The 72,089-nt window shown below is 36.6% G+C and overlaps 1 protein-coding gene across 1 annotated transcript; it reads left to right on the top strand.

Moving 5' to 3' along the window:
- The first annotated feature begins 12,601 nt into the window (after nt 1-12,601).
- LOC107150482 (nuclease EXOG, mitochondrial-like) lies at nt 12,602-45,739 on the top strand. Its single transcript, XM_015495572.2, has 2 exons — nt 12,602-12,628; nt 43,526-45,739. Exons 1-2 carry the CDS (start codon nt 12,602-12,604, stop codon nt 43,985-43,987), a joined length of 489 nt encoding a protein of 162 aa, XP_015351058.1. The 3' UTR covers nt 43,988-45,739.
- The last annotated feature ends 26,350 nt before the right edge of the window (nt 45,740-72,089 follow it).

Genomic DNA, 72,089 nt, shown 5'->3' on the forward strand with positions numbered 1-72,089 from the left:
TTCAGAGGGAGATATTCTTCGCCTTCTCTCATCTGCTTCTAGATTCATTTTCAGGTGGAGTATGTGGTCATCTTAAAAAGCTACAATTCAAAATGAAGTTCTGTAATCAAAATTTCATAGGTGCTGACCTTGGCAAGAAGGGAATCCTTGCACCAGATCTCCAGGGGTTAAAGTTAGAAGCAGACAAATCTATCAAAACACACACACACACACACACACACACACAAACACATGGAAGGATGTTAATTCATAAGGTGTCATGATCTCATTTGACTTAAGACAAGAAAGAACCTTGTACTGTGGTCGACATTATCCAGGCTACTAACATGCAGATCTGCCTCCTAGACTGCACTTCCTGGCACACTATCACTGGAAAAGGCCAAGAATCTAATTCGAGTCAATGTTATGAGTGGAAGTGCTGAGTGTTTCTTCTACTCAGAAACATTTAATTACTGGTGTGACACTCCCCAGAGCTCTCTGCCTGCTGGGTTAATCAAATAAATGCATTATGAGGTGGCAGTGTCATGAGACTGTGGTGAATTCTTCATCCTGTGTCCCTGAGTGACTGAGAAGAGTAGATATCTACTGCTGACTCTCACTGGGCATGTTCCTGTTTTAAGCCACCACAATTTGAGGATTACCTCTTACAGCTGTACACTCAACCTGTCTTGACTGACACATATGGTTAATCAATTACCATAGTAGTAAGTGGAACTTTTTGGATGTTATCATTATGACCACCAAAGAGGAGCTGAGGACTTAATATTTATTGGTTCAAATCTATAGTAAGGTTCAGAGTATTGTTGACTCTGTGTGTATGTATATATGTGTTCCATCAACAACAAAGGGCATATTTTAACAATGGCTCCATCAGATTTTTATAGAGCTGAAAAATTCCCATGGCCAAGTGATGTAGCTGTTGTAGCATCAGAGCACAATGCAGGACTCAGGTCTGTGGTGATGTTAGTGTAAATAAACTTACCATGCTGCCAGCTGTATAAAAGAATAATACATTGTGTGCAGTATATAATACTTGACAATGATAACAAAATACTATGTTTTTTGGTTTATGTATTTACTATACTATATATTTTATAGTGTACTCTATTTATAAAAAAAAAGTTTACCGTAAAACAATATACCATGTCACACCAGCAGTATCATCACACAATTCATGTTTACTGCATCGAGAGGCCATGCCAAGTAACTGACTTATGTTATTCTAGTTTATGTATGTATACTCTATAATGTTCTCACTATATATAGATAGATATATAGATAGATATATATCTTTAACTGCATATATACATATCTATATTTTGCAGATAATATACATAGTCTAATGATTGGGGTTTTTTTCCACTTGCTTATGATGTTTTTCCTATATAATAGGAAATCACATGAATATTTTAAACTTACATATATATGTGTATATGTTCATACATATATCATGCGATATAGGTACATGTATATACATAATTTCTCATACAGAATACATGCCAGACCAACTTTAACATATGGCAGAAAGCTAGGGCAGGAGTGGTCAGTGTTAGCTTACTGTCCTGAGAGGAAGAAAGTGGGCCACATAGATCAGACCACTCTGAACAAGATGTTCTGCTGACAGGACCATCTTCCCAGCAGCTGGAGCTATCTCTGAAATAATCCAGAAAAACTGCAGGGATGGAAACTGCAGCTATTCACAATGTGTGTATCAGAAATAATCAGCAGTTAGAAGGGCCAGAACTGGTGAAATTGGCAAGAGAGAGCTGAAAGCAGCTGCCTCCTGCCAGATATGGCCTGGAGAAACAGCAATGTCAGGTACTTCCAAGAGAGACCTAGTAAACACCAAGAACTATTCATATCTGAATAACCTTATCTTTCTTGTCATCTTAAACCACCAAATCTTTCAATTAACCTAAAGAGATAAAAGATAATTTTGGAAGAATAAATTCTCTAAAAACAAGAAACTATTCCTGTCTACCACCCACTTAGGACAATAGCCAACCCTTATCATCACATTGCTGTTTGGATCAAACCCAAGGCCTCGCACATGCTAGGCAAGCGCTCTACCACTGAGTTACATCCCCAGCCCAATCATGTCACTGTTTTAAAAACTCATATATTTTCATGACTCTGGAACTATAGGATTTAAAAATCCACACAAAAGCAGAAATACAGATTTGTGCTATGTATATCACATCACTTGAAAAAGAGATATCTGATACTTTTTAAGAAATCAGGGAATGGATTAAAAATCCCCAATTTGCCTCTATTGTTCTGATAGCAAGTTATATCTAATAGTGTGTGTATATAGAAAGCTAACATAACTAAATATAATTACTGTACATGTATTTTAAATGGTAGATGGCATGATCATATGTTTTTATTTTTATACTATTGTGTTGAGGTTCTGAGGGTGGCTACAGTAAATCATAAGTGATAGAAGGGAATATGCATTGAAAAAGTAAAATAAATTTTAACATTTTATAGAATTCTGCAACAGATCAGATTCATTAAAAGAAATATTAAGGATTGAAGGTGGTGAACTAGAGGGAGGTTACATTCCCTGTCGTTCTGTGACTCGGGAATCAAGCAGAGGAAATACTGTTTCTCTCCGAGACAGCGCTCGCTGCCCACCAATCCCCTGCTCTTTGCCCCACCCTCCGTTTGTCCACTGAGATCCCCACTCCTTTGCCAGTACATTGACCACCTTTTGCATGCAGATTGCTGGCTGACCCCTGGACCCTTGGCAGGTTGCCTGTTTACCAGCCTTTAGCCTGCCTATCACTCGCTGCCCAATGTCCATCAAAGGAGCACCTTCATTTGCCTGCAGACCACGTACAGACCACCCGCTGATGGTTGCTGCATAGGGGTCTATTGTCAGGATACCCACAGGTTTGGTTACACGCAGCCACCACCACCATCTTGATACACAAGCCAGGGGCTGGGAGTCCAGGGTCAAGGGGCCTGTAGGTTTGCTGCTGCTGCCATACCCATCTCAGGGCATGGTTGCCTCAGTCTGGGGACACAGCCCAGGACCTGGAGATATATTGTTGGGGTACCTGCAGGTCTAGCTGCACCTAAGGTCTTTCTGCTAAGTGTGATAGTGGCTGCCATCTCACTGCCTCTTTGTAGAGTCACTTCTTTGTGTGAGCACATCCCTTGTGGTCTCTCTGCAAGTTGAAATGGGATTGAGATCTTGGGAATGAAGCAAGGCAGAGACTGGGGAATATGAAGCCCAGGTCCATCAGATTGCAGCTGGAACTGCATGGGCCAGTCTGGGCCTGGCAAGCCTATGGAAAGCTGAGGACTGGGGGCATTTCTCCAGGGGGTTGGGGGAACACAGGTTGGAGAAAATCAGCTCAGTGATTTCTGAAGTTCGCCCAACGGAAGGTGGGAAGACTGAAAGAGAGTGTTAGGGAATCTTGCTATCAGCTTGCCCAGCCAACCTGTTTGGCACCAATCCTACTGGAGCTACAATTAAACTTCAGACAACCCCACCTATTGGCAGAGAAGGGAAACTGAGAAAATTTTTGAAAGTCAACGAAAGCAGTCATTCAATTTTCCATTTTCCCCCCTCTCTCATATCTGTACCATCTTTGAATCCAAACATTTTTCATGCATCAATTTATTGACAAGCGGAATGTCTGAATGGTACATTACAGTTTGGTTGTATAGTCTTATATTTTTACATTTTTATTTTTATTTTTTAAATTTGTATATATTTTCTCTCTCACTTAGCTGTCTCCCTGATTCTCTTTCTCACTTCTCTCATGCTAACAGCCAACCTCTATTAATTCCTCCTTTGCTCTTACTATACATTTTTCTATCTTCTCTCCTTCTCCCTCATAAATATCACATCCTACACTACCTCTGTCCCCTCTTTGTACATCATTTGAAACAGTGCACCCCATTTAGCAAACTTACTGTTTATATTGTAGATAATAATTGAACACATCATTTCTGTTTATTGAACAAAGCTGTAGATGACTCAATAGCAACTATTTAATTGAAGGTTGTATGTTGTTCACATTAGGCACTGTTAATATTGGTCTCCCCCTTAAGGTGAGGTACTAGAAGCCTTCAGAGACACTGTAAGACTACAGGGTAGAAACTGTGCTGCCTCAGACCCACAGTGTTAGATGGGAAGACACACAAACAAAATGAAAGAACAAGGGAACAAAGCACACACCTCAAACAAACCAAGATGTTCCCACAACAGAATCCATAGACAACACAGAGGAAGAAATGTCAGAGAAGGAGTGTAGAACATACATAGTTAAATTGATCTGCAAAGTAAAGGAGAGTATAAGGAGTGAAATCAAAGAGAAAATATGGGAAGTTAAAGCTCACTTCAACAAAGAGAGATTGTGGGGAAAAAAGTATAAATCCTCAAAGTGAAGGAATCAATAAACCAAATTATATGTCCAATAGAAAGTATCACCAACAGAATAACCACTTGGAAGATAGAACCTCAAGCAATGAAGACAAAATATATACTCTAGAAAATAAAGTCTACCATACAGAGAAGATGGTAAGAATCCATGAACAGAACTTCCAAGAAATAAATAACAACATGAAAAGAACAAATTTAAGATTTATTGGAGCCAGGCACAGTGGTGCACACCTGTAATCCTAGCAGCTCAGGAGACTGAGGCAGGAGGATTGCAAGTTCAAGCCAGCTTCAACAAAAGTGATTCAGCTGGGGTTGTGGTTCAGCAGTATAGGGCTCACCTAGCATGTGTGAGGCCCTGGGTTTGATCCTCAGCACTACGTACAAATAAATAAAATAAAGATACTGTGTCTACCTACAACTAAAATTATTTTTTTTTAAGTGAAGTGCTAAATAAAAAAGAATAAGATCATGGCATTTGCAGGGAAATGGATGGCATTAGAGAAGATTATGCTAAGTGAAGTTAGCCAATCCCAAAAAACAAATGCCGAATGTCTTCTCTGATATAAGGGGGGTGATACAGAATGGGGTTGGGAGGGAGAGCAAGGGAGGAAGATTACCTCTAGATAGGGAATAGGGGTGGGAGGGAAAAGGAGGGAGAAGGGGAATAACATGGATTGTGAAAGGAGACCCTCATCACTATTCAAAATACATGTATGAAGATGTGAATTTGGTGTCAACATACCTTATATATAATCAGAGATATGATAAATTATGATATAATAGTGTATTAAGAATTGTAATGCAAAAATAAATATTTTTTTTAAAAAATTGAAAAAAAAAAGACAGCAACATGCCCTCTGCTTCAGCTCACCCAAACACTCTGCTCTTGGTAACACCTAGGAGTAATAATAATAATGATAATAAAGCTGATTATGATCATGGGATATTAATAATAAAGCATCTCACTTTTGAAATTTAAAAAAAAACAAGTGAAGTGCTAAGCAAATTGAATACAAAAACACATTTAAAAGATAATGCAGTGGATTCAAGATGGCTGGCCAGAGGGAGGCAGCATTCTGTGTTGCTCTGTGACCTGGGACTCAAGTAGGGAGAATATTGTTTCTCGGTGAGCGATATTCCTGCTCCCACACAGGAATCACGGCCACCATGCCTGTGCAGGGATCCAGGCCTCATGTCAGAGTAGGTCTTCCAACTACTTGCCCACAGGTGACCGATTAGGACCGTTAGCATCAGCACCTGCACAGAACTTTCAGCCATCCACCTGGGCAGAAATCCTGGATGCTGCTCCCATACAGGACACCCAGCAGATGCCCATGTGCAGGAACTCTGGCCACCACTCCTGTGTAGACCTCCATCTACCAATGTGGGTATCCCCCGGTCACCTCCATCTTGGGACTCTGCAGCAATAGAAATAGTCCCCTATGCGCAGTTGCCTGACTTCACACAGGCTCTGAAGACAGCCAAAACCACACACTGCACGCCACAGAGCTCTCCCTGAACTCTACATCCACGTCCAACACCGTCAACCCCAGCTCCCCAGACCCAACCCGATACCCCATTGCTGAAAGCAGCCATCTTGGCGCACCATCATCATCTTCTTCAGTGGGGGCAACTCCCAGTTTGGAACTCCTGATGGCCAGATACCCAGTTTCTAACTCCCTCTGCTCCCCAGCAGCTGCTAACTGGGCACAGTGACACCCTGGTTACCTTCACCATCCTGAGGGCAGAGATACCAGCTAACAACAGACGACCCCACCTATTGGATGAGAAGGGAAGCAGGAAAGATACTGATCTCCAACCAAAAGAATCTTTGTTTTTTTCCTTTGAGATTGTTTTTTTTTTCTTCTCCTTCTCTATTCTCCCACCCTAACATCCACACCATATGTGAAACCAAGTACTTTGTGTGCATTAGGATTTTGAGGACTGGGATGTCTGAATAGCATATTAGAGTTGTGCTGTATATTCTTTTTTCCCTCCAATTTTTACTATTTTAACATTTTTTAATTTTTCTTAATATATGTGTGTGTTTGTTTTACGTACTCTACTGTCTTCCCACTTATTTATCTACCCAAAATTACTTCCTCTCTATTCTCCTGCTACTAATCTTCTTCTCTTCCACACTTCCTAAGATATAATACCTCTATATCCTCACCTCCTACCTCCTCAGCATATCATCCTATACCTCACCCCCAGTTCTTTGTCCACCATAAGAAACTGTAAACCCTTTTACTAATCTACTGATTATATTGTAGATAATAACTGAATTCACCATTTCAGTACATTATGACCAAACTATAAACATCTTAATAGCAACTAGTTGTTTTTAAGGTTGTATATTGTTTATATTGAGATCTGTTGACACTGTCCTTCCGATCAAAGGAGAGGTATTGGAACCCTACAAGTACACACTATAAGCCTATAGGGTAAAAATAGTAATGCCTTGGATCCACAGTGCTAGAAGGGAAGACACACAAGCAACATGAAAAGACAAGGAAAGAAAGTGTCCCAAACAAATCAAGATACCATGTTATTAGAATCGATGGCCAGCACAGCAGAAGAAATTACAGGAAAGAGTTCAGGATGTACATAATTAAAGTGTTCTGTGAATTAAGGGATCATATAAAAGCAAATACAGGCAGCAAAAGATCATTTTGACAAAGACCTACATAAACAAATACAGGAAGCAAAAGCAAATATAGGATCTCAATAGGAAGATAGAGATTCTTAAAAAAGAGGAGACTCATCTCATAGGAAAACACATCCATACTAAAGGTGAAAGGTTGGGAAAAATCATATGACTCACATGGACTGCAGAAGCAAGCAGGGGTTTCCATCCTTATATCAAATGAAGTAGATTTCAAGCTAAAGTTAATAAAAAGAGATAAAGAAGGACATTTCATACTGCTCAAGGGAACCATACACCAACAAGACATAACAATTATAAATATATATGCCCGAAACAATGAAGCATCTATGTTCATCAAACAAATTCTTCCCAAGTTCAAGAGTCAAATTGACCACAACACAAAAATTGTGGATGTCTTTAACACACCTCTTTCAGCACTGGATAGATAGATCTTTCAAACAAAAGCTGAAAAAAGAAATGAGATCTCAATAATATAATCAATAACTTAGACTTAACTGACACATATAGAATATTCATTCTTCAATAAGCAAATACACTTTCCTCTCAGCAGCACATGGATCCTTCTCTAAAATAGATCTATATTATGCCACAAAGCAACTCTTAGCAAATACAAAAAAGTAGAGATACTACCCTGCATTTTATCAGATCACAACGGAATGAAATCAAAAATCAATAACAAAATAAAAAATAAAAACTACTCCAACACCTGGAGACTAAATAATATGTTACTCAATGAATAATGAGTTTCAAAAGACATCAAGGAGGAGATTAAAAAATTCTCAGAGGTAAATGAGAACACTGATACAATATATTGAAATCTCTGGGACACTATGAAGGCAATACTAAGAGGAAAGTTCTTGCATTGAGCTCATATATTAAAAGAATAAAAACTCAACAAATAAATGACCTAACATTACATTTCATAGTCCAAGAAAAAGAAGAACAAATCAACACCAAAAGCAGTAGAAAACAGGGAAAAAAATGAAATCAATAAAATTGAAACAAAAAAATTGAAAAAATTGACAGAACAAAAAGTTGGTTCTTTGAAAAAATAAATAAAATTGACAAACCCTTAGCCTTGCTAATGAAGAGGAGAGAGAAAACTCAAATTACTAACATCTGTGATGAAAAGGAAATTTCACAACAGACACTATATGAATACAGAAGATAATTAGAAATTATTTTGAAAACTTGTACTCCAATAAAATAGAAAATATCAAGGACTTTGACAAATTTCTAGAGTCATATGATTTTCCCAAGTTGAATCAGGATGATATATGGAATTTAAATCCTCTGAAACGGAAATGAGGAAAACTACCCTATTTACAATACCCTCAAAAAATAAATAAAATATTAAATAAATATTAATAAAATATTAAATAAATATAAATAAATAAATAAAAATATAATCTAACAAAAGAGGGGGAAGACCTCTACACAAAAACTACAGAATGATAAAGAAAGAATTTAAAGTAGACCTTAAAAGATGGAAAGATCTACCTTGTTCTTAGATAGACAGAATTAATATTGTCAAAATGACCATACTACCAAAAGTATTTTACAGATTTAATGCAATTCCAATCAATATCCCAATGACATTCCTCATAGAAATAGAAAAAGCAGTCATGAAATTATCTGGAAAAATAAGAGACCCAGAATAGCTAATGCAATCCTTAGCAAGAAGAGTGAAGCAGGTGGCATCACTATACCAAACCTTAAACTACACTACAGAGCAATAATAACAAAAACAGCATGGTATTGACACCAAAATAATTTTGGAGTAGTTATTTAATATTAGAGGGCCCTGGTAAGCAGAAGAGGAAAATAGAACCAGGAAATCTGAAAAAGCAAGTGAATATATGTTTTAACATGTTATAATAACAATAAGAGAGTGCACTGACCAAAATAGACTGGTAGACCAATGGTACAGAATAGAGGACACAACCCATATAATTATAGTTATTTTATATTAGACAAAGGTGCCAAAAGCATACATTGGAGAAAAGTTATCCTCTTCAACAAACGGTGCTGGGAAAACTGGAAATCCATATGCAACAAAATGAAATTAAACCTCTATCTCTCACCATGCACAAAATTCAACTCAAAGTAGATCAAGAACCAGAGACACTATGTCTAGTAGAAGAAAAACTAGACCCAAATCTCCACCATTATTAGATTAGGCCTCAACTTCCTTAATAAAGACTCCTATATCACAAGAACTAAAATCAAGAATTAATAAATGGGATGGTTTCAAACTAAAAAGCTTCTTCTCAACAAAAGAAACAATCAGTTAGGTGAATAGAGAGCCTACATCTTGGGAGCAAATTTTTACCACTTGCACATCAGATAGAGCATTAATCTCTAGGGTATATAAAGAACTCAAAAAGCTGAACACCAAAAAAAAAAACCCACAAATAACCCAATAAATAAATGGGCCAAGGAACTGAACAGACACTTCTCAGAAGGTGATATATAATCAATCAAGAAATATATGAAAAAATGTTCAACATCTCTAGCAATCAGAAATGCAAATCAAAGCCACTCTAAGATTTCATCACACTCCAGTCAGAAGGGCAGCTATTAGGAATACCAACAATAATAAGTGTTGATGAGGATGTGGGGGAAAAGCCACACTCATACATTGCTGGTGAGACTGCAAATAGGTGCAGCCAATATGGAAAGCAGTATGGAGATTCCTTGGAAAACTGGGTATGGAACCACCATTTCACCCAGCTATCCCTCTCCTCAGTCTATACCCAAAGGACTTAAAAACAGCATACTACAGGGACATAGCCACATCAATGTTTATTGCAGCACAATTCACAATAGCTAAACTGTGGAACAAACCTAAATGCACTTCAGTAGATGAATGGGTAAAGAAACTGTGGTACATATATACAATGGAATATTACTCAGCCTTTGAAAAGAATGAAATTATGGCACTTGCAGGTAAATGGATGGAACTGGAGAGTATCATGCTCATCAAAATAAGCCAAAGCCAAGAAACCAAAGGCTGAATGTTTTCTCTGACAAGTGGATGCTAATACATAAGTGTGGGCGGGGGTGTGGATTTAGGAACTTTGGATTGTGCAGAGGGGAGTGAGAAGAGCGGAGGGGTTGTGGGGATGGAAAGGATGGTGAAATAAGACACACATTATTACCCTACATACATGTATGATTGCACTACCAGTGTGACTCTATACCATTTTCAGCCAGAGGAAGGAGAAGTTGTGCTCTATTTGTTTACAATGTGTCAAAATGCATTCTACTGTCATGTATAACTAATTAAACAAATTATAAATAGATAAATAAATAAATAAATAAAAATTTAAAAGGCAGCTAGGTCTTTGTATGAAGCAATTTATCAGTATTTATTAAAATTTAAAATGAAAATAAATAAAATAAATATTAAAAATTGGTTTTCACTGGCTATTGAATTGAGGAATAAAAGTATTAAATATTATTATTTTTGCTGTTGAATCAGTGCATTTGATCTTAGAGAAGAATAGCAATAATGTATTTTTATAAGAACCTAGTATGTAATTTTAATGGGGCTATCACTTCATGTAAAACACATTTATAAAGACTCTCTCCCTACATTAAAAAATAATTCAATGGAAAAACAAAACAAGGTTTACCGAAAAAAAAAAAAATATGTGTACAAATAAATGTGTGTGTATGTATGTGACAAAAAAAAAAAAAATAGCCCTATTAGTCGCCCAATACAAGCAGGCAATGGTAAACTAACAACATCCACAAGACCTACATGGTGCCACCGTCTCTTTGGGAGAAGGCAAAGGGAAACCGTGAGTGTTTGATGGATCTGGGAAAGGAAAGAGGGAAATAGTGAACAGTGATTCCCTGGAAAGCAAAATCAGGTGATCTGAAAACAGAAGGAAACTGGACAGCATTTTACCCATTACAATAGTGTATGCTGCATAGTAAATACTGAAAAAAGACCAAAGTAGTTTGACTCACCTGAATGACAAAAGCAAACAGCTAGAAATCCTTCTCAGGAGAGCGCACAGTGAGAAACTTCCAGGAGTGAAATCTAATTCAGCAAGTTTTAAACAACAGAAATAAATGAGAGTCCTGGTAAGCAGAAGAGGAAACTAGAACCAGGAAATCTGAAAAAGCAAGTAAATATACGTTTTAACACGTTGTAATAACAATAAGAGAGCACACTGAAGAATTAAGAAAACTGCTTGAGTCACATCTTGTAAAACTTCTGGAAAACAAGTTTCACATGAAATATGAGCAACAGAAAAGTATCTTGGCCATATCTAGTACAAGGTTATTAGACGAGAGAGAGAGACACCAAGAACCACATCACTCTAGCCAATGAGTGGATGCCAGAAAGATTTGCCCATAAAACAGATCCAACTACAATCCACTAAATCAAATTTAGTCAAAGTTATTTAAAAAATTATACATAAATTTGAAGAAAAACTCAAAAATAAAGTAAAAATTTTAAGTAAATAAATAGAAGCTAAAGAGAAAGTCATTTTGGAAATGACTAAGCTGGAAGAAACACTAAAAGCAAACAAAGATGATATGTAATAGTTTAAGGATAATGGAAAGAGAAAAGGGATTACAAGTTAGAAAGTAGCAAATACTGAAGGCAAACAGAAAAAATCCAAGGTGGGGATAACAGGACTCTCTGAACATTAAAACCAAACAAAGTAACAGAATGAAGATAAACTACACTCCATAAATGAGAATAAAGAACCAGAATGGCCAGCTCAGAGACAAGTTCTTGTAGAAGGCAACATGATTTGACAGCATGGATATTGTAAACCCATATCTTTAAATGAGATACAAAGGCATCTGTCAGGAAGTAGTTGACTGTTTTCAGAAATCATGATGGTGGTGGTAAGGTATCATCACTGGGAGACTTGTGTTTGGATGGGGTGTGTTCTAATTTCATCATCCATTGTGTCCTTGGAATCAGTCCTCAAGAACTCACAGTGGAACGTATTCTAGAATAAGTCTTACAAGTAAAACCCTCAAGTGATTTTTTTTTTCTTTTTTCTTTTTTGGTACTGGGGATTAAACCATTGAACCCAGAGGCACTTTACCACTGAGCTACGTTCTCAGCCCTTTTTATTATTTTATTTTAACACAGGCTTTCACTTAGTTTCTGATGGTCTCACAAAATTGCTGAGGATGGCCTCAAGCTTGCAGTCCTCCGTGGGGTAAAAAGTGCATTCATACATTGCTGGTAGGACTATAAATTGGTGTTGGTGCAATCACTCTGGAAAGCAGTATGAAGATTCCTTCAAAAAATTGGAATGGAACCACCATTTGACCCAGTTATCCCACTCCTTGGTTTATACCCAAAGGACTTAAAATCAGCACACTACGGTGAACCAGCCACATCCATGTTTATAGCAGCTCAATTCACAATAGCTAAGCTATGGAACCAAGCTAAGTACCCTTCAACAGATGAATGGATAAAGAAAGTGTAGTATATAAACACAATGGAATATTACTCAGCCATACAGAAGAAAGAAATTATGGCATTTGCTGGTAAACGGATGAAACTGGAGAATATCATGCTGAAGGTAAAGTAAGCAAAAAAATCTCAAAAAAACCAAGGTCTGAATGTTCTCCAATATACGGATGCTAACATAGAGTAGGATGAGGGGAAATCAAAGTTCATTGGATTACACAAGGTGGGGAGGAAGATAAGGGGAGATTAGAATAAGAAATACAATAGAATGAATTAGACATAACTTTCCTATAATCATATATGAATACACATCCAGTGTAACTCCATATTAGGTACAATCACAAGAATGGAAAGTTATACTCCATGTATAAAAGATATGTCAAAATACATTCTACTGCCCTGTAAACTAAAAGGAACAAATTTTTTAAAAAAATTTTTAAAGAAAATTCATGAGTGAATTTGAGCCATTTTTCATGATTTTTTACTACATTTCTCATCCACAGCTTTTCAATCCATTCTTATTTTCCTAAGTATTTCTAGATACAAAATAATTTGTTAGCATAAAGGCCTTGGCATTTTACTTTTAACTTGCAAAACCTTATGGATTTTATATTTTTAATTACTTAGTTCAGATTCCAAAGAAATAAAACATGATTGACAAAAAAATAAAAAATAAAAACTTGTGATCCTCCTGCCTCAGCTTCTCAAGTTGCTAGGGTTCAGGCACACATCACCACGCCTGGCTCAAGTCTTGTATTTTAAGACATATAAGAATTATCATTTAAATATTGGCTGAGAAACTTCACTTTCTATTGCTATATGTACTTGGATTTTTCATTGTGGTATTCTTGCATTTAGGACTACTTTCATTTGGCTTACCCTTAGATTGGATTATAAATGGATTAAATGAGATATTTTAATGAAACTTCTGCAACAACTTGGCCAATGCCACATTTTTAAGGCCCAGGCTACATGCTGATCACAAGCAACAGGTTCCTGGCACCCATTCCCTTCAGTGAAGATCAGATTTCATGTAAACACTGAATAAGAAATGTTTGCACATATCATCATGAACACAATACATATTTTACAAGGTGGGAAAAAAACTATAAAGATCACCTAATTTGATATTTTTATTTCATACAGAAGAAAACTAAGTAGTTAGTACAATACTAAATATATGTCAAGGCCTGATAAAGTTTTGATGAATAAATCAGCAAAAGTCTAATTAGGGACAGGGTTAACACCACTCACTCACTTAACAAATACTCATGGAACACCTTCTAGTGCCAACAACTGTTTTCAGTTTTAGAAAAACTGTTGAACAAGATAAAGCTGATCTCAATGAATTTATTATCTACCTTAACCAAAGAGTAGTGAGTACTATGTCAAGAGTTTTTAAAGGATGGTGGTGTGACAGGGAGTGGGTAGACGGCTATGTTAGGCTGTACGGACAGGTGTGGCAAAGCAAAGTGTGTGGTTCACATCACGATGCCTGAGAGCATAGCTACTCTGATCACCTATAACATAGTTGGGTATTTTTCTGAAAATATGGGTCATTTTAAAAAATTGCTTGCATGATATTTCCATTGACTTATGCTTCTGCCCTCCTCTAGAGCTTAAGTTTCTTATTGATCTCCCTTGGTATGGCTCCTCAGAGAAGCTGTAAATTTATTTACTTTTCTAGTCCCTCCAAAATAATTAGTGACATTTAAACAGTCTCTTAATTAGAAATTAGAATTTATAACTTAAAGGATTTATGATAGATGCCACTGTGACTAAAATTATCACCTTGTTATTGATTGCCTTATAAACATTAGTTTTATGTGTAGGTAGGGCTTTGTTTTTCCTCTCTCATAAAAAAATAAAACAAGACTGAGCTTGTTCTTTTAGATATAACAAATATAAGTCCAGCCAATATAAAAGTATAGAACAAAAATCAAAAGAAAAAAAAACTTTGTCACTACCAGTGCTCACATGCTGTCCTAAATTGGTGTTTGCTGGCTACCCTTCCAAATGCTTTCTGACTACATATATGTAAATGTAAAATACATGAGACTTTTGAAGGGGTATTGTATATATTGTACTAATATATGCTTTCCCCCCCACACACACCCACAAAACATATTTTGGAAATCCATATAAGTAAGCAGACCTACCTCACTCTCTTTACCTATGCTATTACATCCATAAAATGTCATTTTGTTGAGGGCTGTGTAGATTTCTTACTATTTTTCCCTTGTTCAAACATTGTTTCCATGATCATTACACCTGTATGCTGTGCACGAAGAATGGGTACCTTGAAGTAGTCAGAGCGAGTTGAGCAGGGCCCGCCACTGGCCTATATCAGAGAACAGGGAGATCTTGAGAGAACCTGACCATCTCCTCCAAAATGAGGGGTCACAGCCTGGTTTCATGAAGAAGTCACCTGGCCCTGATAGAGGGTGAGAAGGGTCCCACAGCGGGAGCAGGCACACATACTCAAATGGCAGACTAGACACTGCCTTCAGGGGAACCAGCTCCACAGGAAGGCTGGCCAGTGGACCACCAGGGCCAGACCTGAGAGGAAGTACAAAATCATCAGCAAGAAAAACATCAAGGAACTGCAGGTGGAATGTTCCCTACAATGAGGCTCCTTAAGAACATGACAGAATGGCCTGAAAGGAAGAGCTTTGGGACAGTGGCCACACAGGGGCACTACTCCAGCCTAATCAGCTTAGACTTGCATGCTGCATTCCCTCTCCTTCCTTTCCCCCACCTTTGCCATGCAGGAACCAGATACTTCAGAGACAGGAATGAAAACATGAAATATCCAAAAGGAATTGTCAAAGTGAAAACTATGTTCCACTTCCCTACTGTGGATTTTCTTCCAAGTCTAAGAAAAGATCTAGGAAAGAGGGGGGACATGTAATAGTAATAGAAGTTTGTGGTTAGATAAGACTGAAGTTCTGAAGTTTCTGACATCTGAAACTGGGACCATCTCTAATTCTTGAATATGATTAGAAAACTGTAGAATCTTTCCAAAGGAGTTTCCTGAGACAAAGAAAGGAGATCAGACAGAAAGGACTCAAGAACAAGATAAAATTTAAAAAGGAAATAAAGTTCAATCCTGCTGGTATCCTACCAATAAAACAGTTACAGGGTAACATTTCTAGATCAAGTACAGATCTGGCTTTCTTGAAGGAGGATAATTAACACTTGGTGAGGAGTGACTCTTTGCCCACACCCAGTGTATGTATGCTCTCTGTCCTTACAACCTAACAATGATGAGATATAAGTATTAGCATATCCCCAATCCCCACAGATGAGGAAACTGAAACTCCAGAAATTTATATAGATGGCCCAGGAACACAGCTGATAATAATAACAGCTATAACATTTGCTGAGTTACCATGTGCCAGCTCTATGCTGAGAGTTGTTCACATGTTCCTCACTTAATCCTGGCAATAACTTGGAAGGTAGCATTAGTATTATCCCCAGCACAAGAAGTCTAACTCATATATTTCTTATCTCTTCCTGTTTCACCATTCTAGAAAGCCTAGTGCACCGTGAAGCCAAAGAGAAAGCTAACTCAAAAAAATCTTACCCTTCCATCTATTGTCCAGCTAGGAAAAGTCATCCTTGAAGCCCCCCCAAAAAAAAGAAAAAAGTGGTTCCAGATTTAATGTCCACCTGTCATGTCAGGAGCAGGTAGTTGCAACACAATTACAGAATAGAGGAGGTCTTACTCACTACCCATCCCTAGCCCAAAATTACTTGATTCATACCAATTGTTACTGGTCTGCTTTAAAAACACTAGTGTTTTCTATTTAAAGCTGTCAGACACAAACACTTGGGTTGTAGCATGGAATAAAATTAACCACCAAGCACATTTCTACTGCCAAGAATAAAAACTTAGAGCCATAAAACATGGTTTACTGTGCTAGAGTTAACTTTAAAGTTAACATTAACTTCCTTCCTAAGGAAGAGCACAATATTAGGATGGACACATTGCTCAGTGCCAGGCAGTCATGGAGAAACATATTTCCAGTAATAATTGAAACTGTACCAACAAGAGAAGGAAAAAACAGAGTCACTGTACACAACTACACAATTCACTCAAGAAAGACAAGGAAGCAAACAGGAATATGATAAACTTAGTTTTGTTGTGTTGTTTTGTTTTTTGAGGAGCACAGAGTGTGACATTTGTAAATCTTAGTTGTGATGGTACTGAAATCAACAAAGACACCTTCAGTTACCTCCTCAGCCCTTTATTTTATCTGCAAAGCAGGGCTACATCTGTTCTGTTTCAGTAAGGAAATGGAAATTTTTTTCATAGGCTGTGTATTAATTAAGAAATCCTACTACACGCAGATTTCAGTTAGTTTTTAGAAATCAATTTTATAATCAAATTTGTATCCTCTCCATCCTTTTGCTGAACTTGTTTCCAATAAAATATATTTGGTAGTCTGGACCTTTCTTTTGCTATGTTTTCAGAGTACACAGCACATAATATTTAGTGTCATAGTTTTGCCGTTATAGAATTGGTTTTCAAGGTAGACAATTAGAAAATGAAGGATAAGGAAAGAACCCAGAAGAACCAAGAAACTGTCAGACTTCTTAAATACTTTCTAACTTTACAGAGTATGATCTTTTTATTATTCCCTTCCTTTATCCCTTTTCACAATTATTTGTTAACCTATTAAAATAAGAAGATTCTGTGCTTTAATCTTTGAAGCAAGAGGGAAGGAACTGCACCTAAATTCTCAGCCAAATCCTTGGAAAAGGGAAACCACCCCCAACACACATTCATGCACAAGAAGCAAGTGGTAACATCGTGGAACAGAGAACCCCAGACTTAGCTGGAAAGGAAGACACACAAGGAAGAACATTCTTGCCCTTAGAGCAGACCTGGGCCACTTGGGGCGCCTAAGGGGAAGGCCATATAACAGCAGGGACAAGTGCACAACCCAAGGGACTGCCCAGCCTTGTTTTGTCTTTCCATTTGGAGAGAGTGTGGGTGAGTTTTCATTTAGGAAAATCATCATGCCACTATGCACATGCCAGAACCACAGGGTCATGTTAAACAAAACTGTAATTGACTTTGTTTGAAGGAGGTATGACCAGATTGCTTCCGCCTACTGAGAGACTTTGGTAAACAATGCCAGGCACTCATTCTTTTCTGTTACTGTGGGTCTATCAATCCAAACCAAATATGCCAGTCATTCTCTACAACCTGGGGTGCTGAGCAGTCTCAAAATCAAAGGAAAACAGAATTTTTTGAAAATCTTGTTTTCAAAAAGTGGATAAAAGGAGAAACGACAACTGAGTCATCACATTTAAAAATTCCCTATAAAGTAGGTTTTTAAAAAACAATATTCTCAAGAGGAAGGGGGAAGGGGTAGCGTGGGGAAGTGCTTAGGTATCTTGGTCCTATTTAGATATTCATATTTGGAACAACAAAATGGCCACAGAAAGCTGGATAAACATGCCAGCAACTGTAAAAGTAATAACTGTTCCTCCCAAACCAGTCTCAGAAGCAAGAAGGAGTACAGTACTGCAAGGAATAATTCTACCATCCATAAAAACAATTCTGCTTTATGAAAATGAGTGATGCAGGAAGCACACAAACATTCTCTATATCTGAAGACACAAATGCTTATGGTGTACATGTTAGTATTTATGCTGTTCTGAATTATTCCCTCTTTAATTTCAAGTAACATACTGTTACCTAAATTTAGGCATCTCTTCTTTGTCACATTTTTCTTATGTTGCACTTGCACTTGGGTTGACATCAATGTCTCAGTGCTGAAAAACACATGCTAATAATTATATTTTCCTTACTATGTGTTTCTTCTCTGCTATGGACTAATTCTTCTGATCTTGGTCATGAAAGCCAAGCAAATCAGATTTATGCTCATGGAAATATAACAAGAATTTTGGAAATGTTTGTGATCAATCCCAGATGTTCTGTTTGCTTAGATTCATAAAACTGGAAGAGAATTGCAAGAGAACTTAGGGGACTTTAGAATTGGAATTTTATATGGTTTGATGTCATTTACTAATGTTCCAGAAGGACAGATTACCTGAGCAAATGGGTTGTTTCTCCTAAGCCCCTAGAGTTCAAACTGATAAGATGAAACCAACTTTTGTGTAAGGGAATACCCTGTTTACAGATAAAGGGAATTCTGGCATCCCCCTTGTGAGGGTACCAGAAATCAAGTGTCAGACACCACAGAACACTTTTAAAAATTCTGGCATCAAGAGAGGTAAATGACACAATAATTCCAACAAATTAAAAACATAAAAAATCTATGAGACATGTAAAAAATAGTCATTATTGTTTCCTAAATGTACTGATGATACAATATGTAACACAGAATAACATGTGCTAAATGTCTGTTCTTTGCACGGTGAATCTTATAAAGCATAATTCTGCTCAGTTATTCTTCAATCAAGAAATCGTCTTATTATTTGGCCTTCAAAATACTGTTTGCCTTGAGGGAATGGAAGAAGTTTACTATCATTTATCCAGCCCCTTGATGCTCAGATGACTATATTTAAATCATCAAAATAGTTGGTTGTTAGTCTAATTGTTACAGCCCTTCAGAAACAGGAATATTTCATCTCCTCATTATACAAAATGCTTCCTTCATATAAATTTATTCTTTCTGGTTACTTTTAAACCCACAGTTATGACAGTGAACCTTATCATGGCAGCAGATAGACTTTATTAGTTGGTAAAGAGTTGACAATGCATGGGAGGAGCAAAAAGACTATGGTTGCAAATAAGAGAAACACTGGGAGTAGCTCATGAATGCATGGGCTACAGCACTGGTTTCCAAACTAGCCTACGTCAGAATCACCTGGAAGACCAGGAAACAGATTGTTGGTCCCACCCCCAGAGTTTCTAATTCAGTAAACCTGATGTAACCTAATGTCTAAAAGTTCGCACTTCTATAAACTTCCCAGTGATGCTGGTGCTTCTGGTCCAGGGACATTTTGAGAATCACCCACCTATGATATTTGCTCCTTAAAAAACTCTAGCCTCCTGAGACAGAAAAACATGTAATGGACAGATAGAAAACTCTCAGAAAAAGGAGCTTTTCCTTTCTCCTAGAAACTCTTTTCCCTTACCATAAGGATAACATCTATAAATCATTTGTTTCCCTAATGTTGGAGCTAATTTCTCTCATCTGGAGGACCACAAGACTGCCAAATGGCTACTGCCCTGACTGGAGTATTGTGTCCCTGGGTATTTACATTTAAGGAGGAATAAATCTCCTCAGAACATGTATATATCTCATTGTCCTAAAAACCAAGACACTGGGTGTTTTGTCCCTGTGGGAGATTTTACTTATAAACCTAAGGGTTGAAATAAGAATTAGGTAATTTAGGATTCCAAAGAGGAGCTGCAGGAGGGAGGATAAAGCTCCCTTCTTTCCCATTACAATCATGGACAACTTTTTTCTTGTCATTCACCTGTGAAGTATCCAGTCACTCAGGTTGAACATTGTGCCTGACTTTTCTCAGGTCATACCAGAAATAAAGTCTGGGGCCAAAGGGGTTGATGTGATAATACCTTGTGTGTGCTTTCAAGATAAATTAATAAAAATTAATATTAAAAATCCAACAGCAACCTAGCACTGTAAAACACCTTCACTGAGATTAGGATGTCTAGCATCTCCTGATAAGAGTCAGGAATATAGCAACTGATTCTTTAAAAGGAATATTAAGAAATTTCATCTGGGGTTGGGTTGTGGCTCAGCAGTAGAGCACTTGCCTAGCATGTGCTGGGCCCTGGGTTTTATCCTCAGCACCACATAAAAATAAATAAAATAAAATAAATGTACTGTGTCCAACTACAACTAGAAAATAAATACTTTTTTTAAAAGGAACTTCATCCAAATGATTTCTGCTGGGTAGAGGAAAAAAACATATGTTATGACTATGTTATAGTCTATTGCCTGTTAGATCATTAACCAGTTTCCAATCTAATTTAGCAATCTCCTCTAAACATTTTTTTTATTGAATTTCCTATAAATGCCCAGTCTCTCAAATGCTTTTAGAATCAGTGTTCCATCTTAGTGGTTCCTACATTAATTGAAGAGTCAAGTGAAATTGGTGACAGGTGTTTATATTTGTGCAAATCATCTTTTTAACCTTCTGAAAATTATATTTACTGGTGCGTCCAATAGCCATCAACTCCAACAGAATATAGAGCAGGAGTCGGTAGGCCTACACTTCATTTGTGCAGCTTTTGCATCTCTGCCACTGTGAAAAACTGTCTCTTTTCTTGACAAGAAAAAGAAAAGACTCAACCTATCTAAGACAGTACCTTCGTCCCATCTCAAATATTCGGTGTGTACTTGATATGGGAAAAATGAGCCTCCTAGAACTTTCAGTAGCACAGCTCCAGGTTCTTCTGGACTTTCACATAAAATTCTTTTTAAATGATGCCTTCTTGAAGTTGTGCAATGCAAATGTCTCTGAATTGGCCCCACTTGATCTTAGAATGACCGGAAGGATCACTTAAGTGTATGTGTATTTCATCCATACTCAATGACTCTGTGCTTAGATAAACGCCCACTCATCTACAGGATAAAGAATCAACCATAGGTCCATACCTGCAAGTATATAATAAGTGAAGGAGGGGTAGTTATGGGCTGCTTAAATGTATATAATGAGCCTCAGTCTTTTCCATTTTTCTTGCTTCTATGCAGAAAGACACTTCCTTCTCTGTTCAAGTAACTGCATTTAGTCACTTCTTGATGTAATGCTCAGCAATGAAATAGCACATAGGGAACTATGTGCTATTTGAAAGACAAGGCAAGCCCAGCTGTCTCCATTTCTTTCTTTCAGTAGCACATTTGTTAAAGAAGCAAGTTCTGGTCTCTCTATCCAGCTACAAACATGATCTATAGTATAGCAGTCCCTGTAGGAATAGTTTTGCCAAATTGTTTTTGGGTGTGTAGTCAATGACCTATGTTGAAGCTTATATACACAATGACCCTCGGAAGAGTTTGGTTGAGAATGTCATTCACTGTATCACATAATGATATGTCTATTATGATTTCAGGAACTACCTGCCTGTCCCCAGCTGCAGGGATAGTTCTGCATCTTCAGAGCCACAAATATACTTGTATGTTATATAAAATTCACTCCAAATATTTCTGTTCTGAATGGCTGGCAGAATCTCAGACTCAAACCTAAGGCCCTTCTTGGATCTTTGTGGCTGGCAATCAAAAACTCATTCTGGAAAACCTTCTGGTCCATAACTGGCATAAAAGTTTTAATTAATGTCATTTCTTGCTCCATTTTAATATCAATGACTATTGATTTCTTCTCTTTACCCTTAACATTTTGCTCTCTCTTGCATTCATTCTTTCTGTCTCTTTCTCTCTCTCCCTCAAACACATACACACACATCTGTTAACTTTAGAACTTTCTGGAACAAGGCAGGCAGTAGAAGAAAGTTGTTTTTTTCCTAAGGCCAGGATTTAGTACATTAGCCCTTTGTTAACTTATGCCCTCCTAACTCATATATTATTTACCTACGATCTCTCCTTCCTTTATTGCCCAATGTTTCTTTCCTACTCTTACTATGAGCACTAATTAGAGGCTTAGCCAATATTCAGTGAATTTTCAAGAAATGCATTTTTTTAAACATTGTTTCTTTCAATGTCAATTAGTGGACAGATATTAAGGGGGATTGTTTAGGAGAAGTATTTTTTAATTAATTATCAATAGTTTTATATTCAAGTCTTTCTATACTAAAAGTAAAATTTATTACTGCAGACATGTTTCTGGTTGTGTTTTAAATTTTCACTAGCCACCAGCAGCATATAAAACACCATAAAAAATGGCAGTAGGCCTAATTATAGCCCAGTGGGCAAGCTGCCTAAAATGGTAATTTCATTCCTCTAATATAATTCTGTTTATTTGGCCTGGCCTGTCAATTTTGGTTTTGTCATCTCTTATTCATCACAATTTTTAAATATCTGTATCTATCACTAAACTATCCCAAGCATTTTTACTCACATGAAGAAAAGAAAAACCTAATTTGTAGAGAATGTCTAAATAACAACTGTGTTATAAATTCTGAGATTTCCCTAATAATGTATCAATACAATCCAATAATAGTTCACCTTTTAATGTTGCAAATTCCGGACATTAAAATTTATGCTTTTAATTCTGTTATTTCCAAGAATTCAAAAATTATTCCCCTCAGGGAATAATTCCCCTAAACCTTTCTAAATGCATTATAATTTCTCATGCAGTCTGATTACTTGTGTAAGAGAAAGGACGCAGTGGGATTTACTCCTCCCCCCAGATGACTGTGGTATGGAGTTTCACACACAGCGGGTGCTACCTAACATTTGTTGACTGTGAAAGGAAGACACACCTTCAGGGCCCACTTCCATCACCCAGTCTCTGCACTGGCCCAGCGGTGATTCAGAATGCTGCTGCAGCTCCAGATTTCAGATTCAGGTTCCCTTTCAGTTTTCCATGACCTCCAGCTCATGCACAAACATAAGTGAGAAGTATCCCCAACATCTAGCATAGGAAAGTGGGGAAGCAGTACTCTCTTCTCTCTTATCTAAACTGCATGCAGATGCATGAGGCAGTCATTTAGAAAGAAATCACACAGCTCAGACATCTGTAATTCCTCCCACACCAATAGATCAACAGAGCATCTCCAGAAATACATCTCCTCTCCCCAAAATGGGTGAGTCCAAAACCTTTCCAAGTTTCAGGACTAGATCACAAATTCATACTTGTCATTAACTAGTCTAAAAATCTCAGATAAGTTATAACCACTTTGATGAGCTTCTTTTCTTAAGAATCCAAAAGGAAGTGACTAATATCTAGGACCCCTGCTGATATCTGAGCCACTCAAAACCATCAGAAGAATTATATTCTGGTATAATTTCCATTCTCATCTCCTTGCTTCATCTTCATGGCCGTTAGAAACTCACTGAAAAACTTTTGGTTACATTTGGCATTTACAGACCCTAGTATACCTCTCAAACCCCATCTAAGTATCTTGGAAGGATTACAAAAAAAAATCTTTGCCTTAATTAGCTTCCTAAAGTTACCATAACAAATTGTGACAAACTTGGTGGCTTAAAATAACAGAGATTAGTGTCCAAGGCAGTTGTTCATGCCTGTAATTCCAGTAACTCAGAAATCTCAGGCAAGAGGATGGCAAGTTTGAGGCCAGCCTCACCAACTCAGTGAGACCCTGTCTCAAAATAATAAGTAAATAAATATTTTTTTAAAAAAAAAAGAGCTGGGGACATAGCTTAGTAATAAATCCCCAGTACCATACAATAAAAAATTTGTAATAGAATAAAATAATAGAAATTAATCTCCTCACAATTCTGGAAGCCAGAAGTCTAAAAGTCCCATCACTGGAAGGAAGCAAGGTGTTGGTTGTCTGGCTTTCTCCAGAGGAGCCCTTCTTCACCTCTTCAGCTTCAGATGGCTTCTGGCATTCCTTGGATTGTGCATCATCATTCTAATCTCTGCCTCCACTTCATAGGTCCTGCTCCACTGCTGCTTGTGACAAATCTGCCTCTGCCTTATTTCCAAGTAGTTATCTGTGATTGCATTTAGGACCCACCCAAATATCCAGAATGTTCTCCCAGTCTGCAATAACTTAAGCTCATCTGAAATATTTTCACTACATATAAGATCATTCATGGTTTCCAAAGGATATTTTTTGAGGGGGCAGCACACCACATGCCTAAAACAGTATCAGCAGAGGAACCACCTTGAATTCAAGTATAACTGATCAGAAAATTGAAATAGAAAGAGCAGTGGAGACTGCTACACTAGAACAGAGGAAGAGGAGTCTGCTAACAAAAAGTGAATCACTGCATATATCCACCTTCCTTCATCCAACCTGACAGGAGAGTCGAAACTGTGCTTGGAGGAAACAAAAATCATAACACCTGAGTCATGACCGTCTAGTAAAATGGAGAACAGAAATGTGGCACAGAACTGAAAAGCAGGGATTAACCCAAAGCCTACACAGTGAACTAAAGGACTTGCAAATTCTTCTTCTGACCTACTCCCAAAAGGCTATCAGAGAGCCCCACATAAGAGCTTCCTATATGAAAAAGATGAACAATTTCAGAGAACTACACCAATAAATCATAAAGTTGGTCACATCCCAATGAAAAGACCAGCTCCCTCTCTAAACACCATAATAGCAATTCTCAGACTTTTTGATAAGAACCTCTATAATACACTTGAAGAGCTCTTTTTTATTCAGGTTATATCTATCAAATTTTACCATATTAGAAATTAAATTTGAAAAGCTTTTAAATGTTAATTTCAAAATAATAGCAAAATCACTACATAACAAAACAACATGTTTTTATGAAAAATATTTTCCAAAAAAAAAAAGATATTAGTGGAATAGTGGTATTTTTTGCAATATCTTTAATGTCTATCTTAGTAAAAGACATTTGGATGTTTATATCTGCTTTTGCATTTAACCTGTTGCAACATGTTGTTTTACATGAGGTATATGAAGAAAATGCACCCACACAGCAATATATAGTTAGAAGAGAGAAAGATATTTAATACTTTTTCAGATCATTGCATACTGAAACTACACCATCACTTGAAAGCAGTAGTTTCTTAAATGCTAATTGCATGGCAGAATCTGAAACTATTTCAATGAACTTTTTAACTTTGTTACGTTAAAGTCTATTGGTGTATCTTGCACTTTGAATGTGTCATTTTGTAACACTGTGCAATTTATCATTTGGAAAACCTTTGCTCACCAAGCAATACAGATCTTCCAAATGTTGACAAATTTCATTATATAATATTTTTAAATCATATATGCTAACATTTCCACTGATCTCATCGGTAAATTCTGTAAGTATTGGGAAATATCAAGTTCCCAGTAGCCAATACAAGTTTTCCAATCCTTTATTTTTTTTCTTTAAAGCTTGAATTTTATCTTCAGAGGTAGTCAGTTGTTTTCCTTAAGTGATAGGTTCATTTTATTCATTTTTAAGGAAATTTCTTCCAAAGATCCACATCTGAATAACCATAGTTTGTCAGTCATGTTTTCAAGTAAAAATGGTCTCCTTGGAGGGAGGAAATGGTATTTCAACTCTCAAACAGTTACACTAGTGCTTTTTCTTGAGAATGTCATTGATCTCTGTATGCAGAAGTGCTGTAGTCATACTTCTCACTTTCTCACATAAAATATTAAAAGCTGTGTACTTAATCCATAAGTTTTACTGTGTCATCAAGGTCAGTCTCAAGGGAAGCTAGCATTCTCTTTATGGCAGTGAGTGGTGCTTAAGGATTCCAGTATAGCTTAGTGCTACTTCCTATGTTCACAGCAAAGGCTTCAGCAGTTTTGTCCATCACTGTTTTGTACCATTAGAGCAAATGTTAACATAGTGAAAGAGGCAAATAAAATCTGGTATTAATACAAAAATAATTTTGACTTAATGAATTCCCTGCAAGGCTCTCTGAGACCTTAGGGACTATTGAACAACACCATGAGAACAACTGCCCTATTATTAAATGAACAAATCTTGTCATAATATTTTGAGAACCCAATATGCATTTAGTCCTTTACACAGAATATGAAGAGTCGATAATCCTTTGTGTGCTGAGGGTTGCCCAAACTATCCTCAGGCTCAATGATTCACTAGGTCTTGCAGGACTCACAAAAGCTGACATATTTATGACTATATTTTATAACAATCAAAGGATACACATTAAAATCAGCAAAGGGAAAAGGCACATGGGGCAAAGTCCAAGAGAAACAAGGCACTGTCCCGTCCTGGCATAGTTACAAGGGGATGCACTTAAATCTCTAAGCAATGAAGTGGTGACACAATGAAAGTATTGCCAACCAGGACAGCTCAGCTGAGCCTTGAGGTTCAGGGATCTTATTGGAGAGTCGGTCACATAGACAACCAGCACTCATATCACTGACCTCAGCTACTCAGACTTCAGCTCCTCCTCCAGACAAAAACAGGTATTTACTATAAATCACATCATCAGCATAAATTACCTGATCAACCTGCTGTAGTGCAACCCAAGGCCACAGGCTTACCAAATCAATCTTCCAGGCAGAATATCCCAAAGGCTCAGAGTTTATCACCCAAGAGCCAGCCAAAGGCCAATCTTGATGGCAGGATTTGAAACCCAGACCTGCCAGAGTTAACCCTTTCCTGCTCAACTCCTAACAACATGAAAGAAAGAGATGCAAAGAAAAAAATAAAAAGGAGATAAGAAACAAAGCAACATAATAGAAAACTTTAAATTAAGTATAATTAATTTTCTCAGTGAGAAAAAAATATTAATAAAACAATATAAGGAAGCTACATAATGATCCAAAGATAAGAAAGAGTTCTTGAAAATTGACCCTCATCATAAAACATCCAAAATATAGAAGTTGATAAAATGGTTGAATATCAAAGCAGAATAAATCACCAAGAAAATTAAATAACAACAAAAGAATTTCAAAAGATAGAAACATGAAAGGAAAAACAAACAAACAAACAAACCCTAGAATTGATCCAGTATATCCAGTAAATAAGAATACTAATGGTGAGAGAAATAATTCAAAGAAATAATACATTTTTTTTCAGAACCAAAAGCATTTACAGTTTGAAAGAGCCAACCAAGTGACCAGAACAATGAAAAAATATCCATCAATACAGAATTTCAGAATTCCACAGATAATGAGATCCTAAAAGCTTCTAATGAGAAAAAGTCTGTTAATAGAAAAAAATGATTATGAGAATGGCATCAAATTTCACAATAGCAATACTGAATACTAGAAGGCAATGAACCAGGCTTCAAAATCTAAGAGGAAATATTTTTTTCTCCTTAAAATTCTGTTCCAAACCAAAATATCAATCAAGTGTAACAATGAAATAGAGAATGGTTAAACACAACAGGGTATTTTAGGTGATATCCCAAGCACCATGCCCTTATGCAGGCTATGCTTCAGCAAACAAGGGAGTTAGGCAAGAAAGAGGAATTCACAGACTACAGACTCCAAGAAAATGGCTCAAACCACAGAGTATGAATGTCAAAGGTCCCACAAAGATCCCATGCATCACTTTCTTTCTGATTACAACTAGTACAACCATGCAATCTTTGTTTGCTAAATAGTACTTGATACAAGTTAATAAACCTCCCTAACTGCAAGGCACCATTCCCACAACTTGGAGAATATGTTTTCTTTCATTTTCTGAAAGCTAAATATCACATAGGAGTAGAGAAATATGAAAAGATATAGAAAAAAACCTTTTGGGAGTTATGCTTTATTTCCCTCTGGGAATAGCTCTAGTGCTTTTCATGCAACATTGCATTTTAACTTCTCAAAAGACCCATGAGAACATTCTTATCTCCAGCTTACCAATGAAAAATGGCATTAGGAAAAAAGGTAATACTTTACCCAAGTTCACATGACTAGTAACTGGTGGAGCTGAATTTGAACACATGTAGCCAGGGTCCATGCCCTTGAGCATACTATATACTTCCTCTGTAGCCACAAATATGGAAAAGAATTGGTGGTAGAGATTCTAACAGTAGCACATGTAAGTAGCAAATAAGTGCCAATCCAAAAGTCAGTCTTCAGCTAGCTCCCAAGGCAAAGCCAAATGCCTATATTATTTTATGCTGATTTTCTATCTTTCTTTTCAAACACCAAAACTAGAAAAACAATGAGCAAAATGTCTATAAAATAGTAAGAACTGAATAAATAATAGCAGGTTGAATTAACAGTCTCAACAATGTATCTATCCAAAATATTTTAAAAATGAAAACATTTTCAGAGTTTATAAAGTTGATATAGTGAGCTTGATTTGTAGACAATTCATTCCTTGTGAAAAAAAAATCTTACCGTAAACTAGATCTCATATGCATAATCACTCCCAAGTTAGTAATATTATGAATTTTAAGCACAAAAATTATGGGAGAAAATAGTGTTACCTTCTTAATTGATAGAAAAATGTCTAAGTTTTGAAAAATATCATTTTTGTTCAAGTTGTAATTTACAAATATTGAAATAAAAATTGTCTTGATTAGTAACTATATAGGATCAAATTTTATTTATATTTTAATCTATTATGAATAAGGAAGAAGGTACACTTACAGAATATAAAATGTATTTTGCAGCAGAGATACATACAAGATTTGTATTTCAAATACTGCATGCACTCCAAATATCTAAACCAATTTGTATTTATTGGATAAAGGAAAAAAGGTCAATTTCTAATTTCACAGAACATCAGTGTGTACTTTCAAGGTATTGATTTTGTCTCTGACAGTTATTGTATTCCATTAGAAAATTATAGCTTAGAGGTTATTAGAAACATTGCAGAATATTACATGTGCACTATGGCGATTTATTACTGAGCTTTCTCAATTTCATTCTCTTGGGATTTCACTTTTTTAATGTAGACTGTTAGATATACAATACCACAATGAGATAATGATTAATTCAATTTGTTAATTGGATCAGAAGAATCTTCAGAATCATGAATCAGACCATTGTTCTATTTCAAGTTCTATTTAGTTATAATCTAGGAACAAAAATAACTATAACAAAAATTTCACCAATGTTCATGAATCTATCCTTTGTGAAATTTTCTTAGACTTATTCAAATTACTTCACATATAATAAATTCTTCAAAAGTTAACTACAATTATCAATTACTGTCTCTAAGTTATTTTTATTTACCAAATTCCACTAAATATGGAAATTAACTTTATTTTTAGAGGTTGTAGTATCTTATCACAAACATATTACATGGCATTTTTTGGAATGGGCAAAGCCAAATAATAAACAGCAAGGGGGAAATTTCATTTATTACTCATCTGTTTAATCTGTAAAAAGCAAAAGGCAGGGAGAACTTAAGGACCACATATGAGATAGATTGTGTACAAACACTTATTAAACTATACCTCACTAGGCAAACTAAAGGTGTTATTGACATGGAAATCTTGAGACATTTCCTCCTGTAACTGTTCAGCATCAGAAAAGACATTAGAATCCTTAGGATTTTGGAACTGCACAGGCCCTATTTTAGTCCTTCTAAAAAAAGGTGATGTGGCTATACAACCAGTTGACATAAGAACTAAGTTTCTATCATTTCAGAAGAAAACCTAGGCATAAATTTTGGGGATTCCAAATTAGACAGTAGTTATTCAGATGTGATGCTAAAACCACAAGCAACAAAAGAAAAAAAGTTAATTACAATTTACCAGAATATAAAACGTGCTTCAAAGGACTTCATCAAGGAAGTAAAGAGATAATCCAATGACTAAAAGAAAATATTTGCAAATCATATAACCAATAAGGGACTTATATCCAGAATATAGAAAGAATTATAACTAACTAATATAAAGACAAATGGTCAAACTTTCAAATAGCAAAAGGGTTTGATAGACATTTCCCAAAAGAAGATATATAAATGGCTAATAAAAATATGAAAAGATGTTCAACATCATTAGTCATTAGGTAAATGCAAATACCAATAAGATGGTCTTGTGTGCGTGTGTGTGTGTGTGTGTGTGTGTGGTGCTGGGGATTGAACTCAGGGTCTTGTATGTTCAGGGCAAGCACTCTACCAACTGAGTTATATCCCCAGCCCAGGATGGCTATTATTAAAACAGTGTTGGTAGAGAAATTGTGGTTTGCATACATTGCTAGTAGGAATATAAAATGGTACAGTAACTGGAAAAACAGTTTGGAAATTCCTCAACATATCAAATATAAAGTTATAATAAGACACAGCAATTTCACTGCTAGTTACCTTTGTATGAAACTTATACTTATTCCTCACAAAAAATTGTATATGAAAAGCAACACTATTCATAACAGCCATAAAAAAGAAACAATTTAAATGCCCATCACTTCATAAAAGAACCAACAAGTGTGGTGTATCCAAACAGTGTAATATCAGCTGTCAATAAAAATGAATGAAGTACTGACACACACAACAAGGACAACTTTGAAAACATTATGCTAAATGAAAGAAGCCAGACCCCAAAGGTCATATATTGTATGCTTCCATTTATATAAAATGTCTGGAACAGTCAGATCTGTAGAGATGGAAAGTAGATTAGGCACCAAGAGAGTCAAAGGGGAAATGAGGGAGTGAATATTAATGGGTACAGAGTGGAGAAATGTTCTTAAATTTTAGTGATAGTTGCACAGTTTTGCAAAACCATTGAAATGTACATACATTTAAATGAGTGAATTTTTATGGTATGTAAATTATTTATCAACAAAGGTTTTAAAAAGAAAGTTCACAGCAATAGTATCTTTAGTGTTGAAAATAACCTAAAAATTCACCAATAGTACAACAGATAAATGAATCTGCCTAGTTACACTCTGAAAAGTCCATAGCACAAAAATTAATAAATTTTATACAACAGCATAAATAGAGAGGAATGTCAAAATCATATCACTGAATAGACTAACAAACTCATTTCTATTTATATTAGAGTTCAAATACTAAGATTAAATGAAGTAATTTCTATCTGACTCTATTTCTCACTCAAAGGAGAAGATCATAATTAAAAATTTGCTCATATTACAAAGTCTTCACTTTTTAACATTAAAAATCTTTTGCTGTGAAAAAAGGCCTGTGCTTTGTGTAAATAGATACAATTAATATTTTTACCTTCATTCTGTACTTTATCTTACCCAAATCTTATTTAAAGAAAAAAAATATGTTGACTTCTGAAATGCAAACATAGACAGGTGAGTAAATTCTAAACATTACAAAAATGCCCCTTAAATATTAAAAGGGTGATTAAGGAGTAAGTCCACTTGGTCCCAACAGTGTGGCTTGCAAGTTAAGAGAGTCTGAGTACAGCAGCCCTTACATCTTAGTTGGTCATAAAAATCTTCATAGAGCCTCCTAATACTTCCAAGACCTTTTGTTCAACATAGAAACCAGTTATAAAATAGAAAACCTTTAAACTTCAACTCTCTTTATTTTGAGGCAGTTTTCCCTTTTTAGAATTCTCTGATCAGGTGTTTAAAGTCAAAGGAAAACAAATCCATACTAACTGCCATTTAGTTTTTTCACTGGTTTGTAGATGGTTTTAGGTGGTAGCATCTCTGAGAGAGAAGTGATTGACAAGATCAGTGGGTTTCTGGATTTTACTAAGAGGAGATTCTGATTCAATGAGGCTTAGACACTTGTGTATTTTAAGAGGCACTACAAGGAATTTTGAAGAAATTAATGAATTGGAGATTTCTTAATGTCCTAGCTCCTCTTACAGTTTTACATTATAAAGTAATTTAACCATGTAAACCAACAAGTTGGTAACATCATTATGGTCCTGGGCTGGTCAGGTCATCAGATACAAGCCTTGGAAGACAAACACACTTTGCCTGTGATAGGGGAAAAAAAACTGTGTTTTTTCTAGTAAGAAAAGCTGGAATCCCATCCCATAAAGAAAGCCCAACAGGGGTTCAACACTGTAAGAGTAACCAGAATCCATTCCTTAAATGATGTATATTCTTACAGAGAAAATGAGAAATTATGTGATAAGAAATTCTCATTCCCTAGTCTTGTGGTAATATTTTTCTTTTAGATATGTATAAACAATCTCCACACAATTATTGGGTCTCAGGTCATACCCAAAGGTTTCCATGCCTTTCTGTAAAAATGGAAATTAAAAATCCAGAGAAAATTATTAAGCTCCAGATTTCTGTTTCTCCAATTTAGTAATGAAGCAACAGTATAATATGTTAAAGACACTTAGAATGAAGGCACAGAGCTGAGTCTGGTGGAATGCTGGCCTTGCATGCTTGAGGCCCTGAGTTTGAACTCTAGCACGAAAGAAAGAAAGAAAGAAAGAAAGAAAGAAAGAAAGAAAGAAAGAAAGAAAGAAAGAAAGAAAGAAAGAAAGAAAGAAAGAAAGAAAGAAAGAAAGAAAGAAAGAAAGAAAGAAAGAAAGAAAGAAAGAAAGAAAGAAAGAGAGGGAGGGAGGAAGGAGGAAGGAAGGAAGGAAAGGAGGAAAGAAGGAGGGAAGGAAGGAAAGGAGGAAAGAAGGAAGGAAGGAAGGAAAGAAAGAAAGAAAGAAAGAAAGAAAGAAAGAAAGAAAGAAAGAAAGAAAGAAAGAAAGAAGGAAGGAAAGAAAAGAATTAATGCACAGATTTAACTCTGCATGTCTTTTATGGTTATTAAGATAATAGTTATCTCCTATAGAATTCCCAGATGTGTTAGAAATCATCTAATTTTTTTTAAATGGTTGTCTCATAAGGTCCTTAGATTCCTTTGAAGGGTAGATTTTCTCTTGGGTTTTCCATGGATGTCACTTCCTGCAGACACATGTTCATGGAAGTCAGAAGTATTGCCCAGATAGTGTAAGGAGACGTCACACAGTAGTCCGGCCTAAAGTAAAGAGCTGAACATTTTTTGGTTTCTGCCTAATCCTACCATAGTCCCACCAGTTTCCTCTGCAGCAGAGCAGGTCTGCTTCTGATGGTCCTGCTTCTACAAAACAGCATACTGCAAAGAGGCTTCCTCTCATTCCCTTATTTCTGCCTGGGACAGGTTTATTGACTCAACTTCTCTTTCTTTAGAAAAGAAGTTACATAAATTAAAACATTTTTTCTGGTTAGGGTGACAAGAACAAAGTTATTTTTAGATTCCTAATATATTTTGAGAGAATGTTTACTAACCATTAAATACTAAACATCAACATGCCTTTTGGTTTTTAATCTTCCAAAGAATAAAAAAATAATATGACACTGAAAATTTTATCAGAATATCAATATGTGTTTTTTATTCTCCTATGCATAGGTATTTTCCCCTCCTTAATCCCAAAGGGGTTTCTAAGCTTACATTTTTCCCTTGACTTGCCTCAAGTGCTTTTATGTCTAAATATAAAACAGAAACTACTGAAATGACACCTTTTCCTGGTTTTCATGTTCAAAAACTTAAAAGTCATAGAAAGAATCCTGGGTCATCTCAGAGAAAGAAAAGAGGGAGGTGAGGGCTTGGGGTAAAGGGAGTAAGAGAATGTCTCTGAAGAGCAGAGGGACCACAGTTCATCTTCACAGAGATGTATGTACATGACCCCTCCCCAAAAGGTACCTGGCTCTCTGATGTACCTTAAAGGTGACCTGTGGAGGATAAATGAGCATAGAATACTAAGAACATATCCATGGGTGCCTTGGACAAAGATCCTACACCCTGTCTTAGCACAGATGTGACAATGCTGATATGTGTCCTAGGAAACTAGAAAGTGATAAGAACTGAAGACCAAAGAAACACAACAATTTGGACTGTGGAGGATCCCTGAAACATCTGGGTGATCAGAGTGGCAAGAAAAGAACCTTCATGATGATTGCACTTGAATTTCTAAGTAGCCTACCTTGAAAGAGTGTCTGGAGAAAATCTGAGAAAAACAAAGGGGATACAACTGTCTCTTATTTCCCCAAGTTACAGAATAAATAGGAAATCCTATACATTAACAATATTTAATAGTAAAATTCTTTGTATATATGTCATATCTTTGCAGATAGAACTCTTCCTGAAAACTACTAATCAGTGCTTTCAATGTAAAGAAAGGTCATCTGTAGATTCATGAAGATATTTGATGCAGTAGCCACAGCAGAAACATGCTTTTGTGTACACAATGTAGAGATTGAAATATAATAAATTACTGCGAGTTATACATGAAAGCCAATCACTTCTTCTTAACTCACAGTGGAACAAAACCAAAAAGAAATGAAGTATAAAAATGCCAGACCCCCAGTTCTAAAAGCATCATTGAATACCTGCTGAAAATATCAAGAGAATCAGTTTACCCACAATGCAACCATGATTCAAGTATGTTTTCCTCCTTCTTTTGAATAAAGAACTTAAAGTGCCTTAAGACTGTTTGATGGTTGCACATTTATTTTTATAAAGAAAGCTGTAAATATATCCACTCTTTTTTACACCCCCTGGATTTCTCTCTTACCCTCTTGTATTTTATTCTCGTCCCATTTTTACTTTAAATTTTCCAATTGAGTAAACCTTAAGCTCTAAATACAGGACTTTTGAAAATATTTTCCTTTTTCTACAGTAAGCTAACTTTGCACCAGGTGGGCTGCCCAAACCCACTCCACAGGAATAGAAAGACTTCTCCCACAACTTTATCCTGAACTAATTCTTCACTGTAAGAGGAATACTTGTAGATTTATATTATTTTAAGTTTTGTAAGAAGTCAATGTGTATGAGATGAATTATCACTCACATCTGCCATCTCTGACTTGTACAGAGCCAAATGGCTGACTTCCCAACAATTGCCAACTCCACAGAGCATTTCCCACCACTTGACACCAAGCGCCATCTATAGGTTAGGATTAGAACACAATTATAATTAAGACCAATAGGGTAACCAGGGACCCTCTGTAGAAAGGAAACAAAGGAGCATTCCTAATTCCATACAGAAGTCCCTAGGCTTGACATGCATTGTTGAGATACATACCAAAGGATGCATATGGCCCTAAATTTCATGATAGGATTTTTTTTTTTTACAATTTTGCATGCTAAGTAGCCTCTGAAACCCTCATTGAGGTGGACTCCATGGCAGAACAATTCAGCCACCCCCCCCCCCAAAAAAAAGAGTGTAAAAGGTATTTGCTGCCTAAAATGGTATGCTTGCCCTGAGAAACTGCACTGCTCACAAAGCAGTGGAACTGTGGAATACAAATAGAATGAGACCAAAAAAAATGTCCTATTAAGACTGCAACAAAGATCTTAAGGGAATCTTCTGATTTTGCATCTGTAAAACAGGCATAATAGCTCCCAATCTATTTCACAGGCACATACCCAAATAGACAAATTTATACAAGGCTTTGTTCTTATTGGTTAACACTGAAGAGCCAAATCCACTTTTTAAAAATATTTTTACTAGTTGTTGATGACATTTATTTAGTGACCTTAGGTCACAAACAGATCATTTATTAAATTATTAAAGCACAGACATATCATTCAAGGGATTCATGTCCTACACTTGGATAAATGTATTCAATGGCTCTTTTTACATACATTTTACTAAACCAGAATCATAAGATCAACAAACTACCTTTCATTTTCAGTTACAATTAATAAAAAATTGATTCTGAAACATTTTTGCTAGAATGAAATCATTCTTTTAAAAAGTTCTATGTATGTGTGTTGTGTGTCTGAATGTCTGTGTGTCCTAGTTCGGACTCTAAGAAGGCCAAAATTCAATGACACACCACCAATAGCAATAGGCATCTCTGGCCACCCAGATTTTGATTTCCATATACTATTTTCTACTCAAAACAACAATGCTCCTTGTTGTCATACTCCCAAACAAGTTCCATAGAGGAAACCCCCATTTTAAAGACTGACTAACAAGTATAAAATAATATTATCTAATGACTAAATGTTAAGACTAGCTATAATTTTCTTTAAAATAGTACTACAGTATAAAGATACATAAGGCAGTTCTATATAGTAAAATAAGTTAAGCACATTATATTTGAAGAAGATAATTAAAATTATTACAGATAACATTAATAAATTTGGAATTATTGCTTCTTAGAACAAATGTGGCCAATCAGAATACTCAATATGCTCCTTGCCCTAGGGAAGCCAAATATCAGACGAGAACAGTGGTCCCACAAGACTGTACTCTGTCTGAATGATGAAATTTTATTTAAGAAGAACAATAGATAAAATAGGAAGTTCTTTTTATTTCCCCTGAAGGAATACATCACAGCCCAGGACTAACATATTCACCCATTTTTAAAAAAAATATTTTTATTAGTTGTTGATGACATTTTTAAATTTTATTTATTTGTATGAGGTGCCAAGAATCAAATCTAGTGCCTCACACATACTAGGCAAGCAGTCTACCACTGAGCCACACTCCCAGCCCCCCAATTTCTTACTTTAAGCACCAGTGGTAAATTCTCTTATCCCATAGAAGAAATTAACATTTTCCTTTCTATGTAGGCTTACACCAACTACTGAAATAGTCAACAACTAGAGGAGCCGTAAAAAATAACATTTTTTAAAATCTTCTAAGTAAATGATCCCTCTTCTGCTCAGGAAACAAGACTGAACCCCCTAGGCACTTCATAGGCATTAACTTAATTCAACAAGTATTTACTATCTACCTACTATGTGTCAGATACTATACTAGTTCCTGGGGATACAACTGATGGTAGACAGCCTCTTCATCCCCAATGATCTCCCCTCAATGTTCACCTTTGTGTAATCCCCTCTCCTTGAGTGTGGGCTTGACCTAGTGACTCTCCTCTAATGAGTAAAAATGGCAAAAATGTGTGATGTCACTTCCAACACTGGATTATGAAAATACTGTGGTTTCTGTCTTGGATGCCCTCTCTCACCCTGGAGAAAACCAGCTGTGTATATGGAGGCAGCCTTGGCCTACATGAATTACCTCAAAAGCAGATTTCTAAGCCTGCCAACAACCACAGGAGTAAGCTTGAGAGTAAACCTTCAGCCCAGCCTGACTGCAACCTCAGGAGAGATCAGAAGCCAGAGGCACTCAGCTAGACCACACCCAGATTCCTGACCCACAGGAACTGTAAAATGATAGATGTTTACTGTTTTAAGCTGCTAAATTTGGCTGTAATTTGTTATGCAACAATAGAAAACCAATACACAATGGTTTGTAAGGCAAATAAGGTTCTTGCCTAAGTGGAATTTATAATTGAGTGGGTAGAGATGGGTGATAAACATGAACATGATAATAATTTTACATAGTTTTCAATGCTATGGAGAAAGTAAAAATAGGATAATGGATTTGAAGGTGACTGCATAAGTAGATGGCAAAAGAAGTCCTCACTGCAGCAACTTAGTAAGCCTAAGTATTTGAGGCAAAAGGAGTATGGTATCATAAAAAAAATTAAATGAAAAACCACATATGAAAATTCAAACATCTTCTGTTAAACACTAAAGAAACTTGCAAAAATGTAAAACACCATCATTTTTTGCTACTTTCCTATTTTGAAAAAATATAGCTATTTTTAATTATATATATTATATATTATTCTTTCTAAATAATAAACTAATATATATTTTAAATTTCTGTTTCAATTTTTAGTATAACAAATGTTGGTCGGTATAATTCACATAAAGTCTATTGCAGAACATCAATAATGTTCTAGTGTTAAGGGATTCTGAGATCAAGATGCATGAGAACTGCTAGTGTAGAATATGAAGCATTGTATGGAATGTAAATGGATCTTATTCAAAATTGAATGGGACAAAAATCCACTGAAGGATTTCTAAATACAATGATGGGATCTAATTCAAGTCTTTAAAAGATTATTTGGGGTCCTATTGGAGAAAGGATTTGGAGGGAGGGAAATGAGCTCTATCAACACTTGACAATTACCTACTAGTGTTTTCATGGGAACCTAAAGAGCATAGTTCTGAAACTGAGTTGAATTTCTCATATTAGCATGGTTCTGAAACTGAGTTGAATTTCTTACGTTAGAAAACATCAATCCCATGTGAAAACAACCCATATCTATATCTCTATTATGCAACTGAAGAATTGCTATTATCACATTAATTTTAAAAGACACAATTATACAAATCCTGATAATTTAGCATTGCAATGTACAATGCTCTTTTTCATTTGTTTTAGGGGCCCTGGTAATTTATCTCAAGCCTGGGTGTTGTGTGATGTCACTTCTAACACTGGACTTTACCCATGTGTACTATGTAATTTCTAAGAGAAATTATATGTCAGTGACATTTTCTGCAAGAAGAAACAATCAGGAAAGAGGGCTACCTGCCTTTGGAGTAGGCTTCATTTTTGCCTTTGTGAAATTCCCACTTCTGTAAACTGACAGTAATGGAATTTCACCTACCTTATAAACAGCACTTTCCAAGATGGATAAAATGTTATCTCTAGCAATGGCCTACCACAAAAAAATAGAAAATAAACAAATCAGACCCCCAAATCTTCCAATTTCATTACATTGTTGTGTGAAATGTGGTGGATTTTTTTCCTTGCCAAATATTCACCCACAGAAACAACAGGATCTAGTTTGAAGTCCTATAATGTAAGAATCTCAGTAAAACTGAATTACTTAGATGTTTTAAATATCTTTATTAAACTTCTCTGCCAACTCTGACTTTCTGCCAATATTTAGGACCATTGCTAACTAAAAAGTTTTAGCTTTATTTTTCTGCCATAAGCAGTGTTGTCAGAAAATATAGCTAAAATGCTAGGGAAACCCAAAATTATGTTTCTTTCTGAATCATATGAATTTCTGAACCTTGTTCATATTTGCCTTTGTGAATTAGTCACACACTGAGGTAGATGTCTATCTAATGTATTCTAAATACAAATGCCAAATGCTACATCTTTCTCACTATCTTCAGTAAATCCCTGACCTCTAGATATGTAAAAAGAAAAAGAAGGGGAAGAGGAAGAGGAAGAAAAAAAGAATTTATAATTTTCTTATTTCTAAGTAGAAAAGAAGCTGAAAGGCATTAAGGAATAAAATGTAAAGGAACAAAGAGAAGTGAAAGTCTACTAAGAATCTGGTATAGTATAGCTGATTTGAGCTAACGTACTATTTTAACCTAAAATTGCTCATGAGCTTTTAACTGAGAAAAGTAAGCAGAACAAAGATCTGGTGTTTATTAATTCTCTTTGAGCCAGCTTTAAGCAGCCAGTTTAATATAGCTATTGACCAATGGCAAAACAGAAATGACTCCCCTAGCTATGTGATTATGAAATCAAACATGAAGTAAATGCAAACAAACCTGATATTAAAAGGTATAGATAGCTTCTCTAAAGTAAAAAGTATGGTATTTTTAAGCACTCTTTTCAACCTAATGGAAATTGCCAGAGCAAATATTAAATAATAGCTTTAAAATAGAGCTTGATTTGCAAAAAAAAAAAATCATTTCATGCAAATTCTCAAAACTGTATTTAAAGCAAAGCATATCAAGCTTATTAACTTATTTGCATATAACTAGGACAAAGAAATTCTGGAACTCACTTTAATTTCCTTCTACTTCTCTGCATCCAATATCATTTTCTCTCACTCTTACTGACAACCTCTGAAGACCCCACTGTTCCTGATCTGGAGGGTGTTAATTGCCATATGAAGCAGGGAGGTTTAAATAGAAGAAGAATTAAGTATTCCAGAGCCAAGCTTCCATTTGGAAACTACCAGTTCCATGTGATTTTGAAAGTTCCAAAAGGTCCTCCTGTCTCTACTCTATTTTGCCCACTAACTTCTACCTCAGAGGCAGAAACTTGCATAGCTTACATTCCAACCCAAGATAGTAGTGACATTTTCCTAAATACCAATATTACTTAGGCAATGTAACATAATAAAGTTTCAGTGAATGATAAAAGAATTAATCTCTAAGAGTTGTTAACCTGCACATTAGTAAGAGACTGCAAAATTCAGATTAACTAAAGTGGAAATTTCATCAACAATAGATGAAATTAGGCAGGTATAGGGTCAATAAACCGGGACCTTGATGGATAAGTAACATTGTGAATAGTAGTGGATGTTCACTAATGAGGAAAAGTCAAACTTCTCACTGGAACAGAAATGCAAAGTCTCAAGAAAAATCTGAAAAATTATATACAGGGAAAGCTAGGTATCAAAGAGGCAAATCATGTGTACATCAGAGGAATTTTGCTCTAAGACATCTTAAAGGTTTCATGCAAATCTTAGCACTTGATGAGAAAAAAAAATCATCAGCTCTAGACTCAAATATTTTGAAAGCATAGCATGGAAATGAAGTGGAATTGTTCAGTAGTTCAGCACTAAGGATCTGTAACAGGACTGAAGATGGTGATTTAAGATAAAAAAAATTCATCCACAATGAGTTGATAGAGGAGGGTGAATAAGTAAAATCATCAACAAAATATATTCAAGAAAGTAAGACATGAGCTCTGGTTATGGGGACCAGGAGTAATCACTGAGCTAGAAAGAAGCAAGAGAGGGATTTAGGGATGAAAAAGAGGAGACAAAGGGTGTGGATAACTAAAGGAAAGATAGAATTCCGAGGAGGAAAAAAAAAATGTGTAAGGAGCAGTGTCAATCCTGAAAGGGACAAGCAGAGTAAAAACTATTAAAATGACCTGGATAGAGCAAAGTGGAGGACATTATTGAATGTTCACTGCATAGACCTGATGGAGTGGTAAGAAGCACAGACTGTGAGAAGAAAAGAGGCTGCCATAGTTTGGATATAAGGTTTCCCCTGAAAGCTCATAGGCAGAAATGTTCAGAAGTAAAATGATTAGATTATAAGAGCTGTGACCTGACCAGTGGTTTAATCCATTTGATGGCTTAATAATCTGAAAGGACTACTGTACTGAGTGGTAACTGTAGGCAGGTAGTGTTTGTCCGGAGGAAATATAAACCTCTGAAATTTATATTTTGTTCCTGGCTCCTCACGTGCTTTCTCTGCTTCCCAGCTACTCAGAGCTGAAGAACATTCCCCAACTAAGCCTTTCTGCCATGGTAGTCTGCCTTATCTCAGGGCCAGAGCAACGAAGTCAATCAACCATGGGCTGAAACCCCAAAATCCATGAGCCCGGAATCATTTTTTTTCCTCCTTTAAATTGTTCTTTGTCAAACATTTTTGTCACAGCAACTAAAGGCTAACTAATACAGAGAGACACTAAGCACAAACCATTCAGAGGAAATTAAAGGAAATAAGAGAGCCAAATGATAGCTCAAGAAAGAAGCAACATTAATCAAAATTTTTTTCTCAAGGTAGAGAAAATCTAAAAGAGAATGTATATCTTGTCTCCTCCTTCTGGTTCTGAACAGTATAAAATGGGCACATGAGTAGGCAAGAATTATTCTGACCAAAAATCTCTCCAGAAAAGGGACCTGGAGAAAATTAACTACCCCTTTAAAGTAATAGATGTTGGCTTCAACTCCACAAACATTTGGTAAGGAATGCAGGCCATTCCTCCAAACACTCCCTACCCCATCTCACTCCCATACCTGAGACACTACCTGCTTTCTAGCAGTTTCCCAGTTTGCCCCTATCCTTCACTAGTAACTGATTGAAAGACCTGTTCCCTTCCCTTGTTTTCAGCTAAAGAACATTCATTTGCCTCTAAACATCATTTGCCTCTAAATCAGGCTTTCTCAGTTTCTGCATTATTGTCATTTTGGACCCAACAAATTTTTGTTGGTGGAGGGAGTGGGATAGCTGGATTCTATCCAGGGCACTGTCTGATGTTTAATGGTTTCCCTGACCTTTCCCCACTAGGTGTCCATAGCACTCTCTCCCACAGTCCTGACAATCAAAAATATCTGTAGACATTGCCTAGTGTTCCTTCCAGGGCAACATATCTCACCTCCTCAGTGAGAATCCCTACTATAGATAATTTTCTTCCTGATTCTCTCTGCAGACCAATATAGGCACCTCCTCCACCTCCACTTCCCTCATACTGCCTGTCTCTGGAAAAATAAATGGCTATATTTTTCTTTCCCAAAAATTTTTCACTACAGGTAACTGATAAGGCTTCACAAATATAATCATGATAAAACCACAGCTTCAAGAAGGCTCACATAGTTGCCACGCTCCCTAGATTCTGGGGAAACATGAAGTGAACGAGTGTCACAGTTCCCATGTCCCCTTCCTGGCCTTTTTCTTAGCTAATGCATAAGATATGCTGCATCCCAGTTGATGGTGAGACCAATGCTGGGTCTCTTCCCAGCTCATGATCCTGTCAGACACAGATATAAACTAGCATGGCCATTAAATCTGGTAGGTTTTGCGAACAGTTCTCCATCTGGCCTTGGACCGACCCAGTTCTCTCCCCACCCTTGTTTCTCTTAGTTCTCAAGAACAAATGTAGAGTGTGCTGAGAACATAATGTTCTGAGATAAGAAGGGATTAACCATTCCCCCTGGCCCTGAAACAGGATGTCTTTCAATGCTATAGCCCAAACACTAATGTTTTCCTAAAATATAAAACTCAGAGAGGAGTACTGTCTGGGACCCTTCAGCTGGGGTGCAAGTGGGGCACATGAAACATACTCCATCCCCCACTCTCCACCAGATAGCTTTCCTGAGCCTAGAGGAGCTGGTTGCCCCTTGCTACTTACCGTCAAGTAATAACCCTGTTTTCCATAATTATGTGTGGGTGTTCTCAGATTTGCTTCATTTCATTGTCAAGTATTAGCTGCACAATCACCCCTTTTAAATCTTTTCTTCATTGGTGCATATTAATTATACAAAATGGTAGGTTTATTGTGGCATATTGGTGAACACATGAAAATATGATCTGATCAGTTTTACTCCCCAGTACCTCACCGATCCTTCCCTTCTTCCTCCCACTTCCTTTACCCTACTGGTCTCTGTTATGGTTGATATATGTGTGTCCTCCAGAATCTCATGTGAGAGAAAATGCAAGAATATTGAGGTGAAATGACTACATTATGAGAGTTGTAACCTAATCCATGACTTGATCCACTAATACGGATTAGCCCCTGGTAACTGTATGCAGGTAGGGTATGGCTAGAGGAGGTACTTCACTGGGGGCATGCCACTGGGGCATCTGTTTTGTTCCTGGTGAGCAGCTCTCTCTCTCTCTCTCTCTCTCTCTCTCTCTCTCTCTCTCTCTCTCTCTCTCNTAGTGCTGGGAGTACCCAGTCTAACAGTTTTGACTTTTGAATGTTTAGAGCAACAGAAGTTCTATGGGATGAAGAGAAAATGAGGACTTTTCTTGTCCATTAAAAACTCAGACCTCACTCATGGCATGTCTTTGTCCTTTGTCCCACATTCAGAGAAGACAGTGACCCCTGATGTTTGAGTTTGCATTATTTTAAAGAATGTGATCAGAATTGATCTGTTACATATTCCTCTTTTCTCTGATGGATCTCTATTGCCACTTATTATGTCTGCCTTGAATATGAATTCATTGGGATGGGGTGATTAGATTGGCTTATAAGGCCAATTGAGAAAAAAATTGTGAACTGTTAGTACAAATCAGCATCATTAATATGGTCACTTTATTTTTAGGTGATTGGTGAGGACAATGTGGCAGTTCCCTCACACCTTTATAAGGTGATACTGGCTCGCAGAAGCCCAGAGTCTACTGAACCGCTGGCACTGGGGGCCTTTGTGGTGCCCAATGAAGCCATTGGTTTCCAACCCCAGTTAACTGAATTCCAAGTGAGCCTCCAGGACCTAGAGAAGTTGTCGGGACTGGTGTTTTTCCCTCGTTTGGATAGAAGCAGTGATATCAGAAATATCTGTTCTGTGGACACCTGTAAGCTTCTGGATTTCCAAGAGTTCACTCTGTACCTGAGCACAAGAAAGATTGAGGGAGCCCGTTCAGTGCTCAGACTGGAAAAGGTCATGGAAAACTTGAAGAATGCAGGAATTGAACCAGATAATTACTTCATGAGTCGCTATGAGAAGAAGCTAAAAGAACTCAAAGCGAAGGAGCAGTCAGGAACCCAGACGGGAAAGCCATCCTAGTTTTTAATCTCAGAAGACGTGCTAATCAGCTGAAATGAGGCAGGCATGCATTCTTCAGGCTGATGTATTTCGTGGCTTTCCTTTAAAGAAATGATGGAATCCTAAATTTACAACTGAAAATTCCTCTGAAGGATGAAAAATCTACAATTTTTTTTGTCATTGTCTTTTTGACTTGTGAACTAATTACTAAGAGCATTGTCATATCTCCAGATCGAGAACTGGTCTTGTGTCATGTTATCAGGACTGTGTCCACTAGTTAATACTGCATTCATGTCTCTCTGGAAGAACAGTGTGTGAAGGAAGGCATTGTTTTTTGTTTTTTTTTATGTATCCAAATCATACATTGTCTTTGATATATCTGCTTTGCTATCTTGGAACTCAGTATTGTATGTTGTCTTTCCCAAGGATCTGAGTTGGTCTTAAAGAAGACTTTTAGAAACCCTCTATTATCCTGTACAAATATATAATTTTATTGTTTCTTTTCTTATGCCCCATATTCCTCCACCTCTGTCTTCTTTGTGCTAAGCTCAGTGTTTTACTTATATTGTGTCACAGTGATCCTCTGGGGTAAACCCCACTACCCTCATTTTATATCTGGGGAAATTTAGGCTTACAGAGCTTCATATCTTACCCTTGTTTTCACCTTTCCAGAGATATCACCACACAGAGCTAAGTGAAGACTGGTGGATTTAAGTCTTCCCAACATGGAGACTTTTTGACTAAAAAAATGCATTGCCCACTCCCATGGATATTTGTCCTAAAGCCTGCTTGGTAAGAAGGGTCTAGTTTTTGTATGCTACATGAGCCAAAGGGACTTTAATGTCCTCTAATGTGAATAGTCCTTAGCTCTTTGGAACAGAAAAAGTAGGTATTTGAAAGCTCTTGCTTGCTCCAGACATGCCATTCTTCTCTCCTAGTGCTCAGGTGGAGCTGGGTCCATGTGTTCCTTGTTTCCCAGGTGAGCTTTTGTTCTCAAGACTAAGGGACCTAACAAGAGTGTGTGCTGAATCACCAGTGCTGCCTCTGTGCCTGCTTGTCTAGACCTGAGCGGCACAGGGCAGGTGGAGCTTGGGGGCAAAGCTCCAAAGACAGTTACCCCTGGAGGGAAGGGTGGCTGTTACTCTGAGTCAGATCTCTAGATTTGGGTTTACCCAGCATCCTTTTATGGGCTATCATAAGTTATAGATAGTAAAATATCTTGAGGGAACAAGAACTTATCTGTCATATTGCTGATGCCTTTCCAAGTAGTATTAGAACAATTTTTGGTGTTTTGTGTTTGTCTCTAATAGAAATGCCACGGCTTTAAGATAAAGATAAGAAGATAATGAATGGCCTTGTTCTGCTCCTTTATTTGAGTAAAAAGGAAAAGTTGGGGGGTAGAACACAGTAGCCTGATTGATTCCATTTTATTTTATCACACTGTTCCCCATTAGCTTGTGCCAGTCCTTTTCTTAAGGATATATAGCCAAAATGTCACTATGACCAAAAAATTCTGTTACTTTCTCTCCTCAGTGGAGAGGTGATGGTGGGGCCTGGATGTTTCTCCAGGAGCCCAAGGGGCAGTTCTGTGGGATAAGTCCTGGCTACCTGTTGTGATTCTTTGCAGTTGAGCCCGACTCCCTTTCCCCATCACTGTGCCTTGCTCTGTGCTGCCCTGACCTTCAGCAGCCTTGGAGTTACCTCCTGTGCTCCTATTGGGATAGTGAACAATGCTGATATTTTAGCTCAATAAACTAATGTCTTAGGTTTTTATTTCCTATGAAAAAATAAATAAATAAATAAAAGGGCTAGGGATGTGGCTCAGTGATAAGAGTCCCTGGGTTCAATCCCTGGTGGTGGTGGTGGTGATGGTGGTGGTGGTGGTGGTGGTGGTAGTAGTAGTAGTAGTAGTAGTAGTAAAAATTCAGATACTGTTTTCCTAACCCCTGGTATCTCAGAAAGTACTGTATTTGTAGCTAGGGTCTTTACAGAAGTAATTAAGTTAAAATGAGGCCATTAGGGTAGATACTAATCCAATATTACCAGTGTCCTTTATAGAAAAAGGAAATTTGGACATTAGCCCTTACAGAGGAAAAACAACATGAAAACCCAGGAAGAAGATGCCATCTATAAAGCCAAGAAGCAAGGCCTGGAACATACCTTTCCCTCATGCCCCACCCCCACAAAGAATCCACTGTGTTAATACTTTGATCTCTGACTTCCAGCCTCCATAATTGTGAGAAAATGAGTGTCTGTTGTGTAAGCTACCCACTCTGTGGTACTTTGTTATGGAAGTCCTAGCAAACCAACACACCAACCCAAAAAAAAAAAAAAAAAAAAGAGTGCAGAAGGTTTTAAGATGCCAGAAAGACAGATTGTAGAACAGTAGGAAATGGGGAAGTTCATTAGGATGACATGTGGGAGCCAAAGGTTACATAAGAGTACAACTGCTATAAAGGAAAGGATTAATTTTAGATCCTGCTGGACCATGCAAAAGGTGTAAATTAAAGAAAATTATCTCACCAATCCTAGGTATAAAGAAAAAAAGAACCAAAAAGGGTAGCGAAAAAGAAATCAGCCATAATGAAAGTATATGAGGATACCAGGTTAAAATAAGTAGTTTTAATGTTTGAATACAAAAAGATATATAAAAGCCTTTCAAGCTGCACAGTGGCAAATTCTAGGATTCTCTCATAATGCTGAGAAAATTCTCACTGTCTTACTCTTTGAAAAATCATAGTTCAAAACAGTGGATGATTGTGACAGTGCAACTCAAACTGTTAAAAAATAAATTTCAAATGTATTTATTGATCACAGATTTTTCTCCTAATATAACTTAGAAAATAAAATACCTACAAATTTTTCTTCCAATAAATACAGATATATAAATAACAACCTGGAATAAGTCATGGATCGACTGTTTGTTCATTTATTAAGTTGAAAGATTATGGGTTATAGCTCCATAAATATTTGAGATACTCAGATGGAACTTTGTATCTTCCTAGATAGAAGTCACCAGAGGTGATAAAATATATAAGTTGCTTTTTGTTTTGCTCTGTCATCCTATTCTTCAGAATGGTGAAATGTACCATCTAATGTCTCATTAAAAAAGAAGTATTTCACTGTCATGGTGGAGAAAGTTGAATTCATCCATCATGATTTAATTTCATCAACCCTCGCTTTGGTTTTCTATTCATGCATCTGAATACTGGGTTAACTATTATCCTTCAAGTACATTCTCTGCCAAGGTTACTATGATTTTTTCACTAGTTTAAATTACAGTGGGAAAAAGATAGAGCTTATGTAGATGATGGATAAGGTTAAGGGCCCAAGGACTACCAGGGTTGTATAAGAAACTACTGCTGGGTGATATATGCACATATTGGAGTAACGCTTGCTAAAAGTGAGGAGGCAGCATGGAGCAGTTGGCAGGACAACAGGCAGCCTAAATTACATCATTCATTTGATAGGTCTAACATATGGCAACGATTAGATCTCCAAAACAAATGTAAGACTAACCATCACTCTCCTAGAAAAAAGCTTCCATTCTTAACTTTTCTATTAAAATGCTCCAGTCCAAGTTGTTGCCAATTCTAAAACAACAATAACAACATATATTTCTAAATGCAATCATAAAGACCTTGCTAAAAATTAATAAGTTTATCAAATAGCATATAAAATGTTAAATATTCTTGTTTTATGTCTTTAAATTTTTAAGAAGCTTGATTAGTGGTTTTAAGCCACTAATAAGAATTATGTAATACATAAATCAGCTGATAATTGTTCCACAATGAAGGATACGAATGTTCTACATTGAATCTGGCCTCTGCTTAAGGCAAGTAAAACATGTCTTCAGTTCTGTCATTTTAAATTAATCTTAATCAAATTTTTGTGATAGAAAAAGCATAGCAAAAAATTCTAGTGATCTTTTGGGGAACATAATTTTGCTCCTGTTCTACAATATTTTCGAATAGTTAACCTAAGAAAGAAAGAGAAAAAGAGAGAGTAATAGAGAATAACGTGCAACACACTATCATTAATAATAATCACTGATAAGTTGTTATTATACTTAGGATAAAACACTTCATCTAAATATTAGCTTTTCTGATGAGCTACCTTTAAAGTCTCAGGTCCTCTGTAATATAGGAGAATAAAGAGCCTAGAACTAAAGCATGAAGGCAAAACAGCTTTGTGCCAAAATCAAACAGGGGCTCTATTAATCAGCTTCCTATTACTGTAACAAAATACTTGGAATAATCAACTTATAAGAGGAAAAGTTTTACTTTGGCTCAGAGTTTCAAAGGTTTCAGCCCATGTTTGGTTGGCTCTGTTGTGCTTGAGCCTGTGGTGAGGCAGTACATCATGGCAAGAGCATGTGTCAGAGAAAGCTCATTTACCTCAAGAATGGGAACAAAGAGAGAGTAGCAGCACTGCATCCCAATATCCCTGTCAAGGGCACACCCCCAATGACCTAATTTCCTTCCACTAGGCCCCGCCTTCTAAAGGTTTCACCACCTCTCAATAGTGGGATGTGCTAGAAATCAAGCCTTCAACACATAGAACATTTGGAGAACATTCAGAATCCAAACTGCAATAGGGACCCAAACTTTAGTAAACTCCTCATTGCCTGTCCGAATTCTATGCTTTATTCATGTCATTTCAGGATAGACTCAAATATAATCCCATTCTGTCCCTTAGATTTATTCCCATCCAACCTAGCCCTTTGTGTCTTTGATCTGACTTCTATTCACATCCTACCTCCTTTTGTCAAATGTCATTCATCTATCCAAAAGTTTCAAACATTTTTAACTTTTCAAAAGATTGTAATTTCTCTACCCAGTTACCATTCACCTTTGTCAGGATCACATTATTCTAGTTTTCCTCTAGGAAACTAACTTTTTCCTCATTCAGTCCAAGGACTTGTAATGAAGTTAACTGTACCCCTATCTCCAGGGGTACACAAGCAACAGTGTTCTTCTTTAATGCAGTTTCACTTTCTGAATTGCCACAGTCCAAAATATTAAATGGATAATCCCAGAAATAAGCAATTCATAGCTATAAAGTGCACCATTCTGAGTACATAAGTCATCTCTTTGTCTAGAGCATATAAACCACATACACTATCCACCCATTAGTCACTTAGTGCACTGTCACAGTAAAGGAGTACTTGTGCTCAAGTAACCCTTACCTAATGGTCTAATGCTATGTTGCAATGCCTACATATTCACCTCACTTTATCTTATCATGTAGGCATTGTATTATCTCACGTCATCACAACAAGAAGGCTCAGTGTAATACAATGGGCCCTTCATATTCAGAGGTTCCACATCTGCAGATGTAACCAATCATTTGGAGGAAATTTTACCTATACTAAATATGTACATATATTTTTCTTGTCATTATTCTCTAAGACATACAGTACAACCATTGATATAGCATTTACATTATATCAGATAGGATAAGTAGTCTAGAGATGCTTTAAAGTACACAGAAGGACATACATAGGTTATATGCAAATACTATGTGTTAGCATCAATAGACTTTGGTATCCTCCAGAGGTTCTGGAACCAATCCCCCATGGATACTGATGGAACACTATACAAAAACATTTTTTGAGCCATAGAAAGAGACCTTATTCAAATAACTTTTATTGCACAGTGTTGTTATAATCTATTTTTAGTTAATTGTGTTAATCTCTTACTGTGTCTAATTTATAAACTTTATCCTAGATATGTGTGTATATGAAAAAATAAAGCATATGCAGACAGGAGTTGGTACTACCCAAGGTTTCACATACCTACAAGCAGTCAAAGAATGTATACCCACAGATAATAAGGGACAACCCTCCTCTGACCATCTACTTCGGCCACCATCACTAAAAAACCTAGTGAATGATCCACAGCCGCAGTGAATTATCCACAGCCAAGATACGTGCAAGACATACTATTGTGAGGTTGATGTGAATTGAGGGTCTGTAGCAGGAGCTTGATATGCATTTCTTTAAAAAATTCTACTGTCAGAGAATCTTGATCACATCTCAGAACCTGAAATCTTTGTCTCTAGAAAAACTCACTTGGAATGTCCAAAGTAGTTTTGTAACAGAAGTGATTACAGTTTACCTCAGCAAGAGTGGGTTCTGGCCACCACTGATCAGGTTGACCCACAGAAAATTCCCAATACAAAAATATGTAAATTTTTGTGGGTTTTTTTTTTAACCTTTTTTTTTCCTTTCAAGCAGACCCTAGTGATTTTCTGAGTCTCATTTTAGTTTCTACTGAGGAGACTCAATAAGAATCCAGGAATCTGAGGGTCCCCATACCTGGCATGAGAATGGGACCTCAAAAGGCATTATGTTTTCAGAGAAATTGACCCTGAGGTACATCAAGGCATATGTTCCACAGATGGCCTCACATAGACGTCCGTGTCCTAGCACGGTTCATAAGGACAAAAAGACCCCTCTCCTCTATCCTGGCATTGAAGAAGCAACCATGGAAGCTACCTGACCGGCAGGGGCCACATAGACCACTCACTGTAAAAAATGTGTCAGTGGAAACTCATTTGGAACACTGATCGCAGGCCAGATGGGACAGGTAGGGTCTACAGACTGCAGTATGGGAAACCATCTGCTGCATCAGGCCCCCCTGGTGTATGGGAATATCTGAGAGGTCATCTCTGGCCCTGACTAGGAGGCAGTCCATGAAGCCATTCCTCCAAGATGGCACTCAGGCACCAGGGCTCAGAGCCCCTTTCTGAGACCTACCCATGGCTCAGCAAGTTCCCCTTCTCACACTCCAGTCTAGGGAATTTTTCTCTCTAATATTAGGGGAAGCCCTGTTCTCTTCCTCCTTCCTTCCTTTCTTCCTTCTAAATATTCTGTCCATCCCCAAAATACACTTCGCTCTCTAAGGACTTAGAATTTTGGAACACAGTTCTGGAGAGACTCTTTCTACTTTGTCACTTCCCTTCCCTGAGGTGATGAGCTCAGAGCTGCCCATCTGCTACAATGGGGAAAGGAAAGATGTTCCAAAAGAAGTGAAAAATAAATCTCAAATATATTATTCCATCATATTCTCCTGCTAAATTAAATATTTACATACCTGAAAAGAATATTTAGTTCATATCCAGGTGTCACTCTTCACCCTTGCCAAAAACCCCCTTGCAAATAAACACACATGCCCCAAACTAAGACCTGAGTCCAAATCCCAAAAGTATAAGACCTGCTTTGCACAAAGCAGCCCCCAATCACAGGAGTGATATTTTTCTTTGAGTTTCACAAAGATGAGATACATAAGAATAGACCTTGGGTGTTTCTTCCCCTTATAATGCTCTTTATCTGAAGTTACTGTGAAATTTCTCCCACCATCAGACCCTCAGACTCATCTATCACTTTCACTGAACTGAGAGGAAGCCTTGAAGCACTTACTTTAGCCAGGAGATGAAAAGCTGCTGTTGACTTATATAAGGAAGCAGGCATTGTGAACAGGCTCCCCAGTATAAATCTCTGCTCTAATTGCTCCTTTCCTGAAATCTCTATTATATTATATCCAGGCTTTAGGATCTGCAGAAAGAGGAAATATTGGCATCTACTGAACCCAGACTTACTTTTTTGTTTGTTTGTTTTTTTGGTGCTGGAGATTGAACCCAGGGACTTACACATAGTAAACACACAAGTTCTATCACTGAGCTACCTCTCCAGTCCCCAAGGCCAGAATCCTGAAGGTGCACATTTCCATTCTCTGATCCTCTGCTTTTTGTGACATTCTTCTCCTACCTTGACTGAGCAGGTCTTCCTCCAATGTTAGTGGATGAGGGTTTTTTAAAAAATATTTATTTTTTAGTTGTACACAACACCTTTATTTTGTTTATTTATTTTTATGTGGTGCTGAGGAATCGAACCCAGGGCCTCGAACGTGCTAGACAAGTGCTCTACCACTGAGCCATAACCCCAGCCCCAAGATGAGGGTTTCTTATAAGGCAAAGTTATCATGAAAGTGTTCTTAATTTTCCTACAAACAAAATAGAGATATGCTTCACTAGAGTCTTAGATGCATCAACTTCCAATGCAGAGAAATGCTCTGGAGTCTGGTAAGGAGACTCATGTCCTCCAAAGGAGTCTCTGAATGTGGCTCAGGTCACCACATCTACCCCTCACACATTAAGTGGACACCATTTTTCAGGGCACCAGGATCTTTCTGCCTTGGTAGCTATCATATAATTGGCCTTACTCAGGGAAACTGAAAAGAACTGTGTATCTCTGCTCCTTCCCAGCTATCCCACTCCTTGGTTTATACCCAAAGGACTTAAAGTCAGCATATCACAGTGATAGGGCCACATCAATGTTTACAGCAGCTCAATTTACAATAGCTAAACTATGGAACCAACCTAGGTGTCCTTCAATAGATGAACTGATAAAGAAAATGTGGTATATATATACATGATGGAATATTACTCAGCCTTAAAGAAGAATGAAATTATGGCATTTGCCAGTAAATCCATGGAGCTGGAGAATATCATGCTAAGTGAAATAATCCAATCCCAAAAATAAAAAACAAAGGCCAAATGTCTTCTCTGATTTGCAGATACTAATTCACAAAGTGGGGGGGGGGGGAGTTCCTAGGGAAGAATAGTTATTTTGAATTAGGCAGAGGGGAGTGATGAGAGGGAAAAGGGTATGGGAGTAGGAAGAATAGTAGAATGAATCAGACATTATTATCCTATGTACATTTATGATTACATGACTGGTGTGATTCTACATCATGTACAACCAGAAGTTATACTCCATTTATGTAAGATGTATCAAAGTGTATTCTAATTAGAATAAAAATTTTTTTAAAAAAGAACTCTGTGGTAAGTGTCCAGCTGTGCCACCACAAGGGGCCTGAGTTGCTTCTGAACAATACCTTCCCCTCCAGGTGGGAAATCCACTCTAAGTCCAAAGTTTAAAGGAGATACCTTAAAAAAACATTCCAGGTGCCTGCCTTTTTAACAGTTTTCCTGGTATGCACAGAACCTAAATCCATCCACAGACTTTATTAAGGTTATATTTGCCCTCTCTTCCCTCTGCCCACCAACCTTAAAACATTTTTGTAGAATTCCTTCCAACTTGGTCTCTCCATAGTACACTGGTTTTCCTGAAATCACCAGTGCCTTTTGAGCACCTATCTTGTCTCTGCACACAACAACCTCACTCACCACCTCAATGACATGCCCTAATTCCAGAGTGTACCAGTATTCTCTTTTTAAAAAAAAAAAATGTTTTTCATTATAGATGGACACAATTACTTTATTTATTTATTTTTATGGGGTGCTGAGAATTTAACCCAGTGCCTCACACATGCTAGGCAAGCGCTCCACCACTGAGCCACAACTCCAGCCCATAACATCAGTATTCTGAAGTTCACAAATGTTCTGCATGAGGAATCTCAGCAAACCCAGGCACCTGTGGAAGTGATGTTCAGATGGTAGAGCCTAAATGACCTATAAATACACAGGGGCTAGCTAAGAAAAAAAAATGTTTTCCAAAAACCTTGGGAGTCAGAAAAACCACATTTGACTTAGAAGGTACATGTCATATACTCCAAAATGAATAAGTAAATGCTTAAATGACCAATAAGAATAATGAAAGGTAAATGCCGTATACTTTATGACAACATGCCAAATTATTCTAAGCAAAATGTTTAGTCCATCAGGGTTTTGCTTTTCAAAGCTTCCCCCTTCTCTTCTCCCTTTTTCCATTCTAATAATCAAAGTGACTAGATGAAACTCTAGAATACTGAGTATGTGAGCTGCCTCTAAAACAGCCCTCCATGATTCCTACCTCCTCACACTCATACCATTTTATAACCCTTAAGTGTAGGGACTTGTCTACCTCCTGGATAATGTAAGTCCTTCAAGGATTCCTCTCAGTTCAGTGAAAGTGGTGGCTGGTGAAGAGATTACTGGGTGGTCGGGGAATTTCATGAGTAACCTCAGATAAAGAGCATTATATGGGGAAAAACACCCAGGTTCTCTTCTTATGTATCTCATCTTTGTGGAACTCAGAGAAAATACCACTACTATAGTCAGGGATAGAGGATTGAGGTAACTGCATTGCTTACTGACACCTTGATTGCAGCTTTGTGAGGGACTCAAGGAACCCAGTTAAGCTGCACCCAGGCTCAAGACTTATAGAAACTATAAAACTGTTTGCTGTTGTATGTCACTAAGTTTGAGGGTAACTTGTTATACAGCAATAGACAGTGAATGGACTAGAGAATGAAAAGAAAGCTTACACCAATACTATACAATGTAATATGAATTACAGTAGATGGGGTAGAGAGAGAAGATGGGAGGGGTGGGGGGATAGTAGAGGATAGGAAAGATAGCAGAATACAACAGTCACTAGTATGGCAATATGTAAAAACGTGGATGTGTAACCGATGTGATTCTGCAATCTGTATACGGGGAAAAAATGGGAGTTCATAACCCACTTAAATCAAATGTATGAAATATGATATGTCAAGAGCTTTGTAATGTTTTGAACAACCAATAAAAAAAGAATGAAAAAAATTTTTAAAAAGTTGAAAGAATTTGGACAACAAAATAAAGCAATTAGTTTATAATGGTGAATTGGATTATGAAATAATATAAAATAAGTATGCAAGCATTGACCGTGGTATAAATAAATAAATAATAGAAAGAAAGAGGGGAAAAGAAAGAAAAGGAGGAAAGAAGAACAGACAGGTTTTTCTTACAGAAATATATATAGATATTCTCCCCACATACATCTTAACCAAGGAGGTGTAGCTTAATCTCTTATCCTTGTGTGTATGTGCTAGACTTAAAACTTACTTCCAAAAAATAGAGTATGAAATGGGAAAATATTAACTTTATGATGGAGAAATCCGGAAAAATATACCTTATTTAAGTGATCAAGGTTAGCATCACCAGAGATAAATCATGTGGATATATACCCTTTAATATGATGTGTGATTAAAATTCTGTAAACTTGTGTTAATAAAAATAATACTCTAGAAATAATTTAGATTATATTTTGTTTTTGTAAGGCTAAGTCACTGCTATGCTTTGGAATATGTATACTTGAAAGGCCCATGCATTGAAAGCTTGGCCCCTTGCCTGTGGTACTACTGGGAGGTGGTGAAACCTTTGTGAGATAGAACCTAGTGAGTGGTCTTCCAGTCACTGAGAACATGCACTTGAAAAGGATATGGGACCCCAGCTCCTTCCTCTTCCTCTATTTCATGTCCCAGTCATGTGGTGAACAGGCATGCATTGCTGCCAGGATGTTCTTTGCCTCACCCCAGATTCAAAAGCAATTGATCACAAACTGAAACCTCCAAAACTTTGATCCAGAACAGACCTTTTCTCTTTATGATTATCTCTTGTACGTGTTACATTAATGGAAAGCTGACTTACTCAGCCATCAAAGATGAAAAACCATCCTGACCTTTCAAAAGTCTTCATCCAAAACTTGAAGATAAAAAATAGGAAACTGGGGCTGGGGTTGTGGCTCAGCGGTAGAGCACTTGCCTAGCACCCGTGAGGCACTGGGTTCAATCCTCAGCACCATATAAAAATAAATAAATAAAATAAAGGCATTGTGTCCACCTACAACTAAAAAAAATAGACAAACTTTTTTTAAAAAATAGGAAATTGTTTTAATGTTTGGTTGTTTTTCTTCCCCCTTTTAATTACAGATTTAGAAGGAGGTTGGTCAATCACTGCAAAAATGCAAATTCAACAACTCTTTGATTTTCTTTGAGTATTTGTCACGCATCACAGTGAAATTCCAAACATTACATAATTTTCTCTAATTTATTTAGTGCTTTAAAGGAATGTAAGCTAAATGGTTCCAGTGGCTGGTAGTTCCTCTTTATTTATCAACAAAGGCATTCCTACAGCTCAAACCTGAGATTTATAAGCTTAATCTGATTAAGTGGGGTTGCCCTCACTGAACTTTTTTTTTTCTTATTTTTTTGGCCACTTTTCACAAATACATTTCTATCCAATGGGTAATAATCTGGTTTCTTTTCATTTCCTTGGGTTTTTCTCCAGTATTATAAAATGGGATCTACAGTCTCAAGTGAAAAGTGATTTCTGAATTTTAGTCTTGTGGTTAGAATTCTGTACCTTTCTGATGTAGGGGAAAGGAACTGCAAGTAGATGACAACCAGATACAGACAAAAATTCATAGATGTGGGGTCTAGGAATGACCCGGGATTCCAGCTCCACTGTGCCCAACTTCTCTGACCTAGGCTGAAAGATTACTCTTTCCTGAATCATCCTGTGCCAGAGTACAGATGGAGATCAACATAAAAGAGGAATACTGATTCTACAAATCCATGGCTCTCTGTGCTTCTGAATAGACAATGCAAAACCCTTCTTAAAGTAAGTCTTTAAAAAACTTCCAGGAAAAGTTGGGTGCGGTGGTGCACACCTGTAATCCCAGTGGCTCAGGAGGCTGAGGCAGGAGAATAACAAGTTCAAAGCCAGTCTCAGTAATTCAGTGAGGCCCTAAGTAACTCAGTGAGACCCTGTACCTAAATAAAATACAAAAAGGGCTGGGGATGGGGCTCAGTGGTTAAGTACCCCTAGGTTCAATCCCTGGTACCAAAAAACTTTTAAAAAGTAGAAAGAAATTCCAGGAAAGTGTAATCCCAGTCTGGGAACACTTTCTGCAGTTCTTTCCAACTCCACCAGATCCCAAACTTTCTTTTGTTGTATAAACTGTAATGAAAAGAATATGAAGATACCAGATACTAAGATGTTTAAAAACTATATAGGGGCTAGAGGTAGAGCTCAGTGGCAGAGTATGTGTTTAGCATGCACAAGGCCACAGGCTCAATCCACAGAACAAAAAGAAAAGGAAGAGAACAAAACCATATATCTATATATCTATATATAGATATATTCACATATATATAGGTATATATTTACACACACATATACATATATACATATGTATAAACTTAATGAGTTTTAAGCTGTATATATATATATAATATATTATATATAATATATATATATATATATATCTCACCTTTTCCCCAGTAGGCAGCTCAAAATTCATTAAACAATCTGCTCTCCTTACCAACCTATATATACCCTCCTGTTTGTCCTGCTTCACCTCCGCCTCACTGCCTCACTTAAACCATTGAAACATCTCATTTTCTCATGCCTATATCCCAAAGGTTAGAAGACCCCACTGCAATTGCAAGAAGAAAGTTCCTGGAAGTTGCCTCTTTTTGTTACTTTCTCTACCCACCCTGATCTTCCTTTCTTCCCAGCAATCTGTGCATTGTTTTAGTCTTGTTTAAATATTTTTACTGGTCCACTATAATTATGCATAATAGTGGGATTCATACCTGCACATAAAAATTTCATTAAGCTCATTTCTCAGTACCTTTGCTTTCCCTCCTCTCCTCCCTCCCCTGATCTGCTTGCTCTATTCTACTGATCTTCCTTCTATTATTATTATTTCAAGTATTCATTATAATCGTGTGTGTGTGTATATGAGTGTGTACAATTCATTGTGGTTTATTCATACATGGACATAGCATAATTTAGTAGATTTCATTCCACATGTCCTCTCATTCTCTTTTCTTCTTAATCCCCTCCCTCTGCTCTACTGGTAATTAATTCAGATAAAGCTGCCTACCTGACCACTGCTCCTCATAAACATCCTGAGGACTGTTACAGATATAAGATATATTGCACTTAGACTTTAAAGGGAGGATGAGAAGAACACTTGAGCTAAATTTTTTTCATAGAGGCTCAATGTGGGACATATTGGTTTTGCAGTACAATGCCAGGTTCTGTATGCCTCTTCTCTATTCCCCATATTCTATTCTTTTGAAGTTCCTTGGAGAACACTGGATCTGGGATATGCATGGAACTTTACGAAGCTATCAGATTTCTCAGCTTAAACAATGGCCACTTGCCACTACTCCTTTCCTTAGGATACTACAGGATTGAGGTCCACTGTTCTACAACTCTCTGGTTTGCTAACAACTTGCTTCTAGCCCATTGTTTTAGTCAGCTTTTTTGCTCCTGTGACTAAAGGACCCAACCAGAACAACTATAAAGAAAGAAAGGTTTATTTAGGGGCTTGAGGTTTCAGAGGTCTTAGTCCATAGAAGGCTGACTCCATCAACCAACCAAGACAAGGCTCAAGGTTAGGCAGGGCATCATCGTGGAAGAGTGTGGCAGAGAGAAGCAGCTCACATGATGATCAGAGGCAGAGAGTGGGGTTTCCACCTGCCAGATACAAATATATACAACAATATAAACCTCAAATATATATAAATATATACCCTAAAGTCAAACCCCCAATAAACCACTTCCTCCAGCCACACCCCACCTGCCTCCAGTTACCACTCTGTTAATCCTCTTGGGGATTAATTCACTGAATATGTTAAGGCTCTGACCCAATCATTTCTCCTCCAAACCTCTTGCATTGTCTCACATGAGATTTTGGGGAACACTGCATCTAAACCATAACACCTGCCAATCCTTTCATTCATCATCCTCCAGCTTCCCACTTGCATGAACTCATTATTTCCTCACTTAAGAATTCACTAGGTACTACAGGCAATTTTATCTATTCTTTTAAAATAACATCTGGTATTTCAAATAGTAGCTTTATTACAAGATGAAAACATGAACCTCAGGCAGGTGCAGTGGTGCACACTTGTTAACACCAGTGACTTAGGAGGTTGAGGCAGGAGGATGGCAAGATCAAGGCTGGCCTCAGCAACTTAGGAAAACCCTAGGCAACTCAGTGAGATCCCATCTCAAAATAAAAAAATAAAAAGGATTGGGAATGTAGCTCAGAGGTAAACTCCCCTGGGTTCAATACCCAGTATCAGAAAGAAGAAAGGCAGGGTAGAGGGAGGAGGGGAAAGAGGAGAAAGGAAGGAAAATGTGAACTTAATTTTCTCATGGACATGAATATAAGTAAAAATACTTACAAGTGTGGGTCAAGAATAACCTATTCATGGAAAGTTAATACTTTTATTACAACAAAGAACTCTTCATAATAACTTAGAAATAATTCAAAAGTGATCTAAGGATAGAACTTTAGAAACTAATTACACTGTGACATCTGGACTGCATAGATCAATCAGCAAGACTAGAAAGAAATGTTGAAAGAGTGAGATTTTTAGTTAGAAGATTAAGGCTCAAATCCTGTCTCTGTTGCTTTCTAACATTATGACCTTGAATAAATTTCTTAACTTTTGAAGTATATGCATATATACCTTTTATAATAGAACAGTTATGTGCCCACTTTTTCCTTGCCTCCCACACCCATTTTGGTTTTTCAGCTCCTCTCATTAGAACAGAGATTACTTCCTCACTCCTGGACCAACAGAATGCTGTGATGTGCAAGGGCCAAGGGTGAGCCTTGGGAGAACTTATATGCCTCCACCACTCTGTGCCATGGAACTCCATAATGCCCATGTGAACAAGCCAGGTTAGCCTGATGGAGACAATGTCCAGTCATTCCTTTTTGTGTGTGTGATCTGCTGAGAGGATCCGAAAATTCTAGGCATATGAGTGAACCCATCCTGAAATCTGATAATATATACACACTTATGAGCAAGCCCATTTAAAATGAGCTGATCCTGGTCCAGGCCAAAAAAAAAAAATCACCCAACCAAGATAGAGATTTGTGAATTAAATAGATTCTTATTGTTTCAAGTCAATAAGTTTGGGTGCACAAGTTAGTGAGCAATAGATAACTGACACAAGTACTACATAGTTATTGTGAGATTAAGTGAAAAAAAAATACATAAGAGTCTATGACAGTTCCTAGCATATAATAGAGATTTAACAGATTATATTTTTATCTTCATAGCAAAAATAATCTATATTTTTGTTTATGAAACAATATTTTATAACAAGATTTTTGGTAATATTTCTGTTTGAAGGTTATATTAGGAGACAAATGACAGAAATACAAATTCAAACATACAAAAAAGGAGTGATTTATCTGAAGTAATGTCAGGCAGAACCAGATCCACACCTCAAACAATACCTTCATTTCTCTCCTCTCCTCTATCTCTTTGTGTTGACCTTTTTGTGTCTAATGCAGACAGGTTTTCTGCACAGGATATCAAAGGTAGCCTCCTCTGCTATCCTTCTGACCCCAGGAACACAGAAGCAATCTCAATTGTCCCTATTGACTCCAACAGAGAAAAATTCCAGACAAGGGCTCCTATTGGCTCAGCTTGGTCATGTGTCATATTTGATCCAATCACAGCAGCCAGATTGGGCTATTTGTCCACTTTGGGTCATGAGCTTATCCTGCTATACAAAGCAAGAAACCAGAGTCTAGACTAAAGGAGTAGGAAAGCATGGGAAATGTCCTGGATTGCCAAAAATAACACTACCAGAAGCCTAAAACAATAAATTATGCTGCTGTCACTTTCTAATTCTTTTAGGTACAGTCATCCCTTATTATCACCAGCCTGGATCCTTGGTTTGGAATTCATAGTTCAAGGAGGCAGAAAATGAATTGCCCTCAGAAATAGAATTTAGGGCTTTGTGCTTGCCTCTGTCTCTGTTACTACTCGTTATGGTTTTCTTAACCACCATAATATGGAGCAGCCCTGAGAAATCAAACTAAAATACATAGTTTTAAGGAACAGCATTTTATTTGACTTCTCCTTCTCCTAGCAACATACAAATATTCTCGTCACATTCTAATAGGGTTTGGGATGTTCCAGATACTGAGATTTTTAGAGGCTTTAGTTGCCATGGCTGAATTTATACATAAGTTTAAAGATGATCTATCTTAGGAGCCAAAGCATAGGTTTGTAAAGAGAGAAGAAAACTTAGAGATTATTTAAATCTAAATTAGGTGAAAATAAAAAGGCATCTCAGTTTGCAGGTATTGGGGCCACAGGTTTTGAAATTGTTGCTACTGCTGCTCTGGCTCAACATGTGACATAGTGCTACATCTATAAATATGTAATCCACATATAGTGCTAAACTGAGAATCCCTTACTCAATGTTATTGAAAAGATTGGATGTCTTACAAAATATAAAATGAATAAGTACATAGTCAAATAAAATCTGTAATAAACTGTATCTATTGCTATTGCAATAGTCCAGAAATTAGAAATTCTAGCAAAGAACTGGTTAGGTGAAGATTCGTGTTGTCCACTCATTCTGTCTACATTATCGTGTTCTAATGAGTGTCTCATTTTCATTTGAACTAAAGTGTGTACCTACTGTATCATTTAAAACAGCTCAACTAGATAAAGAAATTATTTGACTATGCCACCTCTTTCCAGAACATGTCAGAGACTGACGGGAATTTATGGAAAATTATGTTATCTGAGACAGCAGTTGTGTTATTAAAAGATTTAAAATTCAAAAACAAACTCTATTTTTATTGCAAATAGGAAGAAAATACAAAACTAGCTCATGAATCCCAAGAGGTCTGAGGAATTGTTTAATATTCAACTGTGCTTAATTGACCATTCCTTTCACCTTCTTGAATTTAGTTTGCCTGAGATTTTTCATCTAGAAAATGTAAACACCACATGTAGACTGAATCAGCAAGATTTATATGGGGAAGAGTCTTAAAATACATGTGCTTGAAGTGCCATATCTTACTAAGCTTATTTATATAAAGTTTAGCAGAGAGGAAAACTACTGGAGGAACACAGAAGAAAACCTTAACACTATATTTAGTATGTCAACAGAAAAAAAATTCAGTTAACTCAATCTTTTCTGGAAAAAGTCTTGGTATAAATAAAGATTTGGTCTGTGAAATTAAATATACACACCAAATTTTGATTGTGATGGGAAATGAAAACCTTGAACTACAGAGCTGGAAGGACCCAGGAGGTCTTCTTATAGGTAAAGAAATTTAAGACCCAAACTGGCAGACTGATTGCCTATTATTGCTGCTGTTTTGTAAAAAATCCTGTCCAGAATCCATCCACAGCCCCTGGCATTCCCACTCACAGCTGTAGCTAGGTTGCATTGATTGAGCTGGTCTGCACAGGATACAAGCACAAGGCAGCTTTATTCTTTCCTACCCTGTTCCTTGAAACCTGCTTCCTAGACTCTTTTTCCACCCTCAGATGAAAACTTGGGAAAGGCGGATAGCTCCCTGTGTCCCTTTAGGTTACAAACATAGTCTTACTTTAGTATTTTAAAAGTTCCTTTTTCCCAATTTAAATTGGCTCTCCTGAGATACTGTCCTAAGATTTAGGCAGAAGTGAGTTTCGTTTCTTCTACAGGTCTTGCACTACCTCTGCCACAGCAACACAGTGAACAAGCAGCAGAGCCAGGATTTGAATCCAGGTGTCTAGCTTTAAATCTCTTAATCTCCTCACATCTGCACACTGTTGATGGCCTGAGTATAGTGTTCCTCATCAGTCCCTGATTGCTGGCAGCTCTAGGCAAACCTGTTGAGCAAAGTTCCGTTTAAAATTATCCCCTTCTGACCAGGCAAAAGATGCACCATTGTCACATCCATTTGGTGGTGGTAGGAAATGTTCAACAAAGCCTTCTCATTTGTGCTACTGCAGGCCCCAGTAGCTCCAGCTACAGTGTCTCCTAGTGGATGTCACTGTCCTTGAGTCTACCAATCTCCAGGGGATACATATCAAGTGCTCCCAGCAGTTCCTCACTGGGGAAGGGGCACCTTGCCACGTACCAATGACTCTCTCTCCCAAAGGGTCTGCATCACCAGCTCTTCAACCCTAACACCAGAAGTGAGCCATGGGCTAAAACAGGCAAAACTAGTCACTTAATCACTTAATAAAACCTACCTGGGCAACTCCTTTAGGATTTGTTTATCTTGACATTTGGGGCTTTGACCATATCTCTGAGACAAGAGGAATAAAAGTGACATTTAAAATTTTAAAATTTCTTCTTCTAACTAAAGAAACTGAAAAGAAAAACAACACACATTGGGATTATTGGAATAAATTAATATTGAGAAATTTTCCAACATGCTTTCTCTCAAAAGATTGAGGCTAGTTTAATAACAGCTTAATAATCCCATGCTCTCACAACTGAAAAGGAACTTAAATTCTTCTATCCATCTAGCAGTTGCTAGAATATTTCCAAGTTTGTGCCAATCTATGCACGACCACCTTGATGAAAGAGAAATCACCATTTCACGAAAGAGTGCGTTCCCATTTGTGATTGCTTCCAACCATCAAAAAAGTTATTATATGACATTCAAAACTGCCTCTTTAAAATTTCCACCCTCTTGATCTTAATTTGATCCCTTTGGCTCATACAGAACAAGTATAAACCCTTCTCACATAACAGACAAAGACATACGTGATGCCTCTTCACCCCATGTTTCCATGTTGCATTTTCTAATGTAGTTAGCTCCTGTAGCCACGCCCTTTATCACACAGCTGTCGCTGCTCCTGCTTACCTCTTGACTAGGGAGTAACTTCCCAATGTCCCACTTGAGAACAGGAGCACCTACAGGCTGGTCCAGCCAACAAGAGAAAGGGGGGTGTCCCCTCTTTCCATCATGAAAATGAAAACTAAGTAAAACTAAGTAAACATTTACTCTGCTGACAGCTGACAGCCAGGGTACATACCTGATCTACATTATATCACTGACAACTGCATTTCCTCAATCTTTTCCAGATGTGCTAAAGCTAAGAATAACTTCTCTGGTATACATACTGTTGATTTTAGGACACAAATAGTGAAGTTTACATGTCATCTCTTTAAAGCCATTCATATTATATGTACCTAATTTAACCAACCTACAACTTTAGGATCCTGAATTAATCACTTAGTTTATGATCTTTAATTTCACATCACAGTGAATTTGATGAGTGTCTATAACATCTTCGATCAAATCACCAGTAAAACGATTTTTTTAAGGACAAGAACATCCCTGGAAACATCCCTTCATATCAAACTCAGTTTCCTGAGTTCTCTACCCTTCTCAGCTCTGGAGTGGATACCAAGATAAAGAAGAAAGTCTGCTCTGATGGGTGTTAAACCTATTCTGGCTTCTCATGAATAAGTGAGACGCTTCCTATAGGGAATCAACAAGCCTTTATCTGATTGTATATTATAGAGACCACATTCATTATGCTAGACCAGAGTTTACTGAAATTGCTGCTTTCCCTTTTTAGAAGTTGGAAGAATCAGAATCCTCAGACTTCTCCCATCTTTTAACCCTTCCTGTCCTCACCATGATTTTTGATGATTTCTGAAGGGTTTCTGTACTCTCAATTTCAAGTTGACCCAGTCCTCAGGGATGTAATTTATCCATTTGAGAGACTTCCAATCTAATGAAGCAACTGGGAATTCTCTTTCAGTACTTAAACAATGTTAACATTAATACAACTAAAGTCACTCATCAAAAACCAGGCTTTGTGTTTGAGTGATTTATTTTGTGGTGTGCAAGAGTATCTTCCTCACAAAATATCCTCCTGTGCTGTCTACTCTCCAAAGAAAAGCCCTTATGCCAACAAAAAGCAGTTACTCATACGGAAACCGATTTTTATAAAAATATCCTTGGAAATGTGTGGACATGAAAAACATGCCACATATATTTAATTGTGAAAATTGCACACACTATTTATTTCCAGATGTGTGGCTAAGCTCAAAAATCAAGTCATACCTGACTTAAAAGAAAAAGACAGATTGAACTGCATAACCTACTAAAGAAGTGTCTATTAATAATTTAGCCCCCTTTGCTATGTATGTTTCCTGACAGGCTGGCTCCTGGCTAAACCACCAGCTTTATTTTAACTTAAGATACATAATTCTGTGTACAGAGAATATCATCACTTAAGAGATATTTCCTTCTCGTCTGAACTGGATGCATAAGATGTTCTTTTGTGTTACTCAAATAACATTAAAAATAAGTCTTTTCCATGCAACTAGACACTACTTTACAAAAAAGAAAATCAATGTTTTGTCTCTTAAAAAATACTAGTATGATGGGGCTGGAGCTATAGCTCAGAGGCAGAACATTTGTCTAGCACATGAGAGGCACTGGGTTTGAGCCTCAGCACCACATAAAAATAAATAAATAAATATTGTGTCCATCTACAACTAAAAAAAAAAATTTAAATAGTACAAAAACCAAGTTTAAAAATTCCTAGAAGATGGGATGGTTATATTCAAATATGAAATTTGTTTGCTAAATTCATTCCAATTAAAGTGTAATTGTATGACTGTGACTCACTGTGGTTCTGTATAATAGTATGAATGTGTCCCAGTGTGGGTTCTGTGCTTGACTTATACTGCCATCTCGTGGTTTTGTACATGTACTGGCATCAGACCTGTTCTAAATCTCGTGATTTAGCATTCATTTAGCAGTCTCTTGGCAGTATCACTCACTGAGAAGTCAATCCTTCCTGCAAGATCTCTAAAATGGTGGTGCAGAAGAGATTTTACATGAAGGCTTTGTTAATCAAATTAAAGTAAACCACACCTTACTTAATCACATCATTTATATGTGAATACATTTAGCATATTGATTAATAAATCCATAATACATTTAGCATAATGATTAATAAATCCATAATAAAAAAAAATTACTCAATGTGGAGGCTTCCACCTGTAATCCCAGAAATTCAGAAGAATGAGGCAGAAAAACCAAAATTTCAAGGCTAACCTCAGCAACTTAATAAGACCCTATCTCAAAAATTTAAAAAAAGGTCTGGGGGTGTAGTTCATTGTAAAGAGCCCCTAGGTTCAATCTCCAATACTCCCTCCCCACAAAATTAAGGTCATTAACACCAAAAATTAAAAAAAAGAAAGCCTTTACAAACAGAGTCTCATATATTTAAATAAAAACCAACACATAAATATCAGAAAAACAAAATTGGAGTTAAACAGTAGCAGTAGCAGAAACCAGTAAAATTACAAAAAATACTTCTTTATAGGATTCCTTGATGTTTTAGAATTCATTCATGCTTCTCTTTTGTAAAATGTCTCTTTTTGTCTTTGACTCTACTGATTCCTTAGTGTTCATATACATATACATGACTATTTTGTTATTAAGGATTATATTAGTTAAAATTATATTTTATTATAAGAATTTGACCAAATAATATATGGAATTTCTTTTTAAATATCATTTAATTTAATTTCTTATTTAATTATTATTTAGTTATTAACCCTAACCCTAACCCTAAACAGATGTTTTAAATTTTTACCAAATTAAGATTATCAATTATCTTATCATTTATTTATTTATTTACTAAATAAATTTTAATTATTAAGAGTAACATTTTCTAATAGTTCAAAAGAAAAGTCTCCATTATCCTGTCAATCATTGTAACTAGTTTCTATATACTTTCAAAAAAGTGATTTTGTTTTTTTCCAACGTGAGTATTTATTTGGGATAAATCTTTTCAAAATTTAATAAAATGAACTTGTTAAAAATTGACTTAAGTTTAGTAAATATTTTCTATAATCAAACAAATGTTTTTACTTTGATATTTTTACTATATTTTCTATCATTTGATTTTTTTATTCATTTGTTAAACTACATAGGCCTTATTTTGCATTATACTATCAAGTAAATTTCTTTTTCTTTTTTTCTAAATGGAAATCAATCACTCATGTGATGGAAACATGTATTGGGCAAGCACCCCTCCTCTGCTGATTTTGCTTTAAGACATATTAAAATCCAAGACATATTAGCCAGCACAATTGGCACATACCTGCAATCCTAGCAATTCAGGAGGCTAAAAGAAGGAAGATCACAAGTTTCAGGCCAGCTTTGGCAACATAGTGAGACTCTGTCTCAAAATAAAAACAGATAAATAAAAAGGTCTGGGGATATAGCTCAGTGGTAAAAGTTTATGATTTTAATCTCCAGTACAAAAAAAAAAAGAAAGAAATCCAATATACACTACAAACTATTTCTGACTTACAGCTTTCATTTCATTGGTCAAGAATGTCTGTGCCATTACCATGCTAATTTGATTATCTGGCAAAATTCAGAAAATGTTTTATATTTATTTTTTATACTTATATTAGATTTCATATTAAATAACATAATTAATATTTAGTATCTTAAAGGCAATTATTCCTCCTCCTTATTCTTTTTCTAAATTATTCTGATTATTCTCATCAGTTTATCATTCCAAATAAACTTCAGAATAATTTTGTCAGTTTCACAAAGAATTTAACTAAGATTTTTTAAAAACAGACTTTGTGAAAATTTTCCTAAATTATAAATTACTTTGGAAAGAATTGCTACCTTTACACATAGAACAGGGTTAGTGATAAACTCTTCTGATGTTCTTAAACTGGATAGTTTTTGAAGGAACAAATTGACCAAGAAACACAAAAGGTGCTTTGGTCTTCCAATATGGCAGGAGAGATATGCCATATCTAAATCCTCTAATTCAGAACAAATAAAAATGCTGGATAAAATATTTTTTAAGTGCTGTTCTAAATGCCTGGCTGAATTAGTTGAAAAATAAAGGAAGTCCTCTGAGTCAACAAACGAGATAACAAGAACCCAGAGGAAGTTCTGGAGCTGACATTTTCCTGGGATATTAACCTATCTTTGGTGGCTTGGAGTTTAGGCTTCATAGAGTCACATGGAAGTCAGGAGATAAAACACGAGGGCTGAGCAAGGCAAAGTAGAACTAACAAACCATGCACAAAGTTGTGTCCCCTGAAAGGTAATATCCTCAATAAATAAATGGGGAAGAGGATCACCCTCTGGAGAGAAACAGAAGGGATAAATACCCTCTATAATATGAAAAAGGATAAAATGGTAGGGAACATCTTTGAAAATTACTAACAACAGTCCTCCCCCATGTAAGAGGGATTAAGAATTCACACTATCTATGTGGTCTAAGAGTAGACCTGGACCAGGCACAATGGATACACCTGTAATCCTCCTTAGCAACTCTAAAAGCTGCAGCAGAGGTTCTCAAGTTTGAGACCAGCCTGAGCAACTTAGTGAGATTCTGTCTCAAAATTAAAAAAAAAAAAAAAATTAAAGGGATGTAGTTCAGTGGTAAAGTGCCCCCGGATTCAATCTCCAGTACCACACACACACACAAAAAAAAAAAAAAAGAAAAAAAAAAAAAAAANAAAAAAAAAAAAAAAAAAAAAAAAAAAGGAAAGGAAAGAAAAGAAAGAAAAAAGAGCTAGGGTTGTGACTCAGGGGTAGAGTGTTTGCCTAGCAAGTGTGAGGCCCTTGGTTCAATCCTCAGCATCACATAAAAATAAGTAAGTTAATTAAAGATATTATATCCAACTACAATTAAAAAAATAAATATTAAAAAAATATTTTTAAAAAAGAATGTATAACATAATTTTAAAGTCAAATTCCTTCAATAAAGAAAACATTTTAATGTACGTTTTACATATTATTCACAGGTTTCTTTTAAATCTGCGAGGAAATAAAAAATCATTATCGATAATGAAGAACAGCATGGAAAATATTCTAATACTATGCAAAAACTGAATCGACACGGAATGTTTATTTTATACCATGCAAGCATAAAAAGACTCTCCCCAAACTTTGTGTAAATCTGAAATAAAATATAACTTGGTTACTTATTATTGCTAAAATGAAATAAATATTGGAATATACATTGTGTCAACAGAAAAAATAGTGTGGATACTTTTTAAAATATCAAATGATTAATAATAAAATTGATAATCCTATGGCACACATTAGGAATGAAAAAGATAACATAAATAAGGAAAATCAGGGATTAAAATAGATAATATGATGAAAAGATTTCTTTAAACAAATTTAAAAACATAGAGAAAGTGGAGATTTTTCTGGAAATTTAACTTACCAAAACTGAAGAAGAACTAGAAGAACTGAATGATCCTAGGACCATTAAGGAATTGAATCAGCAGTTTAAAATCTTCCCATGAAGAAAATACTAGACCTAGACAGACACTTCTAAAAGTGAGGATTTTTTTTTCTTAATTAAGAAAATGTAGGGACCAGGGGTGCGGCTCATTGGTAGAGTATATGCTTAGCATGCATAAAGCCCTGGATTTGATCTCCAGCTACAATAATAATTATAATTCTAAAATCATACAAAATCACAGAAAAGAAAAAAATGAAAAGTTGTCTAACTAAACTTAAAAGTCAGTACAAGCATACTCTAGGACAGCTCCCAGATTAATGTTTTGCCAATACTTTATCTATTGCATATAATGACCCCACATCATACAACAATGTATCCCTCAAAACAATGTTTCATCTAATATTTAATTAGGAAAAACTATATTTAAGACCCAAAACTCCACTCAAAATTTTCAAACCATCACTCAAAAATGTGTAGGAAATGCCCAAGTTATATTACAAACATAATTGATAAATGACAGTATCATGTGTCAGAACATCAAAATTGATATGAATATCTATGCCACACAAATGCTACTGGTGAGATATATATTAAAACATATATCATATATATGTAAATTGTATACATATACAATTTACCACATTAATAAATTATAAGAAAAAAATGTTCATATTGATAGAGGAAGAATAAAACAGGTCATAATATTCAACATTCAGTTATGACAAAAATGCTATTGGCAAACCAGAAAAAGAAGGAAACTTCCCTAACCCAATAGGAAAGGCATGAAAATGTCATCCACATCTCATACCTAGGCTGAAACAATAAGAACGTTCCTTTAAATCATAAGCAAGATAAGTATGTCTAAGACATCTTATCACTCTGTTCAGCATCTCTCCTGGAGGTCCTACCCTGAGTATTCCCCACCTCCCTCTCTCTCTCTCTCTCTCTCTCTCTCTCTCTCTCACACACACACACACACACACACACACACACACACACACGAGAATGGAAAACGAAGAAATAGAGCTTCTGGAGATGAATATGATTAAGGAGAAAGCCCAAAAAGAATCTACAAAACATTTTAAGTTATGTAAATTATTTAATATCTCTACATAAAAGCAATTATATTGATACATGCTAAGAGCAACTCGATAGAACTTTTAATTAAAAATATTTACAATAGCAACAGAATTATAAGATCTAAAAATGAACATAAGATGTGTAAGATCTTTATGCCAGAAAATTTTAAATTTTGTTTGAAAGACGTTGAAGAGACAAAAAGAACAGCATAGTGCATTAGGCAACATTCTCCAGAGAAAGGAAGAGAGGGAGAGAGAGAAATTTATTATAAGGTATTGGCATACACCATTGTGGAGGAGTCTGAGAAGCCCCAAGATCTGCTCTCTGCAAGCTGGAGGCCCAGGAAAGCCAGTGGTATAGTTCAAAGGCCTGAACCAGAGAACAGGTGTATAGCTTTTAGGAGGGCCCAAAGGCCTGAGAATAGGGGCCATGGGGGCAGAGTCAGTCAGGCAGAGGAAAAAGGAATTCTCCTTTTATGGATTGGGGAGGAAAAATCACTTTACTCAGTCTTCCACTTCAAATGCTAATCTTCTCTGGAAACATCTTCACTGATAGCACCCAGAACAATGTTTACTCAGATGGGGATCCCTGTGATTCAGACAAGTCTGTCACATAAAATTTAACTATCATCCCATCCTCCTAAAGATCAATTTTCTCCCAGGCTATCACAGATTCAAAGTAATTCCAATATACATCCCAACAGTGCTTTTCACTGAACTTTACAAGCTAATTCAAAATATTATAAGAGAAAAGAGAGAACAGCTAAGAGAAAAATCAAGGGATCTGGGTAGCGATAATGGATGGGGGAACAGGGAAATTACATTTCCATTTATCAAGACTTATTATAAAAATACAGAAATTAAGACAGTGCAATACTGATACAAGATAGACAAATTGACTAGTTAGAGACAGAATAGATGGTAAAACCTTGATATATGACTATGGCAGCTGATAGAATTGTATAGCAAAGATAGGCTATTTGATAAATGATCTTGGAAAATTGGTTCTCTATATGGAAAAAATATAATTGGATCTCCACACCCATGACAACTTTATATGGAGTAAGTACTATAAAATGGAATACACATACCTTTTCTGAAAAATCTCATTTACATTCTTGATGATGGGGTGAGACAAGAAAAGGTGGAGTAAAATATAAAGTTCTCCTACTCTTTACCTCACATGATTGGTTTTTTCTTGCTGCCATAATAAATTAACACAAATTTAGAGGGCTAACACAACACAAATTTGTTATCTCCCATCTCTGTAGGTAAATCGGAAGTCTGCATGAATCTCCCTGGGCTAAAATCAGGGTATTACCAAGGGCTGTGTTCTTTTCTGGAGACTCTAAAGGAACATCTGCTTCTATGCTCATTTAAATTTTTGAAATAATTCAGCTTCATTCTGTACAGTTGTAGAAATGAATTTCCTTTTTCCTTGCTGGCTATGAGCTGACATTCCCAGGTTCTAAAGATTGCCTATACATATTCTTTGGTTTGTGGCCCCTTTCCTCCATCTTCAGAGTCAGCAATGGAGGATGGAACACCTCTCATGTCCCACCTCTCCTGCCTTCTTTCTGTAACTCCTCTGCTTCTTTCTCCCATCTTTAACGCCCCATCTCAAGGTCTCTAACATCAATCCCATCTGCAAAGCTCCTTTTGCTATCTCATGTAAGCACATTCACAGATTCTAGGGATTAGGACATGGATAACTTTGCCGGGGGGGGGGCATCATTCTGCCTACCACACAGGGAAACTGAGTTTTCTATGTTTGCACTAACACTGTTTGTGGCTTGTGTGTCCTTACACAGTACCTCAGCCCTATAGGCAAGTATGGAAGGGAGACTAGGTAAGACATATCCCCTATCTTCTTCATCCTTTCTTCTTATCTATACTTAATTACTGGGTTTTACTTACCAGGACATGTGAGGCCAAAACAGATATGAAGATTCAGATTTAGATTTGATTTCCTGACACCTAATGCTAATCTAATATTGTAACAACCATTTTTCCTCTATTTATCTATTCTTGTATCACCCAAAGTCTAGGGAAGAGATACAAAAGGAAAAGGAGAAGAGAATAAGTTGGGAGCAAAACCACAAAATCTTTACAAGAAAAACAGAAGAATATCCCTCCTACCCCTTCTTTAACAAATTAATCTAAGAAGGTTCCAAACTTGGGGTGGGATAAACCTCAGAAGAGCCTAACTCATTTGAATAATTTATTACATGTCATTATGTA

Source organism: Marmota marmota, unplaced genomic scaffold (assembly GCF_001458135.2).
Source record: "Marmota marmota marmota unplaced genomic scaffold, marMar, whole genome shotgun sequence".
NCBI classification, from domain to species: domain Eukaryota; kingdom Metazoa; phylum Chordata; class Mammalia; order Rodentia; family Sciuridae; genus Marmota; species Marmota marmota.

Coding starts and splice junctions, on each gene's coding strand:
- LOC107150482 (XM_015495572.2), top strand. CDS start 12,602: ATGAAACTGGAGAATATCATGCTGAAG. Junction 12,629..43,525: donor TGGAGAATATCATGCTGAAG/GTAAAGTAAGCA, acceptor CTTTATTTTTAG/GTGATTGGTGAGGACAATGT.